The sequence below is a fragment of the Girardinichthys multiradiatus genome, chromosome 2, assembly GCF_021462225.1.
Source record: "Girardinichthys multiradiatus isolate DD_20200921_A chromosome 2, DD_fGirMul_XY1, whole genome shotgun sequence".
Classification (NCBI taxonomy): domain Eukaryota; kingdom Metazoa; phylum Chordata; class Actinopteri; order Cyprinodontiformes; family Goodeidae; genus Girardinichthys; species Girardinichthys multiradiatus.
In genome coordinates, this window is record NC_061795.1 from 8,850,502 (window position 1) to 8,914,582 (window position 64,081).

At 40.5% G+C, this 64,081-nt stretch overlaps 1 protein-coding gene across 1 annotated transcript; it reads left to right on the plus strand.

Annotated features, from left to right (window-relative positions):
* The first annotated feature begins 35,133 nt into the window (after positions 1–35,133).
* LOC124883026 lies at positions 35,134–40,253 on the plus strand. The gene is made up of 4 exons (XM_047389850.1): positions 35,134–35,744; positions 37,604–37,672; positions 38,091–38,237; positions 40,041–40,253. Exons 1-4 carry the CDS (start codon positions 35,235–35,237, stop codon positions 40,251–40,253), a joined length of 939 nt encoding a protein of 312 aa, XP_047245806.1. The 5' UTR covers positions 35,134–35,234.
* The last annotated feature ends 23,828 nt before the right edge of the window (positions 40,254–64,081 follow it).

Below are 64,081 nucleotides of genomic sequence, written 5' to 3' on the forward strand. Positions count from 1 at the left end.
AGAGCCAGATCCAAACTCTATCAGAACCAGGAAGAAACGTCTATAAGAACCAAGTCAAAACTCCATCAGAACCTGGCAAAAAGCTCCATCCGAACAGGAAAAAATCTTTTTAAGAACCTTCTACAAATTTTCATCAGAATCAGGTATAAACCTCTATCAGATCAAGGTCCCAACTCTATCAGAACCAGGCAGAAACCTTAATCAAAATCAGGTCCCAACTCCACTAGTACTTGGCAAAAATCTCCATAAGAACCTTGAACAAATATACACTAGACTTATGATGATAAGACCATCTTCATAGGTCCCAGTGGAGCATCAAAACAGCGACCATTTGATGCCAGCTTCTTAAACAGGTTCTACTGCTGTTCCAACACCTGAACAAGAGTGAATAATTTTAAAGGGCAATTTCATAGACTTTTGAATATAGGCTGTAGTTAGCATTGCCATTTTAGCTAATTTTAGCTTATACATTGTTTTTGAATAGTAGATGGGGTAAATTAATATCAGCCTTCATGCTAGTGATAGCCAATATGCTAATGTTAGCAATTTAGCTTCTCTTTCTCATCTCTTCTCTCTTAGCTGATAAACACATTGCCTTTTTAGGCGATTTCCTGTTTGTTTTTGTGTTTCTTGTTGTTTCTTGTTGTTAGTTAATTTTTTCTGAAATTTATCCTATTTTTTATATATTTTAGCAATGACTTCAACTTCTTAGGCTATATTTTTGCTTCAGTCTATGCTTTTTCAGCTCATTTATGGGCAGCTCTTTCCTGCTTTTTAAAGTTTTTGTCAGTTCTTGCATTTCAACAACTCTTTCAACAAGTAGTTTTGAGGTAACTTTAAATGGTTAAACTGTTTTATAGCTAATAGTCTTCCTGCTTGAACAGATCAGATGACAGTTTTTCTTTGCTGTTTCTGCTATTTCTACTAATTTATCAGATTTCAGCAGATTTTCTGCAGTCAATTTCAGCTTTTTTCTGCCAGCTTTCAGCTAAAAAATTCAGCTTACAGCATTCACACTGCATTTTCGCAGGAAATGCAAATTTTTCTAGTTATTATTATTCTTCTAGTTGCTCTCTGCTTTTTTGATTCGCTACTTCTTCTGCATACTTTGTGCTATTTTTACCATTCAAGTTTTAAAATATTCTGCTCATTAAGGACATTCCAGCTATATCTCTTGGTATTTATATCTTTTATACTTGTTAAAATATTCAGCTTTTTATGAATTTTTTGCTCCCATAGGAATGAATGGAAAACGGCAAAAATTCTGCAAAAACTTCACTGTTTTTGCCATTTAACTACTTCTGCATACTTTCAGCTAGAAACACCATTCAACTTTTAAAATGCTTTCACAACCTTCTGCTATTACAGTTTAATTCAACTTTTTGATATCGTTTACAGTTTTTCTACAATTTGGTTTCAAACTTTTTAAACATTTTTTCAGATTTTCAGTTTTATAATGTAATCCTATGACGGAATGTTCGTGTCGCTAGAGTGATTCATTCCTCACTGTTCTATTTATAGCTCTGTGTATCTCCTACAGTCTATGTCTGTATATGATTCTGTCTTTGTTTCTGCCTCCATTCTCTCCGTGTCTGATACTCGGACACACACACACGCTCACACACACCCACACACACATTCATGGATTACCATCTTTGTGAGGACTTTTCATTGACTTCCATTCATTTTCATTCGTTTCTATGGCCTAAACCTGACCCGACCCCCTAACCCTTTGACCATCTTAATAGGAGGCAACTACTGGCGGCCATTTTGTGTTGAGTACTTAAACAGCATGTACTGCGGTTCTAACAGCTGGACAACAGTGATTAAATTTAAAAGGCAATTTCATAGACTTTTGTATATAGGCTGTTAGCACATCAGAACCTGGAACAAATCTCCATCAGAACCAGACCCAAACTCCATCAGAACCTTATCCAAAATCCATCAGAATCAGATGGAAACTCTTTCAGAAACTGGTACAAATCTTCATCAGAACCATGTACAAAACTCCATCTGAAATAGGTCCAAACTCCATCAGAACCAGATCCAATCTCCATCAGAACCAGTTACGAACCCTCCATCAGAACCAGACCCAAACTCCATCAGAACCAGACCCAAACTCCATCAGAACCAGGAGGAATTCTGTATCAGGACCAATTAGTCACCCACTATCAGAACCAGGTCCAAACTCAATCAGAACCAGGAGGAACCTTCTATCAGAACCAGGTCCAAACTCCTTCAGAACCTGGCAAAAAGCTCCATCAGTACAAGGAAAGAAAAACTCCATCAGAACCAGATCCAATCTCCATCAGAATCAGTTAGGAACCCTCCATCAGAACCAGACCCAAACTCCATCAGAACCAGGAGGAATTCTGTATCAGGACCAATTAGTCACCCACTATCAGAACCAGGTCCAAACTCAATCAGAACCAGGAGGAACCTTCTATCAGAACCAGGTCTAAACCCTTCAGAACCTGGCAAAAAGCTCCATCAGTACAAGGAAAGAAAAACTCCATCAGAACCAGATCCAATCTCCATCAGAACCAGTTAGGAACCCTCCATCAGAACCGGACACAAACTCCATCAGAACCAGGAGGAATTCTGTATCAGGACCAGTTAGTCACCCACTATCAGAACCAGATCCAAACTCCATCAAAACCAGGAGGAATTCTGTATCAGGACCAGTTAGTCACCCACTATCAGAACCAGGTCCAAACTCAATCAGAACCAGGAGGAACCTTCTATCAGAACCAAGACCAAACTCCTTCAGAACCTGGAATAAATCTCCACAAGAACTGGACCCAAACTCCATCAGAAACAGTTAGGGACCCTCCATCAGAACAAAGTCCAAACTCAATCAGAACCAGCAGGAAACCTCTATCAGAACCAGATCCAATCTCCATCAGAACCAGTTAGGAACCCTCCATCACAAGCGGACACAAACTCCATCAGAACCAATTAGGAACCCTCCATCAGAACCAGACCCAAACTCCATCAGAACCAGGAGGAATTCTGTATCAGGACCAGTTAGTCACCCACTATCAGAACCAGACCCAAACTCCATCAGAACCAGGAGGAATTCTGTATCAGGACCAGTTAGTCACCCACTATCAGAACCAGGTCCAAACTCAGTCAGAACCAGACAGAAACCTCTATCAGAACCAGTTCAGAAATCCATCAGAACCTGGAGAAAATTTCCATCAGAACTGGACCGAAACTCCATTAGAACCAGGTCAAAGTCTATTAGAACCAGGTCAAACCTATCAGAACCAGGAAGAAAACTTCACCAGAGCCAGGTCCAATTCTCCTTCAGAATCCGGAGGTCCCTTCTATCAGAACCATGTTCCAACATTCCTCAGAACCAGGCCCAAACTCAATCAGAACCAGGAGGAATTTTTCATCTCGTTCCCCTGTCCATTCTGAGAAAATCGGTCCAAGAATGACGTCGATAGCCCTTACGGTTTCCAAGTTATGGGCGGTAGTTCGGGAGCATGCGCCTCCATGTTAAAAGCCTAGGCCAGGGGGTGACGATAGTGAGGTGCTGCATTAGAAATGCTGCAGGTGTCAAGTTACACTGACACTCTTTGCTGATTGGCTGATTCATTCCTCACTGTTCTATGTATAGCTCTGTGTATCTCCTACTGTCTATGTCTGTATATGATTCTGTCTTTGTTTCTGCCTCTATTCTCTGCGTGTCTCACACTCGGACACACACACACACACACTCACACACACACACATTCATGGATTACTATCTTTGTGAGGACTTTCCATTGACTTCCCTTCATTATCTTGATTTCTATGGCCTAAACCTGACCCTACCACTAACTCTTTGCCAGCGGGACACACACACACACACACACACAGTCACACACACACATTCCTGGATTACTATATTTGTGAGGACTTTCCATTGACTTTCCTTCATTATCTTGATTTCTATGGCCTAAACCTGACCCTACCACTAACTCTTTGCCAGCGGGACACACACACACACACACACACACACACACACATATCCATTGATTACTATCTTTTTGAGGACTTTGCATATACTTCCATTCATTTTCATTCGTTTCTATGGCCTAAACCTTACCCAACCCCCTAACTCTTTGACCATCTTCATAGGAGGGAACTACTGGCGGCCATTTTGTGTTGAGTACTTAAACAGCATGTACTGCTGTTCTAACAGCTAGACCTTCTAAGAGGAACCTTCTATCAGAACCAGGTCCAAACTCCTTCAGAACCTTGCAAAAAGCTCCATCAGTACCAGGTAAAAAAACTCCATCAGAGCCAGGTACAAACCTGTATCAGAACCAGGTCCAAACTCTATCAGAGCCAAGGAGAATCATCCATCATAACCAGGTACAGACTTCCATCAGAACCAGATACAGATCTCCATCAGAGCCAGATCCAAACTCTATCAGAACCAGGAAGAAACGTCTATAAGAACCAAGTCAAAACTCCATCAGAACCTGGCAAAAAGCTCCATCCAAACAGGAAAAAATCTTTTTAAGAACCTTCTACAAATTTTCATCAGAATCAGGTATAAACCTCTATCAGATCAAGGTCCCAACTCTATCAGAACCAGGCAGAAACCTTAATCAAAATCAGGTCCCAACTCCACTAGTACTTGGCAAAAATCTCCATAAGAACCTTGAACAAATATACACTAGACTTATGATGATAAGACCATCTTCATAGGTCCCAGTGGAGCATCAAAACAGCGACCATTTGATGCCAGCTTCTTAAACAGGTTCTACTGCTGTTCCAACACCTGAACAAGAGTGAATAATTTTAAAGGGCAATTTCATAGACTTTTGAATATAGGCTGTAGTTAGCATTGCCATTTTAGCTAATTTTAGCTTATACATTGTTTTTGAATAGTAGATGGGGTAAATTAATATCAGCCTTCATGCTAGTGATAGCCAATATGCTAATGTTAGCGATTTAGCTTCTCTTTCTCATCTCTTCTCTCTTAGCTGATAAACACATTGCCTTTTTAGGCGATTTCCTGTTTGTTTTTGTGTTTCTTGTTGTTTCTTGTTGTTAGTTAATTTTTTCTGAAATTTATCCTATTTTGTATATATTTTAACACTGACTTCAACTTCTTAGGCTATATTTTTGCTTCAGTCTATGCTTTTTCAGCTCATTTATGGGCAGCTCTTTCCTGCTTTTTAAAGTTTTTGTCAGTTCTTGCATTTCAACAACTCTTTCAACAAGTAGTTTTGAGGTAACTTTAAATGGTTAAACTGTTTTATAGCTAATAGTCTTCCTGCTTGAACAGATCAGATGACAGTTTTTCTTTGCTGTTTCTGCTATTTCTACTAATTTATCAGATTTCAGCAGATTTTCTGCAGTCAATTTCAGCTTTTTTCTGCCAGCTTTCAGCTAAAAAATTCAGCTTACAGCATTCCCACTGCATTTTCGCAGGAAATGCAAATTTTTCTAGTTATTATTATTATTATTCTTTTAGTTGCTCTCCGCTTTTTCGATTCGCTACTTCTTCTGCATACTTTGTGCTATTTTTACCATTCAAGTTTTAAAATATTCTGCTCATTAAGGACATTCCAGCTATATCTCTTGGTATTTATATCTTTTATACTTGTTAAAATATTCAGCTTTTTATGAATTTTTTGCTCCCATAGGAATGAATGGAAAACGGCAAAAATTCTGCAAAAACTTCACTGTTTTTGCCATTTAACTACTTCTGCATACTTTCAGCTAGAAACACCATTCAACTTTTAAAATGCTTTCACAACCTTCTGCTATTACAGTTTAATTCAACTTTTTGATATTGTTTACAGTTTTTCTACAATTTGGTTTCAAACTTTTTAAACATTTTTTCAGATTTTCAGTTTTATAATGTAATCCTATGACGGAATGTTCGTGTCGCTAGAGTGATTCATTCCTCACTGTTCTATTTATAGCTCTGTGTATCTCCTACAGTCTATGTCTGTATATGATTCTGTCTTTGTTTCTGCCTCCATTCTCTCCGTGTCTGATACTCGGACACACACACACGCTCACACACACCCACACACACATTCATGGATTACCATCTTTGTGAGGACTTTTCATTGACTTCCATTCATTTTCATTCGTTTCTATGGCCTAAACCTGACCCGACCCCCTAACCCTTTGACCATCTTAATAGGAGGCAACTACTGGCGGCCATTTTGTGTTGAGTACTTAAACAGCATGTACTGCGGTTCTAACAGCTGGACAACAGTGATTAAATTTAAAAGGCAATTTCATAGACTTTTGTATATAGGCTGTTAGCACATCAGAACCTGGAACAAATCTCCATCAGAACCAGACCCAAACTCCATCAGAACCTTATCCAAAATCCATCAGAATCAGATGGAAACTCTTTCAGAAACTGGTACAAATCTTCATCAGAACCATGTACAAAACTCCATCTGAAATAGGTCCAAACTCCATCAGAACCAGATCCAATCTCCATCAGAACCAGTTACGAACCCTCCATCAGAACCAGACCCAAACTCCATCAGAACCAGACCCAAACTCCATCAGAACCGGGAGGAATTCTGTATCAGGACCAATTAGTCACCCACTATCAGAACCAGGTCCAAACTCAATCAGAACCAGGAGGAACCTTCTATCAGAACCAGGTCCAAACTCCTTCAGAACCTGGCAAAAAGCTCCATCAGTACAAGGAAAGAAAAACTCCATCAGAACCAGATCCAATCTCCATCAGAATCAGTTAGGAACCCTCCATCAGAACCAGACCCAAACTCCATCAGAACCAGGAGGAATTCTGTATCAGGACCAATTAGTCACCCACTATCAGAACCAGGTCCAAACTCAATCAGAACCAGGAGGAACCTTCTATCAGAACCAGGTCTAAACCCTTCAGAACCTGGCAAAAAGCTCCATCAGTACAGGGAAAGAAAAATTCCATCAGAACCAGATCCAAACTCCATCAGAACCAGTTAGGAACCCTCCATCAGAACTGGACACAAACTCCATCAGAACCAGGAGGAATTCTGTATTAGGACCAGTTAGTCACCCACTATCAGAACCAGGTCCAAACTCCATCAAAACCAGGAGGAATTCTGTATCAGGACCAGTTAGTCACCCACTATCAGAACCAGGTCCAAACTCAATCAGAACCAGGAGGAACCTTCTATCAGAACCAAGACCAAACTCCTTCAGAACCTGGAATAAATCTCCACAAGAACTGGACCCAAACTCCATCAGAAACAGTTAGGGACCCTCCATCAGAACAAAGTCCAAACTCAATCAGAACCAGCAGGAAACCTCTATCAGAACCAGATCCAATCTCCATCAGAACCAGTTAGGAACCCTCCATCACAAGCGGACACAAACTCCATCAGAACCAATTAGGAACCCTCCATCAGAACCAGACCCAAACTCCATCAGAACCAGGAGGAATTCTGTATCAGGACCAGTTAGTCACCCACTATCAGAACCAGACCCAAACTCCATCAGAACCAGGAGGAATTCTGTATCAGGACCAGTTAGTCACCCACTATCAGAACCAGGTCCAAACTCAGTCAGAACCAGACAGAAACCTCTATCAGAACCAGTTCAGAAATCCATCAGAACCTGGAGAAAATTTCCATCAGAACTGGACCGAAACTCCATTAGAACCAGGTCAAAGTCTATTAGAACCAGGTCAAACCTATCAGAACCAGGAAGAAAACTTCACCAGAGCCAGGTCCAATTCTCCTTCAGAATCCGGAGGTCCCTTCTATCAGAACCATGTTCCAACATTCCTCAGAACCAGGCCCAAACTCAATCAGAACCAGGAGGAATTTTTCATCTCGTTCCCCTGTCCATTCTGAGAAAATCGGTCCAAGAATGACGTCGATAGCCCTTACGGTTTCCAAGTTATGGGCGGTAGTTCGGGAGCATGCGCCTCCATGTTAAAAGCCTAGGCCAGGGGGTGACGATAGTGAGGTGCTGCATTAGAAATGCTGCAGGTGTCAAGTTACACTGACACTCTTTGCTGATTGGCTGATTCATTCCTCACTGTTCTATGTATAGCTCTGTGTATCTCCTACTGTCTATGTCTGTATATGATTATGTCTATGTTTCTGCCTCTATTCTCTGCGTGTCTCACACTCGGACACACACACACACACACTCACATTCATGGATTACTATCTTTGTGAGGACTTTCCATTGACTTCCCTTCATTATCTTGATTTCTATGGCCTAAACCTGACCCTACCACTAACTCTTTGCCAGCGGGACACACACACACACACACACACACACACACACACACACACACACACACACAGTCACACACACACAGTCCTGGATTACTATCTTTGTGAGGACTTTCCATTGACTTTCCTTCATTATCTTGATTTCTATGGCCTAAACCTGACCCTACCACTAACTCTTTGCCAGCGGGACACACACACACACACACATATCCATTGATTACTATCTTTTTGAGGACTTTGCATATACTTCCATTCATTTTCATTCGTTTCTATGGCCTAAACCTTACCCAACCCCCTAACTCTTTGACCATCTTCATAGGAGGGAACTACTGGCGGCCATTTTGTGTTGAGTACTTAAACAGCATGTACTGCTGTTCTAACAGCTAGACCTTCTAAGAGGAACCTTCTATCAGAACCAGGTCCAAACTCCTTCAGAACCTTGCAAAAAGCTCCATCAGTGCCAGGTAAAAAAACTCCATCAGAGCCAGGTCCAATTCTCCTTCAGAATCCGGAGGTCCCTTCTATCAGAACCATGTTCCAACATTCCTCAGAACCAGGCCCAAACTCAATCAGAACCAGGAGGAATTTTTCATCTCGTTCCCCTGTCCATTCTGAGAAAATCGGTCCAAGAATGACGTCGATAGCCCTTACGGTTTCCAAGTTATGGGCGGTAGTTCGGGAGCATGCGCCTCCATGTTAAAAGCCTAGGCCAGGGGGTGACGATAGTGAGGTGCTGCATTAGAAATGCTGCAGGTGTCAAGTTACACTGACACTCTTTGCTGATTGGCTGATTCATTCCTCACTGTTCTATGTATAGCTCTGTGTATCTCCTACTGTCTATGTCTGTATATGATTCTGTCTTTGTTTCTGCCTCTATTCTCTGCGTGTCTCACACTCGGACACACACACACACACACTCACACACACACACATTCATGGATTACTATCTTTGTGAGGACTTTCCATTGACTTCCCTTCATTATCTTGATTTCTATGGCCTAAACCTGACCCTACCACTAACTCTTTGCCAGCGGGACACACACACACACACACACACACACACACACACACACACACACAGTCACACACACACAGTCCTGGATTACTATCTTTGTGAGGACTTTCCATTGACTTTCCTTCATTATCTTGATTTCTATGGCCTAAACCTGACCCTACCACTAACTCTTTGCCAGCGGGACACACACACACACACACATATCCATTGATTACTATCTTTTTGAGGACTTTGCATATACTTCCATTCATTTTCATTCGTTTCTATGGCCTAAACCTTACCCAACCCCCTAACTCTTTGACCATCTTCATAGGAGGGAACTACTGGCGGCCATTTTGTGTTGAGTACTTAAACAGCATGTACTGCTGTTCTAACAGCTAGACCTTCTAAGAGGAACCTTCTATAAGAACCAGGTCCAAACTCCTTCAGAACCTTGCAAAAAGCTCCATCAGTGCCAGGTAAAAAAACTCCATCAGAGCCAGGTCCAATTCTCCTTCAGAATCCGGAGGTCCCTTCTATCAGAACCATGTTCCAACATTCCTCAGAACCAGGCCCAAACTCAATCAGAACCAGGAGGAATTTTTCATCTCGTTCCCCTGTCCATTCTGAGAAAATCGGTCCAAGAATGACGTCGATAGCCCTTACGGTTTCCAAGTTATGGGCGGTAGTTCGGGAGCATGCGCCTCCATGTTAAAAGCCTAGGCCAGGGGGTGACGATAGTGAGGTGCTGCATTAGAAATGCTGCAGGTGTCAAGTTACACTGACACTCTTTGCTGATTGGCTGATTCATTCCTCACTGTTCTATGTATAGCTCTGTGTATCTCCTACTGTCTATGTCTGTATATGATTCTGTCTTTGTTTCTGCCTCTATTCTCTGCGTGTCTCACACTCGGACACACACACACACACACTCACACACACACACATTCATGGATTACTATCTTTGTGAGGACTTTCCATTGACTTCCCTTCATTATCTTGATTTCTATGGCCTAAACCTGACCCTACCACTAACTCTTTGCCAGCGGGACACACACACACACACACAGTCACACACACACATTCCTGGATTACTATCTTTGTGAGGACTTTCCATTGACTTTCCTTCATTATCTTGATTTCTATGGCCTAAACCTGACCCTACCACTAACTCTTTGCCAGCGGGACACACACACACACACACACACACACACATATCCATTGATTACTATCTTTTTGAGGACTTTGCATATACTTCCATTCATTTTCATTCGTTTCTATGGCCTAAACCTTACCCAACCCCCTAACTCTTTGACCATCTTCATAGGAGGGAACTACTGGCGGCCATTTTGTGTTGAGTACTTAAACAGCATGTACTGCTGTTCTAACAGCTAGACCTTCTAAGAGGAACCTTCTATCAGAACCAGGTCCAAACTCCTTCAGAACCTTGCAAAAAGCTCCATCAGTACCAGGTAAAAAAACTCCATCAGAGCCAGGTACAAACCTGTATCAGAACCAGGTCCAAACTCTATCAGAGCCAAGGAGAATCATCCATCATAACCAGGTACAGACTTCCATCAGAACCAGATACAGATCTCCATCAGAGCCAGATCCAAACTCTATCAGAACCAGGAAGAAACGTCTATAAGAACCAAGTCAAAACTCCATCAGAACCTGGCAAAAAGCTCCATCCAAACAGGAAAAAATCTTTTTAAGAACCTTCTACAAATTTTCATCAGAATCAGGTATAAACCTCTATCAGATCAAGGTCCCAACTCTATCAGAACCAGGCAGAAACCTTAATCAAAATCAGGTCCCAACTCCACTAGTACTTGGCAAAAATCTCCATAAGAACCTTGAACAAATATACACTAGACTTATGATGATAAGACCATCTTCATAGGTCCCAGTGGAGCATCAAAACAGCGACCATTTGATGCCAGCTTCTTAAACAGGTTCTACTGCTGTTCCAACACCTGAACAAGAGTGAATAATTTTAAAGGGCAATTTCATAGACTTTTGAATATAGGCTGTAGTTAGCATTGCCATTTTAGCTAATTTTAGCTTATACATTGTTTTTGAATAGTAGATGGGGTAAATTAATATCAGCCTTCATGCTAGTGATAGCCAATATGCTAATGTTAGCGATTTAGCTTCTCTTTCTCATCTCTTCTCTCTTAGCTGATAAACACATTGCCTTTTTAGGCGATTTCCTGTTTGTTTTTGTGTTTCTTGTTGTTAGTTAATTTTTTCTGAAATTTATCCTATTTTTTATATATTTTAGCAATGACTTCAACTTCTTAGGCTATATTTTTGCTTCAGTCTATGCTTTTTCAGCTCATTTATGGGCAGCTCTTTCCTGCTTTTTAAAGTTTTTGTCAGTTCTTGCATTTCAACAACTCTTTCAACAAGTAGTTTTGAGGTAACTTTAAATGGTTAAACTGTTTTATAGCTAATAGTCTTCCTGCTTGAACAGATCAGATGACAGTTTTTCTTTGCTGTTTCTGCTATTTCTACTAATTTATCAGATTTCAGCAGATTTTCTGCAGTCAATTTCAGCTTTTTTCTGCCAGCTTTCAGCTAAAAAATTCAGCTTACAGCATTCACACTGCATTTTCGCAGGAAATGCAAATTTTTCTAGTTATTATTATTCTTCTAGTTGCTCTCTGCTTTGTTGATTCGCTACTTCTTCTGCATACTTTGTGCTATTTTTACCATTCAAGTTTTAAAATATTCTGCTCATTAAGGACATTCCAGCTATATCTCTTGGTATTTATATCTTTTATACTTGTTAAAATATTCAGCTTTTTATGAATTTTTTGCTCCCATAGGAATGAATGGAAAACGGCAAAAATTCTGCAAAAACTTCACTGTTTTTGCCATTTAACTACTTCTGCATACTTTCAGCTAGAAACACCATTCAACTTTTAAAATGCTTTCACAACCTTCTGCTATTACAGTTTAATTCAACTTTTTGATATCGTTTACAGTTTTTCTACAATTTGGTTTCAAACTTTTTAAACATTTTTTCAGATTTTCAGTTTTATAATGTAATCCTATGACGGAATGTTCGTGTCGCTAGAGTGATTCATTCCTCACTGTTCTATTTATAGCTCTGTGTATCTCCTACAGTCTATGTCTGTATATGATTCTGTCTTTGTTTCTGCCTCCATTCTCTCCGTGTCTGATACTCGGACACACACACACGCTCACACACACCCACACACACATTCATGGATTACCATCTTTGTGAGGACTTTTCATTGACTTCCATTCATTTTCATTCATTTCTATGGCCTAAACCTGACCCGACCCCCTAACCCTTTGACCATCTTAATAGGAGGCAACTACTGGCGGCCATTTTGTGTTGAGTACTTAAACAGCATGTACTGCTGTTCTAACAGCTGGACAACAGTGCTTAAATTTAAAAGGCAATTTCATAGACTTTTGTATATAGGCTGTTAGCGCATCAGAACCTGGAACAAATCTCCATCAGAACCAGACCCAAACTCCATCAGAACCTTATCCAAAATCCATCAGAATCAGATGGAAACTCTTTCAGAAACTGGTACAAATCTTCATCAGAACCATGTACAAAACTCCATCTGAAATAGGTCCAAACTCCATCAGAACCAGATCCAATCTCCATCAGAACCAGTTACGAACCCTCCATCAGAACCAGAACCAAACTCCATCAGAACCAGACCCAAACTCCATCAGAACCAGGAGGAATTCTGTATCAGGACCAATTAGTCACCCACTATCAGAACCAGGTCCAAACTCAATCAGAACCAGGAGGAACCTTCTATCAGAACCAGGTCCAAACTCCTTCAGAACCTGGCAAAAAGCTCCATCAGTACAAGGAAAGAAAAACTCCATCAGAACCAGATCCAATCTCCATCAGAATCAGTTAGGAACCCTCCATCAGAACCAGACCCAAACTCCATCAGAACCAGGAGGAATTCTGTATCAGGACCAATTAGTCACCCACTATCAGAACCAGGTCCAAACTCAATCAGAACCAGGAGGAACCTTCTATCAGAACCAGGTCTAAACCCTTCAGAACCTGGCAAAAAGCTCCATCAGTACAAGGAAAGAAAAACTCCATCAGAACCAGGTCCAATCTCCATCAGAACCAGTTAGGAACCCTCCATCAGAACCGGACACAAACTCCATCAGAACCAGTTAGGAACCCTCCATCAGAACCAGACCCAAACTCCATCAGAACCAGGAGGAATTCTGTATCAGGACCAATTTGTCACCCACTATCAGAACCAGGTCCAAACTCAATCAGAACCAGGAGGAACCTTCTATCAGAACCAGGTCCAAACTCCTTCAGAACCTGGCAAAAAGCTCCATCAGTACAAGGAAAGAAAAACTCCATCAGAACCAGATCCAATCTCCATCAGAATCAGTTAGGAACCCTCCATCAGAACCAGACCCAAACTCCATCAGAACCAGGAGGAATTCTGTATCAGGACCAGTTAGTCACCCACTATCAGAACCAGATCCAAACTCCATCAAAACCAGGAGGAATTCTGTATCAGGACCAGTTAGTCACCCACTATCAGAACCAGGTCCAAACTCAATCAGAACCAGGAGGAACCTTCTATCAGAACCAAGACCAAACTCCTTCAGAACCTGGAATAAATCTCCACAAGAACTGGACCCAAACTCCATCAGAACCAGGAGGAATTCTGTATCAGGACCAGTTAGTCACCCACTATCAGAACCAAGTCCAAACTCCATCAAAACCAGGAGGAATTCTGTATCAGGACCAGTTAGTCACCCACTATCAGAACCAGGTCCAAACTCAATCAGAACCAGGAGGAACCTTCTATCAGAACCAAGACCAAACTCCTTCAGAACCTGGAATAAATCTCCACAAGAACTGGACCCAAACTCCATCAGAAACAGTTAGGGACCCTCCATCAGAACAAAGTCCAAACTCAATCAGAACCAGCAGGAATCCTCTATCAGAACCAGATCCAATCTCCATCAGAACCAGTTAGGAACCCTCCATCACAAGCGGACACAAACTCCATCAGAACCAGTTAGGAACCCTCCATCAGAACCAGACCCAAACTCCATCAGAACCAGGAGGAATTCTGTATCAGGACCAATTAGTCACCCACTATCAGAACCAGACCCAAACTCCATCAGAACCAGGAGGAATTCTGTATCAGGACCAGTTAGTCACCCACTATCAGAACCAGGTCCAAACTCAGTCAGAACCAGACAGAAACCTCTATCAGAACCAGTTCAGAAATCCATCAGAACCTGGAGAAAATTTCCATCAGAACTGGACCGAAACTCCATTAGAACCAGGTCAAAGTCTATTAGAACCAGGTCAAACCTATCAGAACCAGGAAGAAAACTTCACCAGAGCCAGGTCCAATTCTCCTTCAGAATCCGGAGGTCCCTTCTATCAGAACCATGTTCCAACATTCCTCAGAACCAGGCCCAAACTCAATCAGAACCAGGAGGAATTTTTCATCTCGTTCCCCTGTCCATTCTGAGAAAATCGGTCCAAGAATGACGTTGATAGCCCTTACGGTTTCCAAGTTATGGGCGGTAGTTCGGGAGCATGCGCCTCCATGTTAAAAGCCTAGGCTAGGGGGTGGGGGTGACGATAGTGAGGTGCTGCATTAGAAATGCTGCAGGTGTCAAGTTACACTGACACTCTTTGCTGATTGGCTGATTCATTCCTCACTGTTCTATGTATAGCTCTGTGTATCTCCTACTGTCTATGTCTGTATATAATTCTGTCTTTGTTTCTGCCTCTATTCTCTGCGTGTCTCACACTCGGACACACACACACACACACTCACACACATTCATGGATTACTATCTTTGTGAGGACTTTCCATTGACTTCCCTTCATTATCTTGATTTCTATGGCCTAAACCTGACCCTACCACTAACTCTTTGCCAGCGGGACACACACACACACACACACACACATATCCATTGATTACTATCTTTTTGAGGACTTTGCATATACTTCCATTCATTTTCATTCGTTTCTATGGCCTAAACCTTACCCAACCCCCTAACTCTTTGACCATCTTCATAGGAGGGAACTACTGGCGGCCATTTTGTGTTGAGTACTTAAACAGCATGTACTGCTGTTCTAACAGCTAGACCTTCTAAGAGGAACCTTCTATCAGAACCAGGTCCAAACTCCTTCAGAACCTTGCAAAAAGCTCCATCAGTACCAGGTAAAAAAACTCCATCAGAGCCAGGTACAAACCTGTATCAGAACCAGGTCCAAACTCTATCAGAGCCAAGGAGAATCATCCATCATAACCAGGTACAGACTTCCATCAGAACCAGATACAGATCTCCATCAGAGCCAGATCCAAACTCTATCAGAACCAGGAAGAAACGTCTATAAGAACCAAGTCAAAACTCCATCAGAACCTGGCAAAAAGCTCCATCCAAACAGGAAAAAATCTTTTTAAGAACCTTCTACAAATTTTCATCAGAATCAGGTATAAACCTCTATCAGATCAAGGTCCCAACTCTATCAGAACCAGGCAGAAACCTTAATCAAAATCAGGTCCCAACTCCACTAGTACTTGGCAAAAATCTCCATAAGAACCTTGAACAAATATACACTAGACTTATGATGATAAGACCATCTTCATAGGTCCCAGTGGAGCATCAAAACAGCGACCATTTGATGCCAGCTTCTTAAACAGGTTCTACTGCTGTTCCAACACCTGAACAAGAGTGAATAATTTTAAAGGGCAATTTCATAGACTTTTGAATATAGGCTGTAGTTAGCATTGCCATTTTAGCTAATTTTAGCTTATACATTGTTTTTGAATAGTAGATGGGGTAAATTAATATCAGCCTTCATGCTAGTGATAGCCAATATGCTAATGTTAGCGATTTAGCTTCTCTTTCTCATCTCTTCTCTCTTAGCTGATAAACACATTGCCTTTTTAGGCGATTTCCTGTTTGTTTTTGTGTTTCTTGTTGTTTCTTGTTGTTAGTTAATTTTTTCTGAAATTTATCCTATTTTTTATATATTTTAGCAATGACTTCAACTTCTTAGGCTATATTTTTGCTTCAGTCTATGCTTTTTCAGCTCATTTATGGGCAGCTCTTTCCTGCTTTTTAAAGTTTTTGTCAGTTCTTGCATTTCAACAACTCTTTCAACAAGTAGTTTTGAGGTAACTTTAAATGGTTAAACTGTTTTATAGCTAATAGTCTTCCTGCTTGAACAGATCAGATGACAGTTTTTCTTTGCTGTTTCTGCTATTTCTACTAATTTATCAGATTTCAGCAGATTTTCTGCAGTCAATTTCAGCTTTTTTCTGCCAGCTTTCAGCTAAAAAATTCAGCTTACAGCATTCACACTGCATTTTCGCAGGAAATGCAAATTTTTCTAGTTATTATTATTATTATTCTTTTAGTTGCTCTCCGCTTTTTCGATTCGCTACTTCTTCTGCATACTTTGTGCTATTTTTACCATTCAAGTTTTAAAATATTCTGCTCATTAAGGACATTCCAGCTATATCTCTTGGTATTTATATCTTTTATACTTGTTAAAATATTCAGCTTTTTATGAATTTTTTGCTCCCATAGGAATGAATGGAAAACGGCAAAAATTCTGCAAAAACTTCACTGTTTTTGCCATTTAACTACTTCTGCATACTTTCAGCTAGAAACACCATTCAACTTTTAAAATGCTTTCACAACCTTCTGCTATTACAGTTTAATTCAACTTTTTGATATCGTTTACAGTTTTTCTACAATTTGGTTTCAAACTTTTTAAACATTTTTTCAGATTTTCAGTTTTATAATGTAATCCTATGACGGAATGTTCGTGTCGCTAGAGTGATTCATTCCTCACTGTTCTATTTATAGCTCTGTGTATCTCCTACAGTCTATGTCTGTATATGATTCTGTCTTTGTTTCTGCCTCCATTCTCTCCGTGTCTGATACTCGGACACACACACACGCTCACACACACCCACACACACATTCATGGATTACCATCTTTGTGAGGACTTTTCCTTGACTTCCATTCATTTTCATTCGTTTCTATGGCCTAAACCTGACCCGACCCCCTAACCCTTTGACCATCTTAATAGGAGGCAACTACTGGCGGCCATTTTGTGTTGAGTACTTAAACAGCATGTACTGCGGTTCTAACAGCTGGACAACAGTGATTAAATTTAAAAGGCAATTTCATAGACTTTTGTATATAGGCTGTTAGCACATCAGAACCTGGAACAAATCTCCATCAGAACCAGACCCAAACTCCATCAGAACCTTATCCAAAATCCATCAGAATCAGATGGAAACTTTCAGAAACTGGTACAAATCTTCATCAGAACCATGTACAAAACTCCATCTGAAATAGGTCCAAACTCCATCAGAACCAGATCCAATCTCCATCAGAACCAGTTACGAACCCTCCATCAGAACCAGACCCAAACTCCATCTGAACCAGACCCAAACTCCATCAGAACCAGGAGGAATTCTGTATCAGGACCAATTAGTCACCCACTATCAGAACCAGGTCCAAACTCAATCAGAACCAGGAGGAACCTTCTATCAGAACCAGGTCCAAACTCCTTCAGAACCTGGCAAAAAGCTCCATCAGTACAAGGAAAGAAAAACTCCATCAGAACCAGATCCAATCTCAAATAAGAATCAGTTAGGAACCCTCCATCAGAACCAGACCCAAACTCCATCAGAACCAGGAGGAATTCTGTATCAGGACCAATTAGTCACCCACTATCAGAACCAGGTCCAAACTCAATCAGAACCAGGAGGAACCTTCTATCAGAACCAGGGCCAAACTCCTTCAGAACCTGGCAAAAAGCTCCATCAGTACAAGGAAAGAAAAACTCCATCAGAACCAGATCCAATCTCCATCAGAACCAGTTAGGAACCCTCCATCAGAAGCGGACACAAACTCCATCAGAACCAGTTAGGAACCCTCCATCAGAACCAGACCCAAACTCCATCAGAACCAGGAGGAATTCTGTATCAGGACCAGTTAGTCACCCACTATCAGAACCAGACCCAAACTCCATCAGAACCAGGAGGAATTCTGTATCAGGACCAGTTAGTCACCCACTATCAGAACCAGGTCCAAACTCAGTCAGAACCAGACAGAAACCTCTATCAGAACCAGTTCAGAAATCCATCAGAACCTGGAGAAAATTTCCATCAGAACTGGACCGAAACTCCATCAGAGCCAGGTCCAATTCTCCTTCAGAATCCGGAGGTCCCTTCTATCAGAACCATGTTCCAACATTCCTCAGAACCAGGCCCAAACTCAATCAGAACCAGGAGGAATTTTTCATCTCGTTCCCCTGTCCATTCTGAGAAAATCGGTCCAAGAATGACGTCGATAGCCCTTACGGTTTCCAAGTTATGGGCGGTAGTTCGGGAGCATGCGCCTCCATGTTAAAAGCCTAGGCCAGGGGGTGACGATAGTGAGGTGCTGCATTAGAAATGCTGCAGGTGTCAAGTTACACTGACACTCTTTGCTGATTGGCTGATTCATTCCTCACTGTTCTATGTATAGCTCTGTGTATCTCCTACTGTCTATGTCTGTATATGATTCTGTCTTTGTTTCTGCCTCTATTCTCTGCGTGTCTCACACTCGGACACACACACACACACACTCACACACACACACATTCATGGATTACTATCTTTGTGAGGACTTTCCATTGACTTCCCTTCATTATCTTGATTTCTATGGCCTAAACCTGACCCTACCACTAACTCTTTGCCAGCGGGACACACACACACACACACACACACACACACACACACACACAGTCACACACACACAGTCCTGGATTACTATCTTTGTGAGGACTTTCCATTGACTTTCCTTCATTATCTTGATTTCTATGGCCTAAACCTGACCCTACCACTAACTCTTTGCCAGCGGGACACATACACACACACACACACACATATCCATTGATTACTATCTTTTTGAGGACTTTGCATATACTTCCATTCATTTTCATTCGTTTCTATGGCCTAAACCTGACCCGACCCCCTAACCCTTTGACCATTTTAATAGGAGGCAACTACTGGCGGCCATTTTGTGTTGAGTACTTAAACAGCATGTACTGCTGTTCTAACAGCTGGACAACAGTGATTAAATTTAAAAGGCAATTTCATAGACTTTTGTATATAGGCTGTTAGCACATCAGAACCTGGAACAAATCTCCATCAGAACCAGACCCAAACTCCATCAGAACCTTATCCAAAATCCATCAGAATCAGATGGAAACTCTTTCAGAAACTGGTACAAATCTTCATCAGAACCATGTACAAAACTCCATCTGAAATAGGTCCAAACTCCATCAGAACCAGATCCAATCTCCATCAGAACCAGTTACGAACCCTCCATCAGAACCAGACCCAAACTCCATCAGAACCAGACCCAAACTCCATCAGAACCAGGAGGAATTCTGTATCAGGACCAGTTAGTCACCCACTATCAGAACCAGACCCAAACTCCATCAGAACCAGGAGGAATTCTGTATCAGGACCAGGTCCAAACTCCTTCAGAACCTGGCAAAAAGCTCCATCAGTACAAGGAAAGAAAAACTCCATCAGAACCAGATCCAATCTCCATCAGAATCAGTTAGGAACCCTCCATCAGAACCAGACCCAAACTCCATCAGAACCAGGAGGAATTCTGTATCAGGACCAATTAGTCACCCACTATCAGAACCAGGTCCAAACTCAATCAGAACCAGGAGGAACCTTCTATCAGAACCAGGTCTAAACCCTTCAGAACCTGGCAAAAAGCTCCATCAGTACAAGGAAAGAAAAACTCCATCAGAACCAGATCCAATCTCCATCAGAACCAGTTAGGAACCCTCCATCAGAACCGGACACATACTCCATCAGAACCAGTTAGGAACCCTCCATCAGAACCAGACCCAAACTCCATCAGAACCAGGAGGAATTCTGTATCAGGACCAATTTGTCACCCACTATCAGAGCCAGGTCCAAACTCAATCAGAACCAGGAGGAACCTTCTATCAGAACCAGGTCCAAACTCCTTCAGAACCTGGCAAAAAGCTCCATCAGTACAAGGAAAGAAAAACTCCATCAGAACCAGATCCAATCTCCATCAGAATCAGTTAGGAACCCTCCATCAGAACCAGACCCAAACTCCATCAAAACCAGGAGGAATTCTGTATCAGGACCAGTTAGTCACCCACTATCAGAACCAGGTCCAAACTCAATCAGAACCAGGAGGAACCTTCTATCAGAACCAAGACCAAACTCCTTCAGAACCTGGAATAAATCTCCACAAGAACTGGACCCAAACTCCATCAGAAACAGTTAGGGACCCTCCATCAGAACAAAGTCCAAACTCAATCAGAACCAGCAGGAAACCTCTATCAGAACCAGATCCAATCTCCATCAGAACCAGTTAGGAACCCTCCATCACAAGCGGACACAAACTCCATCAGAACCAGTTAGGAACCCTCCATCAGAACCAGACCCAAACTCCATCAGAACCAGGAGGAATTCTGTATCAGGACCAGTTAGTCACCCACTATCAGAACCAGACCCAAACTCCATCAGAACCAGGAGGAATTCTGTATCAGGACCAGTTAGTCACCCACTATCAGAACCAGACCCAAACTCTATCAGAACCAGGAGGAATTCTGTATCAGGACCAGTTAGTCACCCACAATCACAACCAGGTCCAAACTCAATCAGAACCAGGAGGAACCTTCTATCAGAACCAGGTCCAAACTCCTTCAGAACCTGGAATAAATCTCCACAAGAACTGGACCCAAACTCCATCAGAACCAGTTAGGGACCCTCCATCAGAACCAAGTCAGAACTCAATCAGAACCAGGAGGAACCTTCTATCAGCACCAGGTCCAAACCCTTTCAGAACCTGGAATAAATCTCCACAAGAACTGGACCCAAACTCCATCAGAACCAGACCCAAACTCCATCGGAACCAGTTAGGAACCCTCCATCAGAACCAGACCCAAACTCCAGCAGAACCAGGAACAAATCTCCATCAGAACCGGATCCAAACTCCATCAGAACCAGTTAGGGACCCTCCATCAGAACCAGACCCAAACTCCATCAGAACCAGTTAGGAACCCTCCATCAGAACCAGATCCAATCTCCATCAGAACCAGTTAGGAACCCTCCATCAGAACCAGACCCAAACTCTATCAGAACCAGGAGGAATTCTGTATCAGGACCAGTTAGTCACCCACTATCAGAACCAGGTCCAAACTCAGTCAGAACCAGACAGAAACCTCTATCAGAACCAGTTCAGAAATCCATCAGAACCTGGAGAAAATTTCCATCAGAACTGGACCGAAACTCCATTAGAACCAGGTCAAAGTCTATTAGAACCAGGTCAAACCTATCAGAACCAGGAAGAAAACTTCACCAGAGCCAGGTCCAATTCTCCTTCAGAATCCGGAGGTCCCTTCTATCAGAACCATGTTCCAACATTCCTCAGAACCAGGCCCAAACTCAATCAGAACCAGGAGGAATTTTTCATCTCGTTCCCCTGTCCATTCTGAGAAAATCGGTCCAAGAATGACGTCGATAGCCCTTACGGTTTCCAAGTTATGGGCGGTAGTTCGGGAGCATGCGCCTCCATGTTAAAAGCCTAGGCCAGGGGGTGACGATAGTGAGGTGCTGCATTAGAAATGCTGCAGGTGTCAAGTTACACTGACACTCTTTGCTGATTGGCTGATTCATTCCTCACTGTTCTATGTATAGCTCTGTGTATCTCCTACTGTCTATGTCTGTATATGATTCTGTCTTTGTTTCTGCCTCTATTCTCTGCGTGTCTCACACTCGGACACACACACACACACACTCACACACACACACATTCATGGATTACTATCTTTGTGAGGACTTTCCATTGACTTCCCTTCATTATCTTGATTTCTATGGCCTAAACCTGACCCTACCACTAACTCTTTGCCAGCGGGACACACACACACACACACACACACACACACACACACACACACACACACACACAGTCACACACACACAGTCCTGGATTACTATCTTTGTGAGGACTTTCCATTGACTTTCCTTCATTATCTTGATTTCTATGGCCTAAACCTGACCCTACCACTAACTCTTTGCCAGCGGGACACACACACACACACACATATCCATTGATTACTATCTTTTTGAGGACTTTGCATATACTTCCATTCATTTTCATTCGTTTCTATGGCCTAAACCTTACCCAACCCCCTAACTCTTTGACCATCTTCATAGGAGGCAACTACTGGCGGCCATTTTGTGTTGAGTACTTAAACAGCATGTACTGCTGTTCTAACAGCTAGACCTTCTAAGAGGAACCTTCTATCAGAACCAGGTCCAAACTCCTTCAGAACCTTGCAAAAAGCTCCATCAGTACCAGGTAAAAAAACTCCATCAGAGCCAGGTACAAACCTGTATCAGAACCAGGTCCAAACTCTATCAGAGCCAAGGAGAATCATCCATCATAACCAGGTACAGACTTCCATCAGAACCAGATACAGATCTCCATCAGAGCCAGATCCAAACTCTATCAGAACCAGGAAGAAACGTCTATAAGAACCAAGTCAAAACTCCATCAGAACCTGGCAAAAAGCTCCATCCAAACAGGAAAAAATCTTTTTAAGAACCTTCTACAAATTTTCATCAGAATCAGGTATAAACCTCTATCAGATCAAGGTCCCAACTCTATCAGAACCAGGCAGAAACCTTAATCAAAATCAGGTCCCAACTCCACTAGTACTTGGCAAAAATCTCCATAAGAACCTTGAACAAATATACACTAGACTTATGATGATAAGACCATCTTCATAGGTCCCAGTGGAGCATCAAAACAGCGACCATTTGATGCCAGCTTCTTAAACAGGTTCTACTGCTGTTCCAACACCTGAACAAGAGTGAATAATTTTAAAGGGCAATTTCATAGACTTTTGAATATAGGCTGTAGTTAGCATTGCCATTTTAGCTAATTTTAGCTTATACATTGTTTTTGAATAGTAGATGGGGTAAATTAATATCAGCCTTCATGCTAGTGATAGCCAATATGCTAATGTTAGCGATTTAGCTTCTCTTTCTCATCTCTTCTCTCTTAGCTGATAAACACATTGCCTTTTTAGGCGATTTCCTGTTTGTTTTTGTGTTTCTTGTTGTTAGTTAATTTTTTCTGAAATGTATCCTATTTTTTATATATTTTAGCAATGACTTCAACTTCTTAGGCTATATTTTTGCTTCAGTCTATGCTTTTTCAGCTCATTTATGGGCAGCTCTTTCCTGCTTTTTAAAGTTTTTGTCAGTTCTTGCATTTCAACAACTCTTTCAACAAGTAGTTTTGAGGTAACTTTAAATGGTTAAACTGTTTTATAGCTAATAGTCTTCCTGCTTGAACAGATCAGATGACAGTTTTTCTTTGCTGTTTCTGCTATTTCTACTAATTTATCAGATTTCAGCAGATTTTCTGCAGTCAATTTCAGCTTTTTTCTGCCAGCTTTCAGCTAAAAAATTCAGCTTACAGCATTCACACTGCATTTTCGCAGGCATTCCTGTTTCTCTTTATTCTTTATTATTATTATTATTATTATTATTATTATTCTAGTTGCTCTCCGCTTTTTCGATTCGCTACTTCTTCTGCATACTTTGTGCTATTTTTACCATTCAAGTTTTAAAATATTCTGCTCATTAAGGACATTCCAGCTATATCTCTTGGTATTTATACCTTTTATACTTTTTAAAATATTCAGCTTTTTATGAATTTTTTGCTCCCATAGGAATGAATGGGAAACCACAAATATTCTGCTAAAACTTCACTGTTTTTGCCATTTAACTACTTCTGCATACTTTCAGCTAGAAACACCATTCAACTTTTAAAATGCTTTCACAACCTTCTGCTATTACTGTTTAATTCAACTTTGTGATATCTTTTACAGTTTTTCTACAATTTGGTTTCAAACTTTTTAAACATTTTTTCAGATTTTCAGTTTTATAATGTAATCCTATGACGGAATGTTCGTGTCGCTAGAGTGTATGCTCTAGGTTTTTGAATAACCTGAAAAAGAACGAACAAACTCTCCTCACTCGCTCAATTTTCAATCTACCTATACAAATTATACATCAAAACGTAGGATTCTCTTTCGCGATTAAGAAAATGTCACCCTCATTGATGTGGGACAAACAGTTTTCCAGCAACACGCCCCGAAGCAACACAAAGTCAACACACCCTCTATAGGAAACCTATAGGGATTTCAGAAAAAATCAGAGCAAAAAATCCTTAAAGTCACATGTTTTCGAATCGCCGCCTCTCGTAAACCGTTCGAGGTAGAGACATGAGCCTTGTGCAGATTTATCTTCAGACCTTGCTGGCGCTCACAGTGAAGGAATTTTTTTGATACCTTTTATCGTTTTGTCATAAAAAAGGTTTGTTTAGGAGTATCAAATCTGTCCTTCCCAAAATCGCTTAAATTTGGAAAATTTCAAAATCATCCACTTTTCTACACTGTCACATCTCCTACACGGATTTATGTAGACACATGAAAATCTCCAGGATTGTTCACCAATCCCTGCTGATACCTACGGTCCAAAAAGTATTTGGATACCTTTTATTGTTTCCTCGTGACGTAATTTTGTTTGAGAGAGAAAAATTCACCTTCACCCAGTTTAAAAATGGTCAAAATTATACACTTTTTCACAGGGTCACATCTCCCAGACAGATTTTTGTAGAAACTTGAGAAGCTCCATGATTGTTCAGCAAGGCCTGCTGATTCATACGGTGCATGAATCAAATCGATAGCCCTTATAGTTTCCGAGTTATTAGACGTTGTTTGAGATCATGTTCAGGCATTTTTCTGTTTTTCTCCATTTTTCCCTTTCTTTTCACCTTGTGTTTTGCCTTTAATATTATATTTTCAGCAAAAACTTGTTAATATTCTTGTTCCCCTGTCCGTTCTGAGAAAAACGGTCCAAGAATGACGTCGATAGCCCTTACGGTTTCCGAGTTATGGGCGGTAGTTCGGGAGCATGCGCCTCCATGTTAAAAGCCCAGGCCAGGGGGAGACAATAGTGAGGTGCTGCATTAGAAATGCCGCAGGTGTCAAGTTACACTGACGCTCTTTGCTGATTGGCTGATTCATTCTTCAGTGTTCTATTTATAGCTCTGTGTATCTCTTACTGTCTATGTCTGTATATGATTCTGTCTTTGTTTCTGCCTCCATTCACTCCGTGTCTGATACTCGGACACACACACACACGCTCACACACACCCACACACACATTCATGGATTACTATCTTTGTGAGGACTTTTCATTGACTTCCATTCATTTTCATTCGTTTCTATGGCCTAATCCTGACCCGACCCCTTAACCCTTTGACCATCTTAATAGGAGGCAACTACTGGCGGCCATTTTGTGTTGAGTACTTAAACAGCATGTACTGCTGTTCTAACTGCTGGACAACAGTGATTAAATTTAAAAGGCAATTTCATAGACTTTTGTATATAGGCTGTTAGCGCATCAGAACCTGGAACAAATCTCCATCAGAACCAGTTAGGAACCCTCCATCAGAACCAGAGCCAAACTCCAGCAGAACCAGGAACAAATCTCCATCAGAACCAGACCCAAACTCCGTCAGAACCTTATCCAAAATCCATCAGAATCAGATGGAAACTCTATCAGAGCCAGGTACAAATCTTCAACAGAACCATGTACAAACCTCCATCTGAAATAGGTCCAAATTCTATAAGAGCCAAGGAGAAACATTCATCACAACCAGGTCCAAACTCCATCTGAACCAGGTCAAAGTCTATCAGAACCAGGTCAAACCTATCAGAACCAGGAAGAAAACTTTGCCAGAGCCAGGTCCAAATCTCCTTCAGAATCAGGAGGTCACTTCTATCAGAACCATGGTCCAACATTCCTCAGAACCAGACCCAAACTCAATCAGAACCAGGAACAAATCTCCATCAGAACCGGACACAAACTCCAACAGAACCAGTTAGGACCCCTCCATCAGAACCAGACCCAAACTCATTCAGAACCAGGAGGAAGCTTCTATCAGAACCAGGTCCAAACTCCTTCAGAACCAGGAGCAAATCTCCATCAGGACCAGTTAGTCACCCACTATCAGAACCAGGTCCACACTCATTCAGAACCAGAAAGAAACTTCTATCAGAACCAGTTCCAAGAAGCATCAGAACCTCGAATAAATCTCCACAAGAACTGGACCCAAACTCCATCAGAACCAGTTAGGGACCCTCCAGCAGAACCAAGTCCAAACTCAAATCAGAACCAGGAGGAAACTTCTATCAGAACCAGACCCAAACTCCAGCAGAACCAGGAACAAATCTCCATCAGAACTGGACACAAACTCCATCAGAACCAGTTAGGAACCCTCCATCAGAACCAGACCCAAACTCCATCAGAACCAGGAGGAATTCTGTATCAGGACCAGTTAGTCACCCACTATCAGAACCAAGTCCAACCTCAATCAGAACCAGGAGGAACCTTCTATCAGAACCAGGTCCAAACTCCTTCAGAACATGGCAAAAAGCTCCATCAGTACAAGGAAAGAAAAACTCCATCAGAACCAGATCCAATCTCCATCAGAACCAGTTAGGAACCCTCCATCAGAACCGGACACAAACTCCATCAGAACCAGTTAGGAACCCTCCATCAGAACCAGACCCAAACTCCATCAGAACCAGGAGGAATTCTGTATCAGGACCAGTTAGTCACCCACTATCAAAACCAGGTCCAAACTCAATCAGAGCCAAGGAGAAGCATCCATTATAACCAGGTACAGACTTCCACCAGAACCAAATACAGATGTCCATCACAGCCAGATCCAAACTCTATCAGAACCAGGAAGAAACCTCTATAAGAACCAGGTCAAAACTCCATCAGAACCTGGCAAAAAGCTCCATCAGAACCAGAAAAAAAATGTTTAAGAACTTTCTAAAAACTTTCATCAGAACCAGGAAAAAATCTCCATCAGAACCTTGTACAATTCTTCATCAGAACCAGGTACAAACGTCTATCAGATCCAGGTCCATACTCTATGAGAACCAGGAAGAAACAGCCATCAGAACCAGGTCCCAACTCCACCAGAACCTGGCAAAAAACTCCATAAGAATCTTGAACAATTCTATACCTGAACCATGTACAAGCATCCATCAGAACAAGACCCAAACTCCATCAGAACCAGGAATAAATCTCCATCAAAACCAGACCCAAACTCCATCAGAACCAGTAGGAATTCTCCATCAGGACCAGTTAGGCACCCAATATCAGAACCAGGTCAAAACCCAATCAGAACCAGAAAGAATATGCTAACGTTAGGATTGTAGCTTCTTTTTCTCCTCTCTTAGCTAAAGAACACATTTGCGTTTTTTAGGCAATTTCCTGTTTGTTTTTGTGTTTCTTCAGCGTATTTGTTGTTAGTTCATTTTTTCTGAAATTTCTCCTATTTGTTTTAATGTATTTTAGCTCTGACTTCAACTTCTTAGGCTATATTTTTGCTTCAGTCTATGCTTTTTCAGCTCATCTATGGCAGCTCTTTCCTGCTTTTTTAAAGTTTTTGTCAATTCTTGCATTTCAACAACTCTTTCAACAAGTAGTTTTGAGGTAACTTTAAATTGTTAAACTGTTTTATAGCTAATAGTCTTCCTGCTTAAACACATCAGATGACAGTTTTTCTTTGCTGTTTCTATTTCTACTAATTAATTAGATTTCAGCAGATTTTCTGCAGTCAATTTCAGCTTGTTTCTGCCAGCTTTCAGCTAAAAAATTCAGCTTACAGCATTCACACTGCATTTTCGCAGGAAATGCAAATTTTTCTAGTTCTTATTCTGGTTGCTTCCGTACAATTTTTGATTCGCTACTACTTCTGCATACTTTGTGCTATTTCTGCTGTTCAACTTTTACAATATTCTGCTCATTCTGCTCTTTCCGGCTATATCTTTTGGTATTTATATCTTTTATACTTTTTAAAATATTCAGCTTTTTATGAATTTTTTGCTCCCATAGGAATGAATGGAAAACGGCAAAAATTCTGCTAAAACTTCACTGTTTTTGCCATTTAACTACTTCCGCATACTTTCAGCTAGAAACACCATTCTACTTTTAAAATGCTTTCACAACCTTCTGCTATTACAGTTTAATTCAACTTTTTGATATCTTTTACAGTTTTTCTACAATTTGGTTTCAAACTTTATTACAACTTTTTCAGATTTTCAGTTTTATAATGTAATCCTATGACGGAATGTTCGTGTCGCTAGAGTGTGTGCTCTAGGTTTTTGAATAACCTGAAAAAGAACGAACAAACTCTCCTCACTCGCTCAATTTTGAATCTACCTATACAAATTATACATCAAAACGTAGGAATCTCTTTCGCGATTAAGAAAATGTCACCCTCATTGATGTGGGACACATAGTTTTCCGGCAACACGCCCCGAAGCAACACAAAGTCAACACAGCCTCTATAGGAAATCTATAGGGATTTCAGAAAAAATCAGAGCAAAAAATACTTAAAGTCACATGTTTTTGAATTGCCGCCTCTCGTAAACTGTTCGAGGTAGAGACATGAGCCTTGTGCAGATTTATCTTCAGACATTGCTGGCACTCACAGTGAAGGAATTTTTTTGATAACTTTTATCGTTTTGTCATAAAAAAGGTTTGTTTAGGAGTACCAAATCTGTCCTTCCCAAAATCGCTTAAAATTGAAAAAGTTCAAAATTATCCATATTTCTACACTGTCATATCTCCTACATGGATTCATGTAGACACATGAGAATCTCCAGGATTGTTCACCGATCCCTGCTGATACCTACGGTCCAAAAATTATTTGGATACCATTTATCGTTTTTGCGTGAAGTAGGTTTGTTTGAGAGTGAAAAATTCACCTTCACTCGGGTTAAAAATGGTCAAAATGATCCACTTTTTCACAGGGTCACAACTCTCAGACAGATTTTTGTAGAAACTTAAGAACCTCCATGATTGTTCAGCAAGGCCTGCTGATTCATACGGTGCATGAATCAAATCGATAGCCCTTATAGTTTCCGAGTGATTAGACGTTGTTCGAGAGCATGTTCAGGCATTTTTCTGTTTTTCTCCATTTTTCCCTTTTTTTCACCTGGTGTTGTGCCTTTAATATTATATTTTCATCAAAAACGTGTTAATATTCTCGTTCCCCTATCCGTTCTGAGAAAAACGGTCCAAGAATGACGTCAATAGCCCTTACGGTTTCCGAGTTACGGGCGGTAGTTCGGGAGCATGCGCCTCCATGTTAAAAGCCCAGGCCAGGGGGAGACAATAGTGAGGTGCTGCATTAGAAATGCTGCAGGTGTCAAGTTACACTGACGCTCTTTGCTGATTGGTTGATTCATTCCTCACTGTTCTATTTATAGCTCTGTGTATCTCCTACTGTCTATGTCTGTATATGATTCTGTCTTTGTTTCTGCCTCCATTCCCTCCGTGTCTGATACTCGGACACACACACACACGCTCACACACACCCACACACACATTCATGGATTACTATCTTTGTGAGGACTTTTCATTGACTTCCATTCATCTTCATTTGTTTCTATGGCTTAAACCTGTCCCGACCCCCTAACCCTTTGACCATCTTAATAGGAGGCAACTACTGGCGGCCATTTTGTGTTGAGTACTTAAACAGCATGTACTGCTGTTCTAACAGCTGGACATCAGTGATTAAATTGAAAAGTCAATTTCATAGACTTTGGCATATAGGCTGTTAGCGCATCAGAACCTGGAACAAATCTCCATCAGAACCAGACCCAAACTCCACAGAACCTTATCCAAAATCCATCAGAATCAGATGGAAACTCTATCAGAACAAGGTACAAATCTTCATCAGAACCATGTACAAACCTCCATCTGAAATAGGTCCAAATTCTATAAGAGCCAAGGAGAAAAATTCATCAGAACCAGGTCCAAACTCCAGCAGAACCAAGAACAAATCTCCATCAGAACCGGACACAAACTCCATCAGAGCCTGTTAGGAACCCTCCATCAGAACCATACCCAAACTCCATCAGAACCAGGAGGAATTCTGTATCAGGACCAGTTAGTCACCCACTATCAGAACCAAGTCCAAACTCAATCAGAACCAGGAGGAACCTTCTATCAGAACCAGTTCCAAACACCTTCAGAACCTGGCAAAAAGCTCCATCAGTACAAGGAAAGAAAAACTCCATCAGAACCAGATCCAATCTCCATCAGAACCAGTTAGGAACCTTCCATCAGAACCGGACACAAACTCCATCAGAACCAGTTAGGAACACTCCATTAGAACCAGACCCAAACTCCATCAGAACCAGGAGGAATTCTGTATCAGGACCAGTTAGTAACCAACTATCAGAACCAGGTCCAAACTCAATCAGAACCAGGAGGAACCTTCTATCAGAACCAGTTCCAAACTCCTTCAGAACCTGGCAAAAAGCTCCATCAGTACAAGGAAAGAAAAACTCCATCAGAACCAGATCCAATCTCCATCAGAACCAGTTAGGAACCCTCCATCAGAACCGGACACAAACTCCATCAGAACCAGTTAGGAACCCTCCCTTAGGACCAGACCCAAACTCCATCAGAACCAGGAGGAATTCTGTATCAGGACCAGTTAGTCACCCACTATCAGAACCAGGTCCAAACTCAATCAGAACCAGGAGGAACCTTCTATCAGAACCAGTTCCAAACTCCTTCAGAACCTGGCAAAAAGCTCCATCAGTACAAGGAACGAAAAACTCCATCAGAACCAGATCCAATGTCCATCAGAACCAGTTAGGAACCCTCCATCAGAACCAGACCCAAACTCCATCAGAACCAGGAGGAATTCTGTATCAGGACCAGTTAGTCACTCACTATCAGAACCAGGTCCAAACTCAATCAGAACCAGGAGGAACCTTCTATCAGAACCAGGTCCAAACTCCTTCAGAACCTGGCAAAAAGCTCCATCAGTACAAGGAAAGAAAAACTCCATCAGAACCAGATCCAATCTCCATCAGAACCAGTTAGGAACCCTCCATCAGAACCAGACCCAAACTCTATCAGAACCAGGAGGAATTCTTCATCAGAACCAGTTAGGAACCCTCCATCAGAACCAGACCCAAACTCCAGCAGAACCAGGAACAAATCTCCATCAGAACCGGACACAAACTCCATCAGAACCAGTTAGGACCCCTCCATCAGAACCAGACCCAAACTCCATCAGAATCAGGAGGAATTCTGTATCAGGACCAGTTAGTCACCCACTATCAGAAACAGGTCCAAACTCAATCAGAACCAGGAGGAACCTTCTATCAGAACCAGTTCCAATAAGCATAAGAACCTGGCAAAAATCTCCATCAGAACCGGACCCAAACTCCATCAGAACCAGTTAGGAACCTTCCATCAGAACCAAACCCAAACTCCATCAGAACAGGAACAAATCTCCATCAGAACCAGGAAGAAACTTTAATCGAAACCAGCTCCCAACTCCACCAGAACATGGCAAAGATCTCTATCTGAACCAGATACAAACTCCATCAGAACCCGGAAGAAACCTCTATAAGAACCAGGTCAAAAGACTATCAGAACCAGGAAGAGAACTCCACCAGAACCAGGTCCAAATCATTTTCTGAATCAGGAGGACCCTTCTACCAGAACCATGTCTAACATTCATCAGAACCAGACCCAAACTCCATCACAACCATGAGGAATTCTTCATCAGAACCAGTTAGGGACCCTCTATCTTCGACAAGAAGACAAAAGGGTGTAATAGCAGCCAGAAGAGCAGCTGCTCCACCTCTGACAGCAGATTTGGATGAAGATGCAGCAACAGCAGCAGCTGTACACTGGGTCAGAATAAGATGGTGCATGCTTGTTATGTTAATTATATTTGATCTATTTCTTTTTTTCTGAAAATAAAAAATGATGTCCTTTAATCTCCCTCTCCTTGTTATTTTCTGTTCACAAATCATTGATATGTCAGGAAAAGGAAAATCTCCGAACCTGTGAACTTAACAAAGATATCTGCCTTTTGGTTATTAACATTTTCCTTCTGTAGGGTGAAACAATATTCTAACTACTTTAATTAGCCTATGTTCGCAATTTATGAAATAATCTCTGACCCCTTCTTGTTTTAAAGACAGTATGTATGGGGAAAAAGTGGCCTAGTGGCTTGAGAGCAGGACATTTGCGTTCCGGAAAGGCCACAGTACTCTGGTTCAAATCTCAGAGCATGCCACTCTTGGACCCTGAGCAAAAGACCCTTAGCCCCTGAATGCTCCCCAGGCGCCACAGAATGGCAGCCTACTGAGCCCTATGGGATGGGTTAAATGCAGAGGATAATTTTGTTGGAATGTATAATTGTAATGACAAATAAAGATTATTCTATTCTATCCTATTTATAATTAGTTGTAATACTAATATATAGATAATATGTATGATATATTATTACATATATATTGTTTCTGGTAGCTGCGCTTGAGCTTCCGCGGCGCGAAACTTGAAAGTCGGCTTTCCGAGAGATGTGATTTTCGATCCAGACAGAGGAACAAAGAAAATAGGTAAGGGACTTGGTGAATTTGATAAAAGAAAGTATTTCCAGTTTATTGAAAATAGTACACGGTTTATGAAAGATGTGACAACCACATAACTAATGTTTCGTGGTTAAATACTCTTTAATAACTGATTTTGGCATGACGGATTACATAGATCCGTCGAGACAAGCTACATTTAACAAGGACAGTCTGACTCGCAGTTTTTTTCGACCTCCTGATTACTTTTAAGTTCATATAGTCGTTTTTTTATTCTTCGCTTCCCACTTATATTCATAACATATATACTGTTTGCTATAAGAACATGAATTAATTGTGCGATATAAGAATTACAATGATATTTGAATTTGGACAGTTAATAGGTCACGCTGTTCACTGCGCAGATGGTTATGTAAACCCAGATTTGTAAGAGAGAAGCGTAAAGGCTTCGAGTGCGTAAATACGCAGTCAGAGGCATTCTGCGCAAATGAACAGGGAGGATAAATCAGGGCGTAGGGTGACATGACAAACCTGCTGCTGCGGACAGTGATGACAGAGCTTAACAAACTGTAACAGTCCTAAAAAGCAAGAGCAAAACATAACAGAAGGAAAAACATCAGCAGCAGGATCATAATGACGCAGCGCAACAACCTCCTGCGTGCTTCAAGCAGAGGGTGCCTGTTCGTTCCACGGTAAAACACGCAGCGCCAGGCCAGCTGTGGTTTTCACTGAGTCCACAGCAGGATCCGCCATCAGGAGTGGACCACTTCCCTCAAAGTCCGTGGCTTCTTTGTGGTTTTGCTCCAGTTCGGCTGAACCAGCAACCTCTGGATCGGGTGACAGTTCCTCCTGCAACCCATCCAGGAGCCGCAGGAACAGCGGAAAATAAAAAATTGTTAGATAATCAAATTTGACCTTATATTAAATATTTAGTTTTTCTTGCTGTCGTATTGTTGAACAGTATAGAATTATTTACAGCATAATTAAAAGCTTTTAAAACAACTAAGTTTTAACTGAGTTAAAAACAAAAATCCGTTTCTACATATATTTCTACATCCGAGTCTGGACCTTATCCCACGTCACTGAACTAAGATCTAATATAGCCCGGGAAATAACAAATATGTTCATGTTATAGACTATTATTATATCACAAATAATCCCAACAACTATTTATTAAGAACAATCATTAGGCCTACATTGATACACGAACCGGTAGAATAATGATAAACAGGTGTTTTCATTGTAAATCTGATTTATCCGATGTAATATTTTCTTATTAAAATAAAGAAAATAAAAAAAATAAATAAAACATCATCTTCCAAACAATGACTCTGACAGGCTGCAAGAGGTCCTGATTATTTTTTTATTCTATTATGTCAAAGATGTTCAGATGAACAGAGAAGGTCGTTGCTGTTCTTTTCTTCTCCACATAGCGACCTGCCATCGGTGCGCGATGCTGTTGCAGATGCCATCTTTTTTTGGATCACGCATGGATGACAGACTAATAATGACCGCAGCTATTTGCAGTTTTAGTGAGTTAATAACACTACAGGTGTTCTAGAAACATGTTGGCATCAACTCTTCCCAGAATTTGACAATTTTGCGCTGAAATGTCCAGTATTGCACATTCATTGAGGCAACTGGTAAGTGCTAATATTATGAGAATAAAGTGGTGGAATAAAGTAATAACGGCTCTTTTTCCACAAAACAAGCATTTTCTTCCAAATCCGTGTTTCAAAGTCCTGACAATAATAATTTGCTGCTGATGTGCTAACAGATTAAGAAGGTCGTTGTGATACCGATAAAGTATAAGTTTACAAGATGCTCAACATTCCGTTTTTAACGCATGGAAAACTGCACTTTTAAATTCCGACTTTATTCTTCAAAAATTACTACTTCATTCTCGCAATATTACGACTTTACTTTCATAATTCCTCAAAATAACAAGATTAATAGCCTGACTCTAATACACCGTCGTAGTATAAACTATTCATATAAACATTCATGTTTTAAATGCCAAATTCTCAATAAGTTAACTGGGTTGTGGGTATTTCCAGATGTCCTACAAAAATTGTTTTATCTGATTGTTGCACATTGCCAAAACTTCTGTCTGTTGATAACAAAAATTAGCCTCCTTGAGTACATCAATGAAAGCAGTTATTAAATCAGATTGCAAAGGTAATATAATAAATACTGAATAAATTAAGCCAAGAACTATTCACAACTCCAGCAGATCTAGATTTACAATGAATTTCATTCAAACAAATAGGTGACAACAAAGTGGGTATGTTTCAAAATATTAAAATCTGTTAGGAGTAAAATAAATAAATACAAAATTCCAAATTTTTACAGAAAACCTGTATTTAAAAGTATTCCAAGCACATCTACAATTGGAACTGCATTAGAAATGCATACATATTCTTTTAATGTAATTAAGACTTTGGTTTTATGAAACAACCTCAGAGAGTTATAATTCCTTTTTATGTCTTCTCTTCCAGAATGGCTCTTGCAAAATTGCTAAATTCACATCCAGAGACTCCCTATCGTCACCTCCCCCCCTTACATGTTTCTATTTTGAAACTTAAAGAAAGGCCCAAGGTATTGTCCTGGACTTTTACGGAGAACACAGCCATACCAGCTTCAGTAAAAGAAAATAAAATTGCAGCACTAACAGATGGTGAGCTGGTAACTACAGTTACCCTATTTGAGGAGTTTGCTGGAAAGGTAAAGGAAGGCTCCTCCTATATAATTAGAGGGCATGAGCTGAGGGGTCAGGGCCCACCCTTCTATATTAATATAACAAGTAGGACCCAGTTCTTTCGTGGCCCAGCTCTAAGAATTGAGGAACACCTTCTTGCAAAAGCTGAGGCACTGCTGGAGCCTCCATCACCGCTTACACCGCTGGACGCCAGTCTTGGAACCAAAAGCCTAATGACAGTGGAGGGTGAAGTGGTTGAGGTAGGCTTATTTAGATATTCATACTTACATGTACATATATGTTATGTGTGTATATGTATATAGCGCTCAAAAAGTTTAGAAATCCTTTCTCATTTAATGGTTTCCTTCACGCTTATGACTATTTACATTGTATGTAGATTTTCACTTAAGACATCAAAACAGTGAATGAACACATATGAAAATATATAGCAAACAAAAATTGTAGAAGAATTTCAAGAACTTTAAATATGTTTTATATTTAGGATTCCTTAAAGTAGCCACCCTTTGCTGTAATGAGTGAAATATTAACCTTTGGGCGTCTCTCAGTGGACCTCTGGGAAGTTCTTTCAAGACTCTTTGGAAAACTATTTCAGGTAACCACCTCATGGAGATCACAGAGAGAATGCCAGAGAGCAAAGCAGTAATTTCAGCAAAGGGAGAATCTAAAATATAAAAATGTTTAGTAATTTCACACTTTTTGTTTACTACATAATTCCATGTGTGTTCATTCATAGGTTTGTTGCCTTTTGTAAAATTCTACAATTTAAATAGTCATGAAAATAAAAAGACCCATTAAGTGAGAAAGCGTATATAAAACATTTGACCGGTAGTATATGTATATATATTCACCGGCCACTTTATTAGGTACATCTTGCTAGTATCGGGTTGGACCCCCTTTTGCCTTCAGAACTGCCTTAGTCCTTCGTGGCATAGATTCAACAAGGTACTGGAAACATTCCTCAGAGAGTTTGGTCCATATTGACATGATAGCATCACACAGATGCTGCAGATTTGTCGGCTGCATCCATGATGAGAATCTCCTGTTCCACCACATCCCAAAGGATTGAGATCTGGTGACTGTGGAGGTCATTTGAGTCCAGTGAACTCATTGTCATGTTGAAGAAACCAGTCTGAGATGATTCGTGCTTTATGACATGGTGCGTTATCCTGCTGGAAGTAACCATCAGAAGATGGGTCCACTGTGGTCATAAAGGGATGGACATGGTCAGCAACAATACTCAGGTAGGCTGTGGCATTGACACGATGCTCAATTGGTACCAAGGGGCCCAAAGTGTGCCAAGAAAATATCCCCCACACCATTACACCACCACCAGCAGCCTGAACCGTTGATACAAGGCAGGATGGATCCATGCTTTCATGTTGTTGATGCCAAATTCTGACCCTACCATCCGAATGTTGCAGCAGAAATCAGACCAGGCAACGTTTTTCCAATCTTCTATTGTCCAATTTTGGTGAGCCTGTGCGTATTGTAGCCTCAGTTTCCTGTTCTTAGCTGACAGGAGTGGCACTCGGTGTGGTCTTCTGCTGCTGTAGCCCATCCGCCTCAAGGTTTGACATGTTGTGCGTTCAGAGATGCTCTTCTGTATGCCTTGGTTGTAACCAGTGGTTCTATGAGTTGGTGTTGCCTTTCTATCAGCTCAAACCAGTCTGGCCATTCTCCTCTGACCTCTGGCATCAACAAGGCATTTGCGCCTACAGAACCGCCGCTCACTGGATATTTTCTCTTTTTCGGATCATTCTCTGTAAACCCTAAAGATGGTAGTGCGTGAAAATCCCAGTAGATCAGCAGTTTCTGAAATACTCAGACCAGCCCGTCTGGCACCAACAACCATGCCACGTTCAAAGTCACTTAAATCACCTTTCTTCCCCATTCTGATGCTCGGTTTGAACTACAAGCAGATCGTCTTGACCATGTCTACATGCCTAAATGCATTAAATTGCTGCCATGTGATTGGCTGATTTGCGTTAACGAGCAGTTGGACAGGTGTACCTGATAAAGTGGCTGGTGATTGTATATATATATATATATATATTGTTTATATGTACACATCTATGTATATATACATATATCTATGTAGGTATCTGCAATCAAGAAGGTGGGATCGAGGAAGGAGCAGATACCTTTAAAGACCATCAAACTCAAACAGGTAAATGTGTTCTGTTATTTAAGATTGGATTTCACGTTCTTATGAGACTGCAATTTTTGGTCAAGATGAACCTGGGAAGTAAACTGTCCTACTAGTTTGTTTTGCAATCTTGAAACCAATCCATCTAAGTTGCATCTGTTGTTCATACGTTCATTAAAATATTTGCTTAGCTATCTTTTGATTTATCAATCCTACAAAATTTACAATGTGCCTTATCTTGGAAGAATATGTTTATAATGAAGTTATGGTTTTATAATTTGACATGTATTTTGACAGACTTGACAGGTTTTGGGAACTCTGAAAATTGAGCCTAAACAAATATAAAATTGTAAACCCAGAAAAGTCTAGGACTTGTTTAATTTATTTAACGATAAAGCTTTAGGTTAATGTAGGTTAATGTTATTATCTGACTTTGTAGGACCAGCATATCATACCGTTATCCCTGTGGCGGGAAGCTGCAACTGTGGCTCTGGCTGTGGGAGATACCATCTCTCTCAGCCATGTAAAGGCTTCGAAGAGTAGTTATGGTAACCAACTACAAACAACGACATTCTCCATGATCAAGGTATTGTGTAGTAAATGTATTCATATTTAAAGTGTTATCATTTGACAAACATTTGCAAGAAATTTCATGGTTCCACATTTTGACACAATTACAGTGGCTTGTAAAAGTATACATACCCCTTGAACTTTTCCACATATTGACACATTACAACCACAAACAAATATATTTTATTGTACTTTTATGTGAAAGACCAACAGTACAAATACAGCTGCTCTGTGAAGGCCTCTGAGGTTGGTTTAGAGAATATTGCAGACGGCATCATGAAGTCCAAGGAACAACCAGACAGGTCAGGAATAAAGTTGTGGAGAAGTTTAAAGTAGGTTTAGGCTATAAAAAGATTTCCCAAGCTTTAAAAATCTCATGGAGCACTGTTTAATCCATCATCCGGATATGGAAAGAGTATGGCACAACTGTAAACCTACTAAGACAAGGCTGTCCACCTAAACTTACAGGCCGAATAAGGAGAGCACTGATCAGAGATGCAGCCAAGAGGCCCATGGTGACTCTGGATGAACTGCAGCGATCCACAGCTCAGGTGGGGGAATCTGTCCACAGGAGAACTATTAGTCGTGCACTGCGCAAGTGTGGTCTTTATGGAGTGGCAAGAAAAAAGCCATTGTTAAAAGAAAACCTTTGGAAGTCCTGTTTGCAGTTTGGCAGACGCCATGTTGGGGACACAGCAAACATGTGGAAGAAGGTGCTTTGGTCAGATGAGACAAAAATTGACCTTTTTTGGCCAAAATGCAAAGCAAGAACTAACACCGCACATCACTCTGAACACATCATCCCCATTGTCAAATGTTGTGGTGGCAGCATCATGCTTTGGGGTTGCTTCTCTTCAGCAGGGACAGGGAAGGTGGTCAAAGTTGATGGGAAGATGGATGGATCCAAATACAGGACAATCTAGGAAGAAGACCTGTTGGTGTCTCCAAAAGACTTGAGACTGGCGCGGAGGTTCACCTTCCAGCAGGACAACGACCCTCAATATAAAGCCAGGGCTACAATGGTTTAAAACAACCACAATGGAATAGTTTAAAACAAAACATATTCATGCGTTAGAAAGAAGAATAACTTCTTGAAGAATAACTTCTTGAAGAATAACTAATAGGGCTGTGAGAGGCGAGATTCTTACTGGTTGGTAGGGGATCAAATAAAGATGTCATGCAATAAAATGCAAATTGATTGCATAAAAATGACACTATGTGATTTTCTGGATTTTTGTTTTAGATTCCATCACTCTCATTTGAAGAGTATTATAACAAAAAATTAAAGACTTCTACATGCTTCGCAAGGGGAAAAACCTGCAAAATCTGCAGTGTAGCAAATACTTCCCAGCACAAGCAGCGCTCTTGCAGCCCCACACAAGGACATTGCCACGACCAGGAGAGGCTTCCGTAATGCATGCTGTGTGCGCCATATGGTGTCACAGGAAACAGTCCAAATAAAAACAATGAAAAACACTCCAGTTTGGCTTTCTACTTCTTTAGCTAACTGCAATAAACTTCCATGGCAATTCTCTTCAACCTTTTGCCATTAGAAGATGCTCCTGTCAAGATGTAGAATGTTTAATTGCAAAACTATGGCTGAAAATTTAAAAAAGTGAAAAGTACTTGCAGGCCTAAAATGTATATACATTGTTTAGATCACCACAAAAATTAGGAAAACATTCATGTTCGTAACATGAACTAAGCATCCAACATTTCAGCAAAAACAAATTGTCCGTTTAGTTTTATTTCTTAGGAAAGAAATGTCTAAATTGAAATGTTTGTTTGTTGTCCAGTCATATTTTCTCTGTTTTAAAAGGCCAAAGAGGAAGTACGAACTTCCTCGTGCATCATTGGAGTCATGGAAGGGGAAGAAGGGGAGAATCTTCTCCGTGTTTTGTTTGAGGATGGGCAAACCGCTCTCATCTCACAAGAAATGTGGGCTCCCTTTGATGAACCTCTTAAATTGGACAAAATCCAGGTCAACGTTAAGTTGTCTGGGAACAAAATAGTCCATATCAGACAGATGTAATGATATATATATATATATATATATATCATGATATATATATGTATATATATATCTATATATATATCATGATATATATATGTATATATATGTATATATATATCTATATATATATATATATATCTATATATATAAATATATATATATATATATCATATGATATATGTATATATATATATATCATATGATATATGTATATATATGTATACCGTATTTTCCGCACTATAAGGCGCACCGGATTATAAGGCGCACCTTCAATGAATGGCCTATTTTAGAACTTTTTTCATATATAGGGCGCACCGGATTATAAGGCGCATAGAATAGAAGCTACTGCAGTCAAACGTTTGACTGGGGTTGCGTTATGCATCCACTAGATGGAGCTGTGCTAAAGAGAATGTCAACAAAACAGATAAGTCAGTCAGTCAAACTTTATTAATACACTACAAACCAGCATTCTGATAACTCCATTCACTCTCATGGTAAGGTCTCCTCTACATAGAATTCTATTGAATAGAGCTTTCCTGTTTCTGTCCCCTGACCGTAGTCTGATGACACAGGGGAGACGCTCTCTCCAGGGCCGAAGTTACTTCGGGGTTAACTCCCTCACTCATACGTTGCTGAGTTGAGCATGAAGAAACGGCATCAAAACACTGAGTTGTTGACGAGATTCGGGGTTCTTTTTAATGACTTTGCAGCAGGTAAAAACACAGGGCTTACAGACTCATACAACGCTGCTCCGGTCGCCGTTTCTACCCACCCCACACACACAATAATACCGACGTCACTCCTTCACTCTTGATTCTCAGCTACGGCAGCACACAGCGCCACCTCTGTCCGGAGGAGTAATGTCAACATCTTCCATACACACACACGAAACATACACCCCACACACTGAGCTTCTAATCACAAATAGTTCAGGCAATTCTTGCAACAGTACATTCAAACGTTATACACACACAAGTGGTGTTGGACTAGGAGTAAGCACAGTACAGGTGTTTACTGCTATTACTTCGGCGACGCCCCTGACTACGGTAGCCGTAATGCTGCAAGCGGTGCGGCTTTGTAGTTTACCAGTCGTACTGAAACATTTTGACAGAGCGCCGTGTACAACCAGTATGGATCAACCAATTAACCAATTGATCCATATATAAGGCGCTCCGGATTACAAGGCGCACTGTCATTTTTTGAAAAAATTAAAGGTTTTTAAGTGCGCCTTATAGTGCGGAAAATACGGTATATATATATATATATATATATAGTTATAGATATAAATATATATAGATCTATATATATATATATAGATAGATATGGATCTATATATATATATATATATATATATATATATATATATATATATATATATAGATATATATAGATATAGATCTATATATATCTATATATATTTATATCTATATATATATTTCTATTCATGAGTTATTGTTCAATTCATACTTATTGTTCCACCTGTAGTTATTGTTCCCCATATGGGGATTGATATTTTTTGTTCTACTAATTTATTATACATGTTTATATATTTGTATTTATGGTGTATTTATTTTATTGTACCCCATTACTTGTTTGTATCCTTTTTCAAATTGTTATTAAATTAAGCAATTTTTCTTGACCACAGCTGGTGTACTATATTTATGTATATATATCCAGTTCCTGATGCAAAGTAAGATGATACATACAAGATCTGATAACTTTCTTAAGTTGGGGGATTGAAAGTTGAAAGTGCCACTCTCAGCAGTGGCAGGCAAAATTGGCAGTTCCGGTGGGTGCTCCAGCTGCACCGGTAATGCACCAATGCGTGCTTTACCAACTGCCAATATAACTAGAAAGAAAGGAAGATGACCGAAACAAGTTATAGACATAAGAAGAAGACAGAGCTATAGAAGACATGGAGGTCTTAGAATTGGACATACTGGACTGAATAGAATTTTATTTATAACAGGAAAACTTCAGGGGAAAAAACAACAACAGGGAAATGTGAGTGTGAGGAAGATGAGAACATGTTATTAGGCCTTTTAGGAATTATCAAGTTCAGAGAAATAAGTTGGTTAAGAATCTTAGTAATATGAAAATGGAATTACACATTTCACATGAAATAATGTTGTTAAAAAGAGGTGATACTAACCATTGCCTGTGTCCTATCGAGGGTTAAGGGGCAAAATTAAATAAATAAATACATCATAAAATAAATAAATGTGACTGTCCTAATAAATAAAAGTACAATTAAATAATTAAATGTACATTCTATTTATTTAACATAACATTACTTAATTTAATATTGAATTATGAAATGCACAATTAAATGATTAGATGTCCTATTAAGTAATTAAACACACCTTTTGAATGTCATTCTTTTAATAATTATTTTTTAATTTAAAAATACATGTCATGTTCACTCTGTATTTATTTCATGGCTCCCGTGTAGCTCAGCATTATAAAATATAATAATTAAATTATTGAATTCAATTATTGAATACTCATCAAACTCACTGGCTAGGAATAGGGTAGGGTTCTCAACAGACTCAGACTTCACACAGCAACTCAAAATAGCTTCTACAGTTGCTATAACTCTGAGGTTATGTTTTTGCCGGTAGTATTATATTGTAATAACGCCATTAACTTCAAGAGAATGTTGCTATTTTTTCTTCAACTCTTGGTGACTACAGCCTCTATACCCCTAGTTTACGAGAAAACTCATTGGGCTCCTGCTCATGATGAAAGAGCAGTGTTGAACATTCAACACTAATAGTTCACTGTTGGAATTTTACACAGAAGCCACAATAAGACAGCAACAAAGTTACATAAATTTTAAAATTTGTGTAACAATTATTTCTTAATGTTGAAATTAATAATTATTAACTGATGTGATTTAATAATTTTTTTAAACTGTCTTTTCAAAATTGTATATTTTATAACATAAATTGTCCATGAGACTTGTATTGATTCGCCAAGTGATTAAAATCCGTAGTTGGCACTGAAGTGGAAATATCCAAGCGCTCCCGAATGTCTCTCAACCTTGTGTTGCGTGACGTCCAGGAGAGACGTTCTTCCTGCCCTCGTCTTTGAACAGGTAAGCCGTGTCTTACTCTGTCTGCATTAAATGCAAATATTATGAACTCTGTAATATGTTTCATGCTTAAAGAACGACAACCTGGTACAAATCTTCATCAGAACCATGTACAAAACTCCATCTGAAATAGGTCCAAACTCCATCAGAACCAGATCCAATCTCCATCAGAACCAGTTACGAACCCTCCATCAGAACCAGACCCAAACTCCATCAGAACCAGGAGGAATTCTGTATCAGGACCAGTTAGTCACCCACTATCAGAACCAGGTCCAAACTCCTTCAAAACTCCATCAGAACCAGGAGGAATTCTGTATCAGGACCAGTTAGTCATCCACTATCAGAACCAGGTCCAAACTCAATCAGAACCAGGAGGAACCTTCTATCAGAACCAGGTCCAAACTCCTTCAGAACCTGGCAAAAAGCTCCATCAGTACAAGGAAAGAAAAACTCCATCAGAACCAGATCCAAACTCCATCAAAACCAGGAGCAAATCTCCATCAGGACCAGTTAGTCACCCACTATCAGAACCAGGTCCAAACTCATTCAGAACCAGAAAGAAACCTCTATCAGAACCAGTTCCAAGAAGCATCAGAACCTCAAATAAATCTCCACAAGAACTGGACCCAAACTCCATCAGAACCAGTTAGGGACCCTCCACCAGAACCAAGTCCAAACTCAAATCAGAACTAGGAGGAAACTTCTATCAGAACCAGATCCAAACTCCAGCAGAACCAGGAACAAATCTCCATCAGAACCAGACACAAACTCCATCAGAACCAGTTAGGACCCCTCCATCAGAACCAGGAGGAATTCTGTATCAGGACCAGTTAGTCATCCACTATCAGAACCAGGTCCAAACTCAATCAGAACCAGGAGGAACCTTCTATCAGAACCAGGTCCAAACTCCTTCAGAACCTGGCAAAAAGCTCCATCAGTACAAGGAAAGAAAAACTCCATCAGAACCAGATCCAAACTCCATCAAAACCAGGAGCAAATCTCCATCAGGACCAGTTAGTCACCCACTATCAGAACCAGGTCCAAACTCATTCAGAACCAGAAAGAAACCTCTATCAGAACCAGTTCCAAGAAGCATCAGAACCTCAAATAAATCTCCACAAGAACTGGACCCAAACTCCATCAGAACCAGTTAGGGACCCTCCACCAGAACCAAGTCCAAACTCAAATCAGAACTAGGAGGAAACTTCTATCAGAACCAGATCCAAACTCCAGCAGAACCAGGAACAAATCTCCATCAGAACCAGACACAAACTCCATCAGAACCAGTTAGGACCCCTCCATCAGAACCAGGAGGAATTCTGTATCAGGACCAGTTAGTCACCCACTATCAGAACCAGGTCCAAACTCAATCAGAACCAGGAGGAACCTTCTATCAGAACCAGGTCCAAACTCCTTCAGAACCTGGCAAAAAGCTCCATCAGTACAAGGAAAGAAAAACTCCATCAGAACCAGATCCAAACTCCATCAAAACCAGGAGCAAATCTCCATCAGGACCAGTTAGTCACCCACTATCAGAACCCGGTCTAAACTCATTCAGAACCAGAAAGAAACCTCTATCAGAACCAGTTCCAAGAAGCATCAGAACCTCGAATAAATCTCCACCAGAACTGGACCCAAACTCCATCAGAACCAGTTAGGGACCCTCCACCAGAACCAAGTCCAAACTAAATCAGAACCAGGAGGAAACTTCTATCAGAACCAGATCCAAACTCCAGCAGAACCAGGAACAAATCTCCATCAGAACCAGACACAAACTCCATCAGAACCAGTTAGGACCCCTCCATCAGAACCAGGAGGAATTCTGTATCAGGACCAGTTAGTCACCCACTATCAGAACCAGGTCCAAACTCAATCAGAACCAGGAGGAACCTTCTATCAGAACCAGGTCCAAACTCCTTCAGAACCTGGCAAAAAGCTCCATCAGTACAAGGAAAGAAAAACTCCATCAGAACCAGATCCAAACTCCATCAAAACCAGGAGCAAATCTCCATCAGGACCAGTTAGTCACCCACTATCAGAACCAGGTCCAAACTCATTCAGAACCAGAAAGAAACCTCTATCAGAACCAGTTCCAAGAAGCATCAGAACCTCAAATAAATCTCCACAAGAACTGGACCCAAACTCCATCAGAACCAGGAGGAAACTTCTATCAGAACCAGGAAAAAATTTCCATCGGAACATTGTACAATTCTTCATCAGATCCAGGTACAAACGTCTATCAGAACCAGGAAGAAACAGCCATCAGAACCAGGTCCCAACTCCACCAGAACCTGGCAAAAAACTCCATAAGAACCTTGAACAATTCTATACCTGAACCATGTACAAGCATCCATCAGAACAAGACCCAAACTCCATCAGAACCAGGAATAAATCTCCATCAAAACCAGACCCAAACTCCATCAGAACCAGGAGGAATTCTCCATCAGGACCAGTTAGGCACCCAATATCAGAACCAGGTCCAAACTCAATCAGAACCAGGAAGAATATGCTAACGTTAGGATTGTAGCTTCTCTTTCTCCTCTCTTAGCTAAAGAACACTTTTGCGTTTTTTAGGCAATTTCCTGTTTGTTTTTGTGTTTCTTCAGCGTATTTGTTGTTATTTCCTTTTTTCTGAAATTTCTCCTATTTTCTTATGTGTTTTAGCACTGACTTGAACTTCTTAGTCTATATTTTTGCTTCAGTCTATGCTTTTTCAGCTCATCTATGGCAGCTCTTTCCTGCTTTTTTAAAGTTTTTGTCAGTTCTTGCATTTCAACAACTCTTTCAAGAAGTAGTTTTGAGGTAACTTTAAATTGTTAAGCTGTTTTATAGGTAATAGTCTTCCTGCTTAAACAGATCAGATGAGTTTTTCTTTGCTGTTTCTGCTATTTCTACTAATTTATCAGATTTCAGCAGATTTTCTGCAGTCAATTTCAGCTTTTTTCTGCCAGCTTTCAGCTAAAAAATTCAGCTTACAGCATTCACACTGCATTTTCGCAGGAAATGCAAATTTTTCTAGTTATTATTGTGTGAATGCTGTAGGCATTCACACTATTGAGATCCTGTTTCTCTTTATTCTTTATTATTATTATTCTTATTCTGGTTGCTTCCGTACACTTTTTGAACCGCTTCTCCTTCTGCATACTTTGTGCTATTTTAACCATTCAAATTTCACAATATTCAGCCCTTTCAGGACATTCCGGCTATATCTTTTGGTATTTATATCTTTTATACTTGTTAAAATATTCAGCTTTTTATGAATTTTTTGCTCCCATAGAAATGAATGGAAAATGGGAAAAATTCTGCTAAAACTTCACTGTTTTTGCCATTTAACTACTTCCGCATACTTTCAGCTAGAAACACCATTCAACTTTTAAAATGCTTTCACAACCTTCTGCTATTACTGTTTAATTCAACTTTGTGATATCTTTTACAGTTTTTCTACAATTTGGTTTCAAACTTTATTACAATTTTTTCAGATTTTTAGTTTTATAATGTAATCCTATGACGGAATGTTCGTGTCGCTAGAGTGTATTCTCTAGGTTTTTTAATGACTTGAAAAAGAACGAACAAACTCTCTTCACTCGCTCAACTTTCAATCTACCTATACAAATTATACATCAAAACGTAGGAATCTCTTTCACGATTAAGAAAATGTCACCCTCATTGATGTGGGACACATAGTTTTCCGGCAACACGCCCCGAAGCAACACAAAGTCAACACACCCTCTATAGGAAATCTATAGGGATTTCAGAAAAAATCAGAGCAAAAATCCTTAAAGTCACATGTTTTCGAATCGCCGCCTCTCGTAAACCGTTCGAGGTAGAGATATGAGCCTTGTGCAGATTTATCTTCAGACCTTGCTGGCACTCACAGTGAAGGAATTTTTTTGATAACTTTTATCGTTTTGTCATAAAAAAGGTTTGTTTAGGAGTACCAAATCTGTCCTTCCCAAAATCGCTTAAAATTGAAAAATTTCAAAATTATCCACTTTTCTACACTGTCATATCTCCTACACGGATTTATGTAGACACACGAAAATCTCCAGGATTGTTCACCGATCCCTGCTGATACCTACGGTCCAAAAATTATTTGGATACCATTTATCGTTTTCGCGTGAAGTAGGTTTGTTTGAGAGTGAAAAACTTCACCTTCACTCGGGTTAAAAATGGTCAAAATGATCCACTTTTTCAAAGGGTCACAACTCTCAGACAGATTTTTGTAGAAACTTAAGAAGCTCCATGATTGTTCAGCAAGACCTGCTGATTCATACGGTGTATGAATCAAATCGATAGCCCTTATAGTTTCCGAGTTATTAGACGTTGTTTGAGATCATGTTCAGGCATTTTTCTGTTTTTCTCCATTTTCCCCTTTCTTTTCACCTAGTGTTTTGCCTTTAATTTTATATTTTCAGCAAAAACGTGTTAATATTCTCGATCTCCTGTCCGTTCTGATAAAAACGGTCCAAGAATGACATCGATCGCCCCTACGGTTTCAGAGTTATGGCCAGTTGTTCGGGAGCATGCGCCTCCATGTTATAATGCCTAGACCAGGGGAGACAGAGAGTGAGGTGCTGCGTGAGTGAGAAACAGCAGGTGTCAAGTTACACTGACGCTCTTTGCTGATTGGCTGATTCATTCCTCACTGTTCTATTTATAGCTCTGTGTATCTCCTACTGTCTATGTCTGTATATGATTCTGTCTTTGTTTCTGCCTCCATTCACTCCGTGTCTGATACTCGGACACACACACACGCTCACACACACCCACACACACATGCATGGATTACCATCTTTGTGAGGACTTTTCATTGACTTCCATTCATTTTCATTCGTTTCTATGGCCTAAACCTGACCCGACCCCCTAATCCTTTGATCATCTTCATAGGAGGCAACTACTGGCGGCCATTTTGTGTTGAGTACTTAAACAGCATGTACTGCTGTTCTAACAGCTGGACAACAGTGATTAAATTTAAAAGGCAATTTCATAGACTTTGGCATATAGGCTGTTAGCGCATCAGAACCTGGAACAAATCTCCATCAGAACCAGACCCAAACTCCATCAGAACCTTATCCAAAATCCATCAGAATCAGATGGAAACTCTATCAGAACAGGGTACAAATCTTCATCAGAACCATGTACAAACCTCCATCTGAAATAGGTCCAAATTCTATAAGAGCCAAGGAGAAACATTCATCAGAACCAGGTCCAAACTCCAGCAGAACCAGGAACAGATCTCCATCAGAACCGGACACAAACTCCATCAGAGCTAGTTAGGAACCCTCCATCAGAACCATACCCAAACTCCATCAGAACCAGGAGGAATTCTGTATCAGGACCAGTTAGTCACCCACTATCAGAACCAAGTCCAAACTCAATCAGAACCAGGAGGAACCTTTTATCAGAACCAGGTCCAAACTCCTTCAGAGCCTGGCAAAAAGCTCCATCACTACAAGGAAAGAAAAACTCCATCAGAACCAGATCCAATCTCCATCAGAACCAGTTAGGAACCTTCCATCAGAACCGGACACAAACTCCATCAGAACCAGATCCAATCTCCATCAGAACCAGTTAGGAACCCTCCATCAGAACCGGACACAAACTCCATCAGAACCAGTTAGGAACCCTCCATCAGAACCAGACCCAAACTCCATCAGAATCAGGAGGAATTCTGTATCATGACCAGTTGGTCACCCACTATCAAAACCAAGTCCAAACTCAATCAGAACCAGGAGGAACCTTCTATCAGAACCAGGTCCAAACCCTTCAGAACCTGGCAAAAAGCTCCATTAGTACAAGGAAAGAAAAACTCCATCAGAACCAGATCCAATCTCCATCAGAACCAGTTAGGAACCCTCCATCAGAACCGGACACAAACTCCATCAGAACCAGTTAGGAACCCTCCATTAGAACCAGATCCAAACTCCATCAGAACCAGGAGGAATTCTGTATCAGGACCAGTTAGTCACCCACTATCAGAACCAGGTCCAAACTCAATCAGAACCAGGAGGAACCTTCTATCAGAACCAGGTCCCAACTCCACCAGAACCTGGCAAAAAACTCCATAAGAACCTTGAACAATTCTATACCTGAACCATGTACAAGCATCCATCAGAACAAGACCCAAACTCCATCAGAACCAGGAACAAATCTCCATCAAAACCAGACCCAAACTCCATCAGAACCAAGAGGAATTCTGTATCAGGACAAGTTATTCACCCACTATCAGAACCAGGTCCAAATTCAATTAGAACCAGGAGGAACCTTCTATCAGAACCAGGTCCAAACTCAATCAGAACCAGGAGGAAACCCCTATCAGAACCAGATCCAATCTCCATCAGAACCAGTTAGGAACCCTCCATCAGAACCAGACCCGAACTCCAGCAGAACCAGGAACAAATCTCCATAATAACCGGACACAAACTCCATCAGAAGCAGTTAAGAACCCTCCATCAGAACCAGACCCAAACTCCATCAGAACCAGGAGGAATTCTGTATCAGGACCAGTTAGTCACCCACTATCAGAACCAAGTCCAAACTCAATCAGAACCAGGAGGAACCTTCTATCAGAACCAGATCCAAACTCCTTCAGAACCTGGCAAAAAGCTCCATCAGTACAAGGAAAGAAAAACTCCATCAGAACCAGATCCAATCTCCATCAGAACCAGTTAGGAACCCTCCATCAGAACCAGACCCAAACTCAATCAGAACCAGGAGGAACCTTCTATCAGAACCAGGTCCAAACTCCTTCAGAACCTGGAATAAATCTCCACAAGAACTGGAACCCAAACTCCATCAGAAACAGTTAGGGACCCTCCATCAGAACCAAGTCCAAACTCAATCAGAACCAGGAGGAAACTACTATCAGAACCAGAAACAAATCTCCATCAGAACCGGACACAAACTCCATCAGAACCAGTTAGGAACCCTCCATCAGAACCAGACCCAAACTCCATCAGAACCAGGAGGAATTCTGTATCAGGACCAGTTAGTCACCCACTATCAGAACCAGGTCCAAACTCAGTCAGAACCAGAAAGATACCTCTATCAGAACCAGTTCCAAGAAGAATCAGAACCTGTAATAAATCTCCACAAGAACTGGACCCAAACTCCATCAGAACCAGGAGGAAACTTCTATCAGAACCAGGAAAAAATTTCCATCGGAACCTTGTACAATTCTTCATCAGATCCAGGTACAAACGTCTATCAGAACCAGGAAGAAACAGCCATCAGAACCAGGTCCCAACTCCACCAGAACCTGGCAAAAAACTCCATAAGAACCTTGAACAATTCTATACCTGAACCATGTACAAGCATCCATCAGAACAAGACCCAAACTCCATCAGAACCAGGAACAAATCTCCATCAAAACCAGACCCAAACTCCATCAGAACCAGGAGGAATTCTCCATCAGGACCAGTTAGGCACCCATTATCAGAACCAGGTCCAAACTCAATCAGAACCAGAAAGAATATGCTAACGTTAGGATTGTAGCTTCTCTTTCTCCTCTCTTAGATAAAGAACACTTTTGCGTTTTTTAGGCAATTTCCTGTTTGTTTTTGTGTTTCTTCAGCGTATTTGTTGTTATTTCCTTTTTTCTGAAATTTCTCCTATTTTCTTATGTGTTTTAGCACTGACTTGAACTTCTTAGTCTATATTTTTGCTTCAGTCTATGCTTTTTCAGCTCATCTATGGCAGCTCTTTCCTGCTTTTTTAAAGTTTTTGTCAGTTCTTGCATTTCAACAACTCTTTCAACAAGTAGTTTTGAGGTAACTTTAAATTGTTAAGCTGTTTTATAGGTAATAGTCTTCCTGCTTAAACAGATCAGATGAGTTTTTCTTTGCTGTTTCTGCTATTTCTACTAATTTATCAGATTTCAGCAGATTTTCTGCAGTCAATTTCAGCTTTTTTCTGCCAGCTTTCAGCTAAAAAATTCAGCTTACAGCATTCCCACTGCATTTTCGTAGGAAATGCAAATTTTTCTAGTTATTATTATTATTCTTCTAGTTGCTCTCCGCTTTTTCGATTCGCTACTTCTTCTGCATACTTTGTGCTATTTTTACCATTCAAGTTTTAAAATATTCTGCTCATTAAGGACATTCCAGCTATATGTCTTGGTATTTATACATTTTATACTTTTTAAAATATTCCGCTTTTTCTGCCAATTTTGGCCCCATTGAAATGAATGGAAAACGACAAAAATTCCGCTAAATTCTGCTAAGACTTCACTGTTTTTGCCATTTAACTACTTCCGCATACTTTCAGCTAGAAACACCATTCAACTTTTAAAATACTTTCACAGCCTTCTGCTATTACTGTTTAATTCAACTTTTTGATATCTTTTACAGTTTTTCTACAATTTGGTTTCAAACTTTTTAAACACTTTTTCAGATTTTCAGATTTATAATGTAATCCTATGACGGAATGTTCGTGTCGCTAGAGTGTGTGCTCTAGGTTTTTGAATAACCTGAAAAAGAACGAACAAACTCTCCTCACTCGCTCAATTTTGAATCTACCTATACAAATTATACATCAAAACGTAGGAATCTCTTTCGCGATTAAGAAAATGTCACCCTCATTGATGTGGGACACATAGTTTTCCGGCAACACGCCCCGAAGCAACACAAAGTCAACACAGCCTCTATAGGAAATCTATAGGGATTTCAGAAAAAATCAGAGCAAAAAATACTTAAAGTCACATGTTTTTGAATTGCCGCCTCTCGTAAACTGTTCGAGGTAGAGACATGAGCCTTGTGCAGATTTATCTTCAGACATTGCTGGCACTCACAGTGAAGGAATTTTTTTGATAACTTTTATCGTTTTGTCATAAAAAAGGTTTGTTTAGGAGTACCAAATCTGTCCTTCCCAAAATCGCTTAAAATTGAAAAAGTTCAAAATTATCCATATTTCTACACTGTCATATTTCCTACATGGATTCATGTAGACACATGAAAATCTCCAGGATTGTTCACCGATCCCTGCTGATACCTACGGTCCAAAAATTATTTGGATACCTTTTATCGTTTCCTCGTGACGTAATTTTGTTTGAGAGAGAAAAATTCACCTTCACCCAGTTTAAAAATGGTCAAAATTATACACTTTTTCACAGGGTCACATCTCCCAGACAGATTTTTGTAGAAACTTGAGAAGCTCCATGATTGTTCAGCAAGGCCTGTTGATTCATACGGTGCATGAATCAAATCGATAGCCCTCATAGTTTCCGAGTTATTAGACGTTGTTTGAGATCATGTTCAGGCATTTTTCTGTTTTTCTCCATTTTTCCCTTTCTTTTCACCTTGTGTTTTGCCTTTAATATTATATTTTCAGCAAAAACGTGTTAATATTCTCGATCTCCTGTCCGTTCTGATAAAAACGGTCCAAGAATGACATCGATCGCCCCTACGGTTTCAGAGTTATGGCCAGTTGTTCGGGAGCATGCGCCTCCATGTTATAATGCCTAGACCAGGGGAGACAGAGAGAGAGGTACTGCGTGAGTGAGAAACAGCAGGTGTCAAGTTACACTGACGCTCTTGGCTGATTGGCTGATTCATTCCTCACTGTTCTATTTATAGCTCTGTGTATCTCCTACTGTCTATGTCTGTATATGATTCTGTCTTTGTTTCTGCCTCCATTCACTCCGTGTCTGATACTCGGACACACACACACACGCTCACACACACCCACACACACATTCATGGATTACCATCTTTGTGAGGACTTTTCATTGACTTCCATTCATTTTCATTCGTTTCTATGGCCTAAACCTGACCCGACCCCCTAACCCTTTGATCATCTTCATAGGAGGCAACTACTGGCGGCCATTTTGTGTTGAGTACTTAAACAGCATGTACTGCTGTTCTAACAGCTGGACAACAGTGATTAAATTTAAAAGGCAATTTCATAGACTTTGGCATATAGGCTGTTAGCGCATCAGAACCTGGAACAAATCTCCATCAGAACCAGACCCAAACTCCATCAGAACCTTATCCAAAATCCATCAGAATCAGATGGAAACTCTATCAGAACAGGGTACAAATCTTCATCAGAACCATGTACAAACCTCCATCTGAAATAGGTCCAAATTCTATAAGAGCCAAGGAGAAACATTCATCAGAACCAGGTCCAAACTCCAGCAGAACCAGGAACAGATCTCCATCAGAACCGGACACAAACTCCATCAGAGCTAGTTAGGAACCCTCCATCAGAACCATACCCAAACTCCATCAGAACCAGGAGGAATTCTGTATCAGGACCAGTTAGTCACCCACTATCAGAACCAAGTCCAAACTCAATCAGAACCAGGAGGAACCTTTTATCAGAACCAGGTCCAAACCCTTCAGAACCTGGCAAAAAGCTCCATCAGTACAAGGAAAGAAAAACTCCATCAGAACCAGATCCAATCTCCATCAGAACCAGTTAGGAACCCTCCATCAGAACCGGACACAAACTCCATCAGAACCAGTTAGGAAGCCTCCATTAGAACCAGATCCAAACTCCATCAGAACCAGGAGGAATTCTGTATCAGGACCAGTTAGTCACCCACTATCAGAACCAGGTCCAAACTCAATCAGAACCAGGAGGAACCTTCTATCAGAACCAGGTCCCAACTACACCAGAACCTGGCAAAAAACTCCATAAGAACCTTGAACAATTCTATACCTGAACCATGTACAAGCATCCATCAGAACAAGACCCAAACTCCATCAGAACCAGGAACAAATCTCCATCAAAACCAGACCCAAACACCATCAGAACCAAGAGGAATTCTGTATCAGGACAAGTTATTCACCCACTATCAGAACCAGGTCCAAATTCAATCAGAACCAGGAGGAACCTTCTATCAGAACCAGGTCCAAACTCCTTCAGAACCTGGAATAAATCTCCACAAGAACTGGACCCAAACTCCATCAGAACCAGTTAGGGACCCTCCATCAGAACCAAGCCCAAACTCAATCAGAACCAGGAGGAAACCCCTATCAGAACCAGATCCAATCTCCATCAGAACCAGTTAGGAACCCTCCATCAGAACCAGACCCAAACTCCATCAGAACCAGGAGGAATTCTGTATCAGGACCAGTTAGTCACCCACTATCAGAACCAAGTCCAAACTCAATCAGAACCAGGAGGAACCTTCTATCAGAACCAGGTCCAAACTCCTTCAGAACCAGTTAGGAACCCTCCATCAGAACCGGACACAAACTCCATCAGAACCAGTTAGGCACCCAATATCAGAACCAGGTCCAAACTCAATCAGAACCAGGAGGAAACTTCTATCAGAACCAGATCCAAACTCCAGCAGAACCAGTAACAAATCTCCACGAGAACTGGACACAAACTCCATCAGAACCAGTTAGGGACCCTCCACCAGAACCAAGTCCAAACTCAATCAGAACCAGGAGGAAACTTCTATCAGAACCAGATCCAAACTCCAGCAGAACCAGTAACAAATCTCCATCAGAACCGGACATAAACTCCATCAGAACCAGGAGGAATTCTGCATCAGGACCAGTTAGTCACCCACTATTAGAACCAGGTCCAAACTCAATCAGAACCAGGAGGAAACTTCTATCAGAACCAGGTCCAAACTCCTTCACAACCTGGCAAAAAGCTCCATCAGTACAAGGAAAGAAAAACTCCATCAGAACCAGATCCAATCTCCATCAGAACCAGTTAGGAACCCTCCATCAGAACCGGACACAAACTCCATCAGAACCAGTTAGGAACCCTCCATCAGAACCAGATCCAAACTCCTTCAGAACCTGGCAAAAAGCTCCATCAGTACAAGGAAAGAAAAACTCCATCAGAACCAGGTACAAACATGTATCAGAACCAGGTACAAACCTGTATCAGAACCAGGTCCAGACTCTATCAGAGCCAAGGAGAAGCATCCATTATAACCAGGTACAGACTTCCACCAGAACCAAATACAGATCTCCATCAGAGCCAGATCCAAACTCTATCAGAACCAGGAAGAAACCTCTATAAGAACCAGGTCAAAACTCCATCAGAACCTGGCAAAAAGCTCCATCAGAACCAGAAAACAAATGTTTAAGAACGTTCTAAACATTTTCATCAGAATCAGGAAAAAATCTCCATCAGAACCAGGTCTATCAGATCCAGGTCCATACTCTATCAGAACCAGGAAGAAAGAGCCGTCAGAACCAGGTCCCAACTCCACCAGAACCTGGAAAAAAACTCCATAAGAACCTTGAACAATTCTATACCTGAACCATGTACACGCATCCATCAGAACAAGACCCAAACTCCATCAGAACCAGGAACAAATCTACATCAAAACCAGACCCAAACTCCATCAGAACCAGGAGGAATTCTCCATCAGGACCAGTTAGGCACCCATTATCAGAACCAGGTCAAAACTCAATCAGAACCAGAAAGAATATGCTAACGTTAGGATTGTAGCTTCTTTTTCTCCTCTCTTAGCTAAAGAACACTTTTGCATTTTTTAGGCAATTTCCTGTTTGTTTTTGTGTTTCTTCAACGTATTGGTTGTTAGTTCATTTTTTCTGATATTTCTCCTATTCTTTTATGTATTTTAGCTCTGACTTCAACTTCTTAGGCTATATTTTTGCTTCAGTCTATGCTTTTTCAGCTCATCTATGGCAGCTCTTTCCTGCTTTTTTAAAGTTTTTGTCAGTTTTTGCATTTCAACAACTATTTCAACAAGTACTTTTGAGATAACATCACCTTGTTACGCTGTTTTTCAGGTAATAGTCTTCCTGCTTAAACAGATCAGATGACAGTTTTACTTTGCTGTTTCTATTTCTACTAATGTATCAGATTTCAGCAGATTTTCTGCAGTCAATTTCAGCTTGTTTCTGCCAGCTTTCAGCTAAAAAATTCAGCTTACAGCATTCACACTGCATTTTCGCAGGAAATGCAAATTTTTCTAGTTCTTATTCTGGTTGCTTCCGTACACATTTTTATTCGCTACTCCTTCTGCATACTTTGAGCTATTTTAACCATTCAAATTTCACAATATTCAGCCCTTTCAGGACATTCCGGCTATGACTTTTGGTATTTATACCTTTTTAAAATATTTTTAAAATATTTTTAAAATATTTATACTTTTTAAAATATTCAGCTTTTTATGCAATTTTTTGCTCCTTTGAAATGAATGGAAAATCTTAACAATTCCGCAAAATTCAGGTAAAACTTCATGCTCTTTCACAGCTTACTACTTCTGCATACTTTCAGCTAGAAACATCATCCAACTTTTAAAATGTTCACAAGACATTAATCTATCTTCAAATGATTCAGCTGTTTGATATCTTTTACGGTTCTTCTACAAACGCAATTCAAATTTCAGGCAAGATTTTTGACGTTTTTGATTTTATAATGTAATCCTATGGCGGAATTCGTCAGTTGGTAGAGTGTATGCTCTGGGTTTTTGAATAACCTGAGAAAGAACAAACAAACTCTCCTCACTCGCTCAATTTTCACTGTACTGGCACAAATTATGTATCAAAACGTAGGATTCTCTTTCACGATTCAGAAAATATCACCCTCATTGATGCGGGACTAACAGATTTCCGGAAACTTGACCCAAATCGATGCAAAGCCAACACACCCTGAATGGGAAACCTGTAGGAATTTCAGAAAGAATCAGAGCAAAAAATCCTTAAACTCACGTTTTCGAATCACCGCCTCTCGTAAACCGTTCGAGGTAGAGACATGAGCCTTGTGCAGATTTATCTTCAGACCTTGCTGGCGCTCACAGTGAAGGAATTTTTTTGATACCTTTTATCATTTTATAATAAAAAAGGTTTGTTTAGGAGTACCAAATCTGTCCTTCCCAAAATCGCAAAAAATTGAAACATTTCTAAATTATACACTTTTCTACACATATCTCTTACACGGATTTATGTAGAAACATGAACATCTCCAGGATTGTTCACCGATCCCTACTGATACCTACGGTCCAAAAATTGTTTGGATACCTTTTATCGTTTCCTTGTGAAGTAGGTTTGTTTGCGAGTGAAAAATTCACTTTCACTCAGGTTAAAAATGGTCAAAATTATCCACTTTTTCACAGGTTCGCACCTCCCAGACAGATTTTTGTAGAAATTTGAAAAGCTCCATGATTGTTCAGCAAAGCCTGCTGATTCATACGGTGCATAAATCAAATCAATAGCCCTTATAGTGTCCGAGTTATTAGACGTTGTTTGAGAGCATGTTCAGGCATTTTTGTGTTTTTCTCCATTTTTCCTTGTCTTTTCACCTAGTGTTGTGCCTTTATTATTATATTTTCAACAAAAAAGGATTGATATTCAATTCAATTCAAATCAAAAATACTTTATTAGTCCCAAAGGAAAATTAAATGTTGTTATAGCTCATATTATGAAGGTTTCCTCAAAGAGCCGTTGTAGATGCTGATGGCTGTGGGCAGGAAGGATCTCCTGTAGCGCTCCGTCTTACAGCAGATCTGAAGAAGCCTCTGACTGAAGACACTCTGTTGTTGTAGGACAGTCTCATGAAGAGGATGCTCAGGGTTCTCCATAATGTTCTTCATTTTATGAAGAATCCTTCTTTCCATAATGATCTCCAGAGGAGTCCCCAGAACAGAGAGAGTTTTTTTAAATGCCTGGCTCTGATGCTGCTTCCCCTGCAGATGATGGTAGAAGAGATTACACTTTCCACAACAGACTTATAGAAGATATGCAGCATCTTGCTGCAAACACCAAAGGACCTAAGCTTCCTCAAGAAGTATAGTCTGCTCTGTCCCTTCTTGTAGATGGCTTCACAGTTGCATCTCCACTCTAGTCTGTTGTCCAGGTGAACACCGAGGTATTTATACTCCTCCACCACCTCCACTTCTTCTCCCATGATAGAAATAGTTTTTGACTTATTCCTGTTTCTCTTAAAGTCTACAATCATCTCCTTTGTTTTAGTCACGTTCAAAATGAGATGATTGTTTCCTCACCATGCCACAAAGCGGTCCACCACCTTCCTGTACTCATCTTCTTGTCCATCTCTGATCCACCCCACGACTGCAGAAGCATCCGAGTATTTCTGCAGATGACAGGAGTCTGTCTTGTACTGGATGTCTGAGGTGTACAGAGTGAAAAGGAATGGTGAGAGTACAGTCCCCTGTGGTGCTCCTGTGCTGCTGACTACCTGGTTAGACTCACAACCCTTCAGTTTCACAAACTGTGGTCTGTTTGTCAGGTAGTCTTTGATCCAGGAAATTGTTGAGGCCTCCACCTGAGTCTTCTGGAGTTTCTGACAAAGCAAATCAGGTTGGATTGTATTAAATGCACTGGAGAAATCAAAGAACATGATCCTCACAGTGCTGCTGGCTTTGTCCAGATGACAGTGGGTTTTTTGAAGCAGGTGTATGATGGCATCTTCAACTCCAACTCCACAGCGATGAGCAAACTAAAGGAGGTCCCAATAGTTTATTGTTTGCTTACTCAGGTGGGCCAACAGGAGTCTTTCTAGGACTTACATGATATGGGATGTCAGGACAACAGATCTAGTCATTGATGACTGATGGGTGAGTTTTCTTTGGTACTGGAACAAGACAGGAGGTCTTCCACAACACCGGAACCTTCTTCTGGGCCAGGCTAAGGTTGAAGAGGTTCTGCAGAATCCCACAGAGCTGCTCTGCACAGGCCTTCAGGACTCTATGGCTGACATGATCTGGACCTGCAGCCTTATTCCTATTCAGTCTCTCCAGTTGTCTCTTCACCTGACTTCTTGAGACACACAGGTGGAAGGGGGAAGCAAAGGAAGCATCATCAGCATCTTCTGATATGGTTGAAGGCAAATATGTAGAAGCAGAAGGGTCTAGGGCTGAGGTGGAAGATAAAAAATGTGAGGTGTTACTGGACAGCTGTGAGTCCTGTGGGTCAAAGGAAGATGGAATGTCTGTTTGGCTGTGAGCAGGAGAGGAGGATGCGAAGCTGGTTTCTGAACTGAACCTATTGAAGAATGTGTTCAGTTCATTGGCTCTGTCCAGACCTCCATCAGTCTGATCTTCTTTCTGCTTGAAGCCTGTGATCTTCTTCATCCCTGTCCACACATCTCTGATATTGTTTTGCTGGAGCTTGCTCTCCAGCTTCTTCTTGTACACCTCCTTGCTGTCTCTTATCTTGACTTTAAGTTGCTTCTGTATAATCCTCAATAATTCTCTGTCTCCCTCTCTGAAGGCTTTTTTCTTGTTAAGCAGGTCCTTCAGGTCACTGGTGATCCAAGGTTTGTTATCGGGGAAGCATCTCACGGTTCTGGTAGGGATTATGTTATCCACACAGAAGTTTATATAGTCGGTTACACACTCAGTCATGGCATTGATGTCCTCTCCATGTGGCTGGCACAGTGCGTCCCAGTCTGTAGCCTCAAAGCAACCTTGCAGAGCTTCTTCAACTTCCTGTGACCATTTTCTCACAGTCCTCTTTATTACAGGTTGTCTCTGAACAAGGGGCTTATATTTCGAGCAGAGAAAAAAAAGATTGTGATCTGATTTGCCTAGAGGAGGTTGTGCTGTAGAGATGTATGAGTCCTTGACATTTGCATAAAACAAATCCAATGTTTTGTTTTCTCTGGTAGAGCAGCTGACAAATTGTTGAAACGTTGGAAGTGTAGCAGAGAGTGAAGCATGGTTAAAATCACCAGAAATTGCCACAAAAGCATTGGGGTTTTGTGTCTGTAGCTTAGCAACAACTGAGCTGATGGCATCACATGCAGTGTCAGCAACAGCGGAAGGTGGAACGTAAACTGTTACCAAAATAACACTGGTGAACTCTCTGGGTAAATAATATGGACGAAAACTTACTGCCAACAGTTCAATATCTGGACTGCAGAGATGACACTTCACAGTAACATGTCCTGGATTACACCATCTGTTGTTCACAAGTACTGCCAGTCCACCTCCTTTACATTTGCCGCTCCTCTTTAAATCTCTGTCTGCTCGTATGGTTAAAAAGCCCGGCAGAGAGACGCTGGAGTCGGGGATATGATCCTGCAGCCATGTCTCAGTAAAACACATGATACTGCATGCCCGGTACTCTGGCTGGGTCCTTTGTAGGGCTTGGAGTTCATCCAACTTGTTTCCCAACGATCTCACATTGCCCATCAAAATCGACGGAAGAGATGGTTTGAACTTCCTCCTTCTCTCTCTTCTCTTAGCTCCTGCTCTGCATCCACGGCGTCTCCTTTTCAACTCATCAGGGATTTGGGGTTGTAGTTGAAGCATTATTTGAGCTTTTGAGATATTAATCAGCTGCTCCCGGTTGTAAGAAGCAACACCGTTGCCATGGCAATGCATCATAACAAATGTCCAAAAATAGAAAGTATTAAGAAAAATCCTCCAAGCTGCACAGCATCCGACACTGGAGTGGACAGTCATACAAAAAAAATCAATTGTATCCGCCACAAGAGGAATAGTTAAAAGAATAAATCAGAATCAAAAGTAACAGATCTACTCCAACCTGCTGCCACCTTGAGCGGCGCAATTCGAGAAATATTATCGTTTCCCTGTCTGTTCTAATAAAAGCTGTCCAAGAATGACGTCGATAGCCCCTATGGTTTCCGAGTTATGGGCAGTAGATCGGGAGCATGTGCCACCATGTTATAAAGCCAGGCCATGATGAGATACAAAGTGTGGTGCTGCGTGAGTGAGAAACAGCAGCTGTTGGGCGCTCATTAATTACCATAGCAACAGAACACAGCTGCCAGTGAACTTAAGTAACCTCAGACAGAGAGTGGCTCTGAAAATGAGCTCAGGCCAGAAGCTTCCACGAGTGATCACAAAGTCAGTCATAGCTGACAACCACACTAGACTTTCAAAATAAGACCTACACATACTCTACAAAATGAAAGCCTTTTTTTCACACTGCACATCAACCTTCCATATTTACAAATGATTTTATAAAGCTGATAATAGCATAAACAATGATTTCAGCCGAGCATGCAGGTTCTATATGACTAATGGAAATAACCCAGACTTGAAAGGACAACCCTGCTAGATTTTCAAAATAAGACAAAACATGCTCTACAAAATAAAAGCCTTTACATTTTAAACTATAGACAATTGCAGCACTGGGCTTCACACTAATGTTGGAGCTCATCCAGTGTAGGAAGTAGGACCAGGTCAGCCCTTTAAAATAAGGATTACTGAAATTTTCAAAATAAAAACCTCAATCTTTAATAGTTACTAGTGATTACTTAAGTTGATAATAGTATACATAATGATTTTAGAATAGCAAGCAGGTTCAATGTAACTAATGAAAGTAACCCAGACCTGAAAGGACAACCACGCTGAATTTTCAAAATAAAACAAAACATGCTCTACAAAATAAAAGCCTTTACATTTTAAATTATAAATAATTGCAGGACTGGGAATCACACTACTGTTGGAGCTCACCCAGTGTTGGAAATAGGACCATGTTGGCCTTTTAAAATAAAGCTTACTGAAACACTCAAAATTAAAGCCTCAGTCTTCCAGAGTTACTAGTAATTTTTAAGCTGATAATAGCATACATAATGATTTTAGAATAGCAACCAGGTTCTTTATATCTAGTGGAAGTACGCCAGACCTAAAAGGACAACTATACTGGACTTTCAAAACAACACCTAGACATACCCTACAAAATAAACGTCTTCATATTTCACACAGCGATAATTGCAGCATTGGTCTTAACACTATAGCTGGGACTCTGTAATGGAAATGGATCTACTTTATCCTTTCAAAATAAGCTCACTGATATTAACAAAATAAAAGCCTCAACATTCCTTAGTTGGGGCCAGCCATAGCAATGAAGGGAGAACAGTGAGTGGCCTGACGCCCATGCCATTTACTGGTGGCACCTATTACTACACATCTCTAAACTGGACTCTTTATTTAGTGGCGACTGCCAAAGCAATGCAAGGACGCCTGATTACTGGTGAAACAAGAGCAGGTCTAGATAGACATCTTAACCTTCTACCCTCAATCGTGATGCACACCATTCTGTTGCTTTGGTTTTGTACCTCAGCCCCACAACCATTGGCTCTGATCCGAGAATTATTATTATTATTATTATTGTGTGAATGCTGAAGAGTGAATAATTTTAAATGGCAATTTCATAAACTTTTGAATATACGCTGTAGTAAGCCTTAGCAGTTTAGCTAATTTTAGCTTATACATTGCTTTTTGCATGGTAGATGGGTTAAATTAATATCAGCCTTCATGCTAGTGATAGCCAATATGCTAATATTAGCATTTTAGCTTCTCTTTCTCCTCTCTTCTCACTTAGCTGAAGAACACATTTGCATTTTTTAGGCAATTTCCTGTTTGTTTTTGTGTTTCTTCAGCGTATTTGTTAGTTAATTTTTTCTGAAATTTCTCCTATTTTTTTTATGTATTTTAGCACTGACATCAACTTCTTAGGCTATATTTTTGCTTCAGTCTATGCTTTTTCACCTCATCTATGGCAGCTCTTTCCTGCTTTTTTAAAGTTTTTGTCAGTTCTTGCATTTCAACAACTGTTTCAACAAGTAGTTTTGAGGTAACTTTACATTGTTAAGCTGTTTTATAGCTAATAGTCTTCCTGCTCAAACAGATCAGATGACAGTTTTTCTTTGCTGTTTCTGCTATTTCTCCTAATTTATCAGATTTTAGCAGATTTTCTGCAGTCAATTTCAGCTTGTTTCTGCCAGCTTTCAGCTAACAAATTCAGCAAACAGCATTCACACTGCATTTTCGCAGGAAATGCAATTTTTTCTAGTTACATGTGGAACCTCACATCTTACAAAGATCCGATGCCAGTCCATTAACCCTAACTATGTGTTGATGATAAACATAAATGTACATTAATTCTGCAGAGGTTTCTTGAGGGAAGTGTTCTGAAGAGCTTTGAACTTGATGCCAGCAACATGTTCATTACAGATATACTCAATCAGCTCCGCTGTGAAACAGCAGTCTGAAGTTTTAGCACAAATTTTGTTAGCAGGAACCTCTTCAGATTTAGCTGCATACTAATACCTCAGAGTGTATCTACTGTTAACAAAGCACAAAGATATTTCCTACATAAGTGATGTATGGATTTGTTATTGGATGTTTTCCAAAGATTTGCTTTATGCCTTAAATTATATTTTAATATACACATTTTACAAGTGTTAGCTATATTAAAGTTCCTTATTCAGATGCTGGAAAATACAAACAATGCATTTAAAATACTGTTCCTATTTCAGTTTAGTGCAGCTTTTAATGTCCTGTTCATAAACTGGATGGCAAAAATAGATTCTCCACAGACCAGTTATCTGCAACGCCGGAGGTATTCTGTTGTAGACCAGACAGGTTTGGCATTGTCTTTATGAAATCACAAAGAGCTTCATAGAAAGCCTATGTTATTAATATTTAAAGTAAGATAAAAGTTCCTTGAGTCATTTGTGGAACATCTACCATCTGCACCTTTTGACATGATGAGATCCAAAGGCTCAGTCTCCTCATTGCCTGCATTTATTCCATAGACAGCAAAACATTCTCCTTTCAAAATATATGTCAACATATTTTTGGTGGGTTCAAATGTATAATTATGAATGAATGCATCTTGGTTCAGGAACTTCTTTTGATCCTCATCTATTAATATGAGGTAATAATGGTTTCAGAAATCATTTACAGAAGTTAACGTGTGACTGGAGCCTGTGTAAAGCGGGACCAGCTGAAGAGTCTGTCGGATGCAGTTTCAATCTTCTCTTTGAGGAGCCTTACAGCAAAAACACAAAATTTGTTTTTGTGCAAATTTGTTTCAAG

Bases quoted from the DNA above. Each gene is read 5' to 3' on its own strand.
- LOC124883026 (XM_047389850.1), top strand. From the start codon at position 35,235: ATGAAACAACCTCAGAGAGTTATAATTCCTTTTTATGTCTTCTCTTCC. The intron at 35,745-37,603 runs GTAGGCTTATTT...ATATCTATGTAG, and splicing joins TGGAGGGTGAAGTGGTTGAG to GTATCTGCAATCAAGAAGGT. The intron at 37,673-38,090 runs GTAAATGTGTTC...CTGACTTTGTAG, and splicing joins AGACCATCAAACTCAAACAG to GACCAGCATATCATACCGTT.